This window comes from Lissotriton vulgaris, chromosome 8 (genome assembly GCF_964263255.1).
Source record: "Lissotriton vulgaris chromosome 8, aLisVul1.2, whole genome shotgun sequence".
NCBI classification, from domain to species: domain Eukaryota; kingdom Metazoa; phylum Chordata; class Amphibia; order Caudata; family Salamandridae; genus Lissotriton; species Lissotriton vulgaris.
In genome coordinates, this window is record NC_141696.1 from 22,263,935 (window position 1) to 22,336,023 (window position 72,089).

The 72,089-nt window shown below is 43.6% G+C and overlaps 1 protein-coding gene across 1 annotated transcript; it reads right to left on the bottom strand.

The window, feature by feature from the left end:
* Positions 1 to 2,455: 2,455 nt before the first annotated feature.
* Positions 2,456 to 44,520, bottom strand: LOC147693266 (pepsin A-like). Its single transcript, XM_086933658.1, has 9 exons — positions 44,423 to 44,520; positions 39,984 to 40,140; positions 34,409 to 34,526; positions 24,306 to 24,424; positions 22,317 to 22,513; positions 16,802 to 16,918; positions 11,666 to 11,810; positions 9,491 to 9,589; positions 2,456 to 2,710 (listed from the first exon to the last, which is right to left on the bottom strand). The coding sequence occupies exons 1-9, from the start codon at positions 44,473 to 44,475 to the stop codon at positions 2,573 to 2,575; spliced, it is 1,143 nt and encodes a 380-aa protein (XP_086789784.1). The 5' UTR covers positions 44,476 to 44,520; the 3' UTR covers positions 2,456 to 2,572.
* Between the last annotated feature and the right edge of the window lie 27,569 nt (positions 44,521 to 72,089).

Here is a 72,089-nt window from a genome sequence, read left to right on the forward strand (position 1 = left end):
AAGTAGGACCCCGCCCCACTCCAGTGCTCCTCTATGCAGACGATGCCGTCCTTATTTCAAGGACAGCAAACAGTTTGTAATGCCTGATTGAAAAATTTGCTCATTTTATGACCAAAAAGGATTTAAAACTGAATTTAGCCAAAACCTTTGTCATGACTTGTGGCAAAAATAGAAAAAGGATTAAAACGCACTATGTGGATGGCACTACGTTTGAGAGAGTTTCAAGTTTCACTTATTTGGGTTTATTGTTTAATGAAAATGGTACATGGGGCTAACATATTAACTTATCAAATTTGAAATTCACAGGAAGTATAGAGGGCATTTTAAGACTCTCTGAAAAAATAGGAAATAAACCCATAAGGGAAATTCTCACCCTATATAGAAGTGAAGCAAATTCTACTGCATGCTACGGTGCAGCATTACAGGGGAGAGCTAATATTGCAATTCTCCAAACACAAGAGAATACGTTTTTAAAACGTTTGTTAGCAATCCCAAGTTCTACATCAAATTGTCTAGTTCATAGAGAATTGTCTGTCCCTTATATTAGCGATTTTATAAAAACAGCTGGGCTAACAATATGGCATGGGATTTGGGCACGAGAAGAAGCTAGGTTCACCAAGAGTATAATACTTGATTGCTTGGCCCTGGATAATAGTAGGAACATGTTGTGGCTTAATCATATACAAGCTTTACTACAAATCTGCAATCTAAACCTAGAGCCAAAGGAACCTATGTCTATTCAAGAATGTGGTAAGAAAGAACTGAATACAATGCTTATTACTGCTATGGACCTAGTAAGGGAGGGTGAACATAGTACAAAACAAAGTATTATCACTTATCATAAAAGCTCTTTTTTATAGGCATACAACCCTACCTTATTTCAGTAAGAAATGTCCAGCATTGGTTCTTTCTGACCAGATTAAGACTTGGTACTCTCCATTACTTAGTTGTGTTCCCAAAGACCAGGAGAAGGTACCATGTATTACCAAATTGTCCATGTGATGGGAAATCTCCCCAAACCACGCTGCATTTTTTACTATTTTGTGATTTTTATAGGGACATTTGTAAACTCGCGTTAAAACCGCTTTTTAAAGCAGATACATATTATCATTATAAACAAGTTTTTAATATTATATGTAGCTTGGAGGATGAAAAAATTATGAATGCTGCTTGTAATTTCATTCAAATGTCTATCAAGAAAAGAAATACTTATTCCCAACTGGAGGCTTTAACCTATGAAAATTATGAGAACTGAACATGGATAACATAATGCACAATATTTATAACGTGATATTTATAATTGAATGCACTTTATGTACCATGCGAGATGATTTTTTAAGATTTATGAATTCATAAGATTTGAATGAAATAATTGTTTTCTCGGATCCTTATAGAAACATGGACTGTATTTGTAAATTAATAGTGACTGTGCAAATAGTATATATTTCTTTTTTATATATGTTTTAGTATGCTTTTATAGTCATGTGTAATGTACCGAATAAAGCTTTTTTAATTTGAATTTGAATGCCTGTAGAAATCTTAAGTCATTCTCTGGACATCCGTAGTCATACTGTGGACATCTGTAGAAATCTGCAGTCATACTATGGACATCTGTAATGATCTGTACTCATACTGTGTAATTCTGTATTCATACATACTATGAACATCTGTATAAATCTGTAGTCATACTCCTGATATCTGTAGTCATACTGTGGACGTCTGTACAAATCTATAGCCATACTGAGGACATCAGCAGTCATACTGTTGACATCTGTAGTGATAACGTGGACATCTGTAGTCATAATGTGGACATCTGTGGTCATAATGTGGACATCTGTAGTAATGCTGTAGATGTCTGTAGTCATACTGTGGATGTCCGTAGTAATCTGAAGTCATATTGTGGACATCTGTAATCATACTATGGATATCTGCAGAAATCTGTAGTCCTACTGTGGGAATCTTTAGTCATAGGGTGAACGTCTGTTGTCATACTGAGGACATCTACATTGATCATGCTGTGGCTGTCTGTAAAAATCTCCAGTCCTACTGTGGGCATCTGTAGTCATACTATGGGCATCTATAGTCAAACTATAAACATCTGTCGTGATACTGCGGACATCTGTAGTCATACTGTGATCGTCTGTATTAATCTGAAGTCATACTCCTAACATCTGTAGTCATTCTGTGACTGTCTTTATTAATCTGAAGTCATACTGTCGACATCTGTAGTCATACAGTGGATGTCTGCAGCAGATCCATGTAAACCTCTGAACATGTTTGGCATACTGCAGGCACTTGTGACATGATGCTGGCCTGACCTGATGATGATCAAACATGTCATATTGTTGGTATCTTAAGCATTGTAGAGACTGGGGTTTCATTGCTGCATCTTTCTGCATTTCTGGGTTAAGTTCAACCACCATCTTTCGACAGACACAACAAATGAAGAAGGAACTTATGCTTCAGAATGGCTGTTTATTCATTTGAGACCATATTGACTATACACAGTGATACTTTTTAAAATTACAATGCTGTCTACTCCATAGTCTCTGGCCGTGCCAAGGTGCTATATTCAGGCGGAGGTGGCAAAGCCAACATTGTTGTTAGCTCTGTCGAAGACGGTGTAGTACCCCCTCATGAAGACATCTCCCAGGATCCAGAGTTCAGGCATGTTGGAAGGGGTCATGATGAAGTTGGCGGTGCAGGTGTTCTATTGGAGGACAGAAAGAGCGTGATCTATTAGCAAGAACGACTTCATGATTCCATACATTGACTATTTACAGCTGATTTACTCCTTGTCAGGAGTGTTGCTGTCATGAAGGAAATGAAGTGAAATTTACTTTTCCATCCTCATGCACAAAATCTTTTCTTGAATGTGTCAGTGTCGGGCCAGGCATTTGTTCGAACTCTTTAAATGGACAATTTCACATTCATTGAAGCAAGCTGCTCTGTACAAACTATTGTCAAGATATAGCAACCATTGTCCAAAAAGGCTGCTAAGGCATTTTGTCCCACTTATGCCTCGTTTGGTTCAGACTGTGGGTCGTATTTAGAATTTGACAGACAGGGTACTCCACCACAAACGTAGGAGCATCTCTCCAACATGCTGATGGCCGGCCCACTCCATTTAGGGTGGGCGGACGATCATGTTGCACTGGCTGCTCCCGCCCGTTCTGCTGGTGGAAATCTTACCCTGAAGCCCCAACAGACTTGGAGCCATTTGTGTAAGTACATGAGACCATCACCCCATTTACAGTCTGATGTACTCTTTTTTCACTTTGGAAAAACTCTCAAGGTCTTAGGTAAAAAAAAAAATCTTCTACAAAATCAAACTGTGTATTTAGAATTTCTTCATGCGCGAGAGAGAGAGAGAGAGAGAGAGAGAGAGAGAGAGGCAGATGTATGCAGGTAAAATCAAAGAGCTAGAAGGAAACAAAGATGTGGGAGGAGCCAGAGAGGAGAGAATTGAAGAGGTTGAACGCAGATAAAAGATACAACAGGTAAAAGAGTAGAAACAAATGAGAGAAGCAAAGCGATGAATACAGAGAAAGTGGGCGCAAAATAGAAAGATAAGACATGAGAACACATAGATGAGGCGCAGAGAGGTAGTAAGACAAAGCAGAGATAGATGCCTGGAAACAGAACAGTGAGCTAGGGGCAGACAGATGTCTGGAAAGGGGTGAGAAACAAGTGAGAGATGGATGGGGGCAGCACAAAGATTGTAAGAGAGAACAGAAAGAGTGGAGCAAACAGATCAAAGAGATGTGAGAAAATAGAAAAGAGAAATAGGGTGAGACAGATCAGAGAAATAGATACGGGAGAGATTGAATCAGATCTCAGAAATAGAAGAGACAGAAATATACAAAACACAGAGATAGGAGGGCAAACAACAGAAAGTGTTGGGGAGGCATAAAAAGACAGGAAAACATAGAACAGAAAAATAGGCGAAGAATAGAAATATAGGAAGGGATAGCAGAGAGAGAGTGAGAGAGAGAGTAAGAGAGAGAGGTGAGAGAGAGGAATATTAGGATAGCAAGAGACGTCACAGAGAAATAGGGGGAGACAGGACACTGAAAGGAAGTAGATGAAGAACAAGAAGATATATGGGGCATTCCATCAAGCGGCAGCGATATTTATCTCTGGCCACTTTTGGCGTGGACAATTCTAACGCCGTCTATCGCCAAATTCTATCGCCCGGTCAGCGCACAATTAACAACGCGCATCAGGGCAATATTGCAGGATTACCAGCGATAAAAAAGAACCGTTAGGGAAAACAATGTAGATAGGGAGACGTGGACTCAGCATTATGATCCACCTCCCATGATACATATGGCTAAGTTGGGAAAATGTACACAAAAAGGTTTTGGGTCAGAGCAACTGACCAGCCTGGACCTCAACAATTGCGAAACAGAACAAAGTGGCTAGCCAGGATACTTTAAGTCCAAATTCGAACTCACACAGCCCATAAGTACTGCGTGACCAGGCCATTTGTTTAGCAAAACATTTATTTTAAATTTGTAATCAAGTTTCAAAATTCATAAGAACATGTCATCAAAAAGAAAAACACTGTCAAAAAACAGTCAAGTCAAATGCAAAAACAAGCAATTGTGTGCACAATAGATCCAAAATATACATACATAAAAACTGAATATTCAAACAATTACATGACATCAAAATGCGACTTAGAATACATTACATACGTTTCAAATAAATTGAGATCAAAAAAACATTCAACATATAAGGAAATGACCAGTCCTTTGACTAGAATACCAGTGGACAGGCGGAATTAGAGGTGGAAAACAACTGCCTGCCAGTCTCACAGGACCTCTGACTAGATGTTTTAGTCTGGTTACACGCAAGGGCCCACAAGAGTGGAGTAATTTGATCCCTAGCTGCACCCTTCTTTCTTGTCACAGGCTGGGGGTCAAGGTGTTTCGAACCAAGGTAAGTAAAGGTTCTCCTCAGGATGGGGACTGGGTACAATCTTCACTGCACCACGAGCAAAAGGGATTGCAGGAGTGGAGGTAGACTGTAAAACGGGACGGTTAATCTGAATCCAGTTATGAAGATGTCAAATAGCGGTGCGCCCGTGGAGCGGTACGTTGTTGGGAGGTTGCAAGGTTCACATTCCTTGTATCAACTGCAAGCCGTATAACAATGGAACCGGCTGTGTAGAATCGAAGGGTCTTAGTCGAGTGAAGTTTCGTTTTCGGCGGGAATACTTCAACCGCACGAAGCCGTTGAGCATAAGGGATTTAATCCGAGCAGCGGCCAGGGGCGTTCACGTCCAAGCCCACGTCCCAGACGCCCTGAACGCCCCTGGCCGCTGCTCAGATTAAATCCCTTGTGCACAACGGCTTCGTGCGGTTGAAGTATTCCCGCCGAAAACGAAACTTCACTCGACTAAGACCCTTCGATTCTACACAGCCGGTTCCATTGTTATACGGCTTGCAGTTGATACAAGGAATGTGAACCTTGCAACCTCCCAACAACGTACCGCTCCACGGGCGCACCGCTATTTGACATCTTCATAACTGGATTCAGATTAACCGTCTCGTTTTAATGTCTACCTCCACTCCTGCAATCCCTTTTGCTCGTGGTGCAGTGAAGATTGTACCCAGTCCCCGTCCTGAGGAGAACCTTTACTTACCTTGGTTCGAAACGCGTTGACCCCCAGCCTGTGACAAGAAAGAAGGGTGCAGCTAGGGATCAAATTACTCCACTCTTGTGGGCCCTTGCGTGTAACCAGACTAAAACATCTAGTCACAGGTCTTGTGGGACAGGCAGGCATTTGTTTTCCACCTCTAATTCTGCCTGTCCACTGGTATTCTAGTCAAAGGACTGGTCTTTTCCTTATATGTTGAATGTTTTTTTGATCTCAATTTATTTGAAAAGTATGTAATGTATTCTAAGACGCATTTTGGTGTCATGTAATTGTTTGAATACTCAGTTTTTATGTATGTATATTTTGGATCTATTGTGCACACAATTGCTTGTTTTTGCATTTGACTTGACTGTTTTTTGACAGTGTTTTTCTTTTTGATGACATGTTCTTATGAATTTTGAAACTTGATTACAAATTTAAAATAAATGTTTTGCTAAACAAATGGCCTGGTCATGCAGTACTTATGGGCTGTGTGGGTTCTAATTTGGAGTTAAAGTATCCTGGCTAGCCACTTTGTTCTGTTTCCCAATAAGTAGGAAAAATAGCAGGCGTAAGAAATTGGCGATATATCCGGTTAGCGCTACTTTTTATGTCGCTTAACGGGTTAGCGATTTCCTTGTTGAAAGGAGAAGCTGTGTTAGCGATTGTTTCTGCTGAATTTCAGTCGGGAAAGCCTACCTCGCATCTCATTAGCGATGCTAGGGGAGGGGCAAAGAAAATGGGTGCAAAGGCATGGATTTACGCGTTAGCGTGTCCATGCTGATAGGGTGATAAAATTATCGCTGCTATTCGCCCGAAAATGGACACTAAAGCGGCGATAATTTTAATGCCGGGACTAGTTCATATGCCCCTGAGTGACCAATTAGGGATGGAATGAGACAAAACAGAGGGGCATATCATCAAGCAGCAGCGATATTTATTACTGGCTGCTTTCAGCATGCACAATTCTATTGCCGTCTATCACCGGATTCTATCGCCCGGTCAGCGCACTATTAACAACGAGTATCGCCGAAGCAATGGAAATCCTGCAATAGCGGCGGTAAGCAGCAATATCGCAGGATTACCAGCAATAAAAGAGGAGCCTTAGGGAAAATATTGTAGATAGGGAGATGTGGACTCAGCATTATGATCCACCTCCCATGATACATATGGGTAAGTTGGGAAAATAGCAGGCGTAAGAAACCAGGGATACACCTGGGTAGCGCTACTTTTTAAGTTGCTAGACGGGTTAGCGGTTTCCCTGTTGATAGGGAGAAGCTGTGTTAGCGATTGTTTCTGCTGAATTTCAGTCGGGAACGCCTACCTCGCATCTTATTAGGGAGGAGAGGCGCAAAGAAAATGGGCGCAAAGGCATGGATTCACGCGTTAGCGTGTCCATGCTGATAGGGCGATAAAATTATCACCACTTTTCGGCCAAAAACGGATGCTAAAGCGGCGATAATTTTACCACCGGCCCTTGTTGATATGCCTCTGAGATTTTAACAATCATAAGGGAAAGACAGAAAGATGCAGAACCAAGCAGGGGGCGGGAAATGCAGTGATAGAAAGAGACATAATCCATTGATCTATGATACAATGATAGGGAGCTATAAAGGGACAGAACAAGAATGTAGATAGTGACACAACATAGGGGAAGGAGTAAAAATATAGAGATAAAAGGAAACAAGATGGAAAAAGAAGAAGGCACAAAAAGGGTGAAAAGAAGGGACAGATGAACTTATAGGACAGAAAGAAAGTATATCAAATATAGGAGTTTTAAGGAGATGAAATAGCGATAGAACAGAACAACAGAGAAAGGAGAGAAGTAGTACGTTTATTGTACAGTTAAGGAGAGGGAAAAACGGAGATAGAAGGCACAGGAGGCTCAGCAGGCTCAGCACAGAGAGATAGAAGAAAAAAACCTGATGTAACAGCAGACATCACAGAGAGGGAGGAAGGAGAGGAGATAGAACAAAATAGAGAGGACAGAAAGATAGAAGGAACGAAAAAAGACAGGAGAAGGCAGAACACTGACATAGGAGGATAAAGAAAAGAGAGATATGAATGGACCAGCCATGGAGTGATGGAAAGAAACAGTACAGAGATGGTAACACAAGAATAGATAGATGCTGTGAACCAGTGGCGGTGAGAGGCTAGTGGGGGGTGAGAGGCTGCAATGGTGCTGGAAGGCAGAACAGATAGATGCTCTGAACCAGAGGGGGGTGAGAGGCTGCAATGATGTTGGAAGGTAGAACAAATAGATGCTCTGAACCAGAGGGGGTGAGAGGCTAGAGGGCAAGAGAGACTGCAGCAATGCTGGAAGAGAGAGCAGATAGATGCTGTGATCCAGAGGGGGGTGAGAGAATGCAGTGATGCTGGAAGGCAGAACAGATAGATTTGCAGAGGCAAAACAAAGAGATTGTAGGAGACAGAGTAAAGAGGTATGTGGTGATGGAACAAGGATCTAGGGGAAAAATCTGAACTTGGAGGAAACACTATTTAGACTTAGGAAGAGATGCAATGAAGAAACATGAGGAGAAATAAAACAGACACACGAGAAAACAATTGAGATGGGGAAGAGAATAGGGAATTAGAAGAAATTATAGAATTATGGTAGGAGGAAGAAGTGATGTCAGGATGAACAAAACTGGGAGCTAGAAGGAAGAACAAAGGCACAGAAGGGGGCAGCACAGAAAGATATTTAAGATGATGAAATAGAGGTGTAAAACAATATAGCTGAAAGAGAGATTACACAGAGAAGAGAGAATGGATGAGACAGAGAAGGGAGAAGGCATAAAAGAGATAGCAGGATACAGAACATAGAGATGACAGGAAAATGAACAAGCTTAGATGAGGGGCCCAGGAAAAGAGAATTGGAAGTACAGAGTACAGACATGAGAACAATAATAAAATAAAGATAAAAACATACACAACAGAGGACAGTGGCAAAAGACAGCACAGTTATGAGACGAGACAAGTGTTGAGATAGAGCAGAGGTAAACAGTGACAGAGAAGACATAAAAGAGAAGAAAGAACTAAGATGTAGGATGGGGAAAAACAGAGAGCAATGGAAGAAGACAGTGCAGAGATGGTAACTAAAAAAACACAGAGATAGGATGATATTGAACACAGGGTGATGACAACACTGAGATGAAGCAGAGTAAACAGGGATATGTGTAGAGACAGACCAAAAAGATAGGATGATCCGGACAAGATAGATAGAGATTTCACTAATAATGCAATGAGAAGAGTGGAAGAACCGAGATATAGAAGGAAACAAACAAAAACAAAGATATAGAAAGAGCAGAAAAGAGAGAAAGTAGAGAAAGAATAGAGGGATGAGATGTAAAACAGAAATTTTAGGAGAAGGAATATCGATATAGGAAAAATAGAGCATTGAGATAGAAGGAGAAAGGAGAGACACAAACAGAGATTGGAGACGACAGCACAGAAAGACATGCGAAAACCAAAACAGAAGAGTGAGATAGGAGAATTAACAGAGAACAAAGGAGTGGGAGAGGGCAGCATGGAAAGAGATGGAGGAGACGCAGCAGAGTTGTAAGATGACAAAGAACACAGATTTACTAAACAGAAGAGAGAGGTAAAATGAGACACCACAGATAGAAGGATTTGTGAAAAAGGAGACACAGAAAATAGCAGGCAGGAGAAAGAACAGGAATGTGTGAGGGGATTAACCAAAGAGCAATGGAAAGAGACAAAGATGGTAACAACTTTGGATAGATTTGGGAGAAAGCAGCCATGTTATGTGAGCTGTGGACCAGCCTGTCTGAGAGAAGAGTGGTGTAAGGAGATTCAAAGGGTGAAAAGAGCTTGACTATCACCTACCTGGTTGATGTAGGCTCTGGCAGGCACGTTGAATGGCTTCCCGTTGATAGTGAAATACAAGTCTGGTAAATCACTAATAGTGTAACAATCGACACTATACTAAAGTTTAAGAAGAAGAGAGAACATTTTATCATAAGTAAGAAGCAAATATCATAGATATCTTGTGGCAACAGAAAGGTAAAGTTAATACATTGAAGTTGTTTAGAAATGGCAAGTCAGACGCACTTAAAATGTATATAACTGCTGGCATCAAACATGGAATTGAGAAATGTGCTGGCCATCATGAAACAAGGGTCAGCGTCTAGTATTATAGCCTCTTTGCTTTTAAATCCTAGATTCAGACTCAGTTTCTATAGAGATCAGGTGGTTCCATCGGTCCCTGGGGGCCCTGGGTATAGTCTGCCACTGGTGAATACACATGAAGCTCTGTCTGGCCTGAGTGAAAAGTAGTGGCTTCTGAATTCATCAATATGTACCAGTGGGAAACTATTAGACATAAATAGGATCCATACCAGTGACAGCAAGTTGGTTATATCTTCTGAACTGACATGCTGTCAGATTGTCTCAAAATCAGTAAAGCTGGATGGGGGTCTCTTTTATAAGTACTCGCCTTATGCAGAGTAGGGTGTTGGTCGCCCATGGCTGGGTTGGGCAAGCCAAGCCCTGACGTCCAAACCCAAGCTGTGCACGGCCAAATAAACTCTGCCGTGGTGTCACAGTTCTGTGAGAGTAACGCTGTACCCCAAAAACATTGTGGAACGATTTTAATAAAAATAAGATGTATACTTGTGAGAATGAGATGGCTCTGAGATGGCTCTGACAAGAGCCTTCCTGTTCACAGTGAATTGTTGACACTTAATGGTAGAACTGGATACATTCCTTTAAGTTGTTTAAGTTGTTTAAGTTGTTTAAGTTGTTAAGTTGTTAAGTTGTTAAGTTGTTAAGTTGTTTAGAAAAATCCAATTCCCTTCTTCTGTCAAAAACACTTTGCCTCTTCTGCAGGTATCAGGCATGTCAAAGCAGATGTTACTGTGGCAGATGAACCTCATCCAATAGTCTCTGAGAATTATCATAGCAACAAGGTGCTCATAATCCGAATTGCTTTTCACCACCGACAGCAGTTGATGCCATTTCATCCCTCTGTGACCAATCCAAGTAATGTCCCCCACGGGAACGCCTGGATCCCTGTCAGTGCCACGTTTTTTGCAAAGTCACAAATCTAAAAGAAAAAGGAATATCCCAGAATCCAAATACGAAGAATGATGCTGTCTTCCTAGCGTGAGACAGAGAAAAGCCTACTGCAGAATGTCAAGTGTTCTCGAAAGTGTGTGATTTGCAGAGAACAAAGGGGCCTATTATCAAGGAACGGTGTTAAAATTATCGCTGTTTTATCGGCTTGATAACAGGCCCTTGTTAATTCCCATGGAAGCCCATGTTCTGATGTTAACATGGGCTTCTACGGGAATTAACAAAGGCGTATCATCAAGCCCATTATCGCCGCTTTATCAGCAGTTTTCTGCCGATAAAACGGCGATAATCTTAAAACCGGTCCTTGATAATATGCCCAAAAGTCATTTATAGTTGGCTGAGGGTTTACTGTTCAGTGAAAGGAACAGATCCAGGGGCTTAATTACAAGCCACTCGCGCTGACGGCGCGTCACTTTTAACATGGAAATGTTTGTGCTCTTCCATAAAGCTACTGGGATCTAGGAATTGTGGGACATTTCTAGTGAATTTGTTGTGCCCTAGATTGTTTTGCAGTATGAAACATTTATTGAGAAATTATTAGACTTAGAAACTGTCTAGAACACTCATTAACAAAATGTTTGATGCAAATGCCATTTTCTGCATATACGTTTAGCTTTTATGGACATCAGGGACTATATTACAATAACATAGTTGAATACTAAATCACTGGATCATCCTTGCAATTTAGTAGAAATGAACTTTGTATATATAGATGGAATATGGCTTTTAACAGGTCAGTTTAACTGTATTAAAAAATCAATGTTATAGTGATGTTTCTGATTGATTTATCTTTTTTCATTGACGGATTGATTGTTAATCTGTTTAAATTTAGGGGTTGGCCATCATTGTATGAAACAATTGCTTCCAGCTGAAAAGTTTGTTAATTCTTTGGTCCTACACCTGAAGGAGGAAGCTATTGTCACTTACCTCCCGATTAGAGTCCAAGAATGCTCCAATAACATTGAGGATATTTATAATTCCAGATTTGGGACCAGCAATCATAGTTGTTCCCGAGTCCACCATAGCTTGACATCCTCCATCGCAGGCGATAATGTTTCCATTCACGGAGACGCTGAGGTTGGAAGCAAGAGACTAATATCAATGGAAGCTCTCAAGAGGCAAATTTAAAACTAACTCAAGTGCTCTCAAGTCTCAATTGTGAGAAACAGATCTACCATCTTCAGAGCTTCTCATCTTCGTATGGGAGGCACCATTACCTGATCTGGGCTTCTCACTGGACATAAAGTCACATATTAAAACACCTCATGTACATACACATTTCAAACAGTATCATATATATATACCATCAACTCATCCAGTAACAGGTGTCTTGGCAGAACCTGGTATATCCTGTTTTGTTTTCTAGTTGTAATACTTAGTAATGATTTCAGTCTGCCTCAGACTATCTCCAGATCTGTTTTATATCCTAACCTCAAACAATTAATCTTCTGTAGGGTTTGAGATCTGATGAAAAGGGCTCAAGCCTAGAATTCATATTTGAGAATGTTAACCCTCCTCCTACACTGCATTCCATAATAATCAGATACAGAAACAAACTCTGCTGGGTCACTAGGTTTTCACTGGGAAGTTTAACGTGTTACTGTAAATAGATCATCTGTGTACACAGCACCCTTGTATGATCATACATGCATGTGTGTCTTTAACCTTGGCCTCTATTTCACAAGGTTCCCCTTCGTCAACCATATCTGTCAGTGGCCCGTGGAAGTAACAAGCAGACACTGTCCTAAAAAGTATTTCTACTAAATATTAGCTTTGAAAGGTGGCAACAAAAGAACTATAATTTCAAAGAAATATGGTTTAGGGAGAAAACTCCTATACATGAAAAGACCGGCTGAACAACTTCCCAGAATCCACAGCTACCCAGATTGCAAAAGAGGTGTCCAGGTTGTGGTTTGGGCCCGTTCCCAATGTGGGCGCTAGACCCACCCACAGAAGTGAGGTACATTTTTTATTGGGTGATGTGGGGGAACACTGGATGGTAGGAAATTTATGAATCCCACAGATTCCAGAGCGTTCAGTTACGGAAATGTGGGGAACATATATGTTTTTAGCCAAATGGCTTCTGGGTGAAAAAACCTGGTGCGAGCCACGCAAGTCATGCCACAGTGGATTTCCATGGGTGTCTTGTTTCCAGACTGCTTCGGTAGTTTTCACTAGGTGCCGGCTGAGCTAGGGCCGAACACCTACACCCACTCAAATCGTAAAATGAAATTGGTCGTTTTTACTTTTCACTAGAAAATTTAAAGTAGCCATGTAACATTTTGGGCCCTTTCCTGCCATTGGCACTAAGCCCAGCCACAAAAGGGATGTATCATTTTGATTTGGAGACTTGTAGGAATGATAAGTGTAGGAAGTTTGTGTATTCCCTCAGATGCCAGGATATTGCCTTCCAGAAATGTGAGGAGAATGTGTGTTTTTAGCCAAAGTTTGATGTTTGCAAGCTCTTCTGGGTAAGAACACCACATGAGAACCATACCTTAGCTAGGGCCAAAAATCTACAGCTAACTATATACTATACTCAACATGAGGGTTAAGAGGAAGATTGGGATGGCACTCATGTATCAGAGAAAGTTCGATCATCAACGGGCTTAAAGAAAGTCTGCGCGTTGAACCCCTCTTGTTTATATAGTGCAGATCTCTCAACAGAGTTAGATGAGCTGGCAGCACACGCTCGAGCTTGGGTGGACAACAACTGTCAAGTATTCTCTACGCTGATGAATTATTACCACTCAGTAACACACAAATAGGCATTTAATAGCTTCTCTGCTGTCTTTTTATTTTTTTTATTTTTTTTTAGTCCTCATCTCACCATAAAGCATCTGCAAATATAAGCAAGAAACCAACCTTCCATCTTAAACACCCAGGGTTCCTGCTATTGCATTGGCTATAGGCCTGACCCGGCCAGATTCTTTGTACAAAGCCTGGTGTAATCATTGGACTTAGATCTTAACTCAGCCTCATCTCTTTGCCCCAGTCTAGAAGCTGGACCCAGATGTTATGCCCATGCCCCAAGTCCAGCTGAGCCAGAGCAGCCCGCAGGCAATTCTCATAAAGTGGGGGGGATGGATCCTTCCATAGTCTACAGATCTCTCTTCGGGCAATAAGAATCAGATACATTAGTAAACCTTTTTGTGCTACAGACAATATGGTCGGGGGATTGTTATCAACACCGAATATTACCATGGATAAATTCAGCTTAAAATTGGCCTTAAAAATAGCATCAAGCGCACAGTCCACATTCTGCCAAAACACCTTTAAAGCCCCACATTCAAAGAATATATGTATCATCGGCTTGGGTAGAATCGCATTTAGGGCATTTTGAGGATGTAAGAAGAGCAAATTTAGCGATTTTCTTGGGGGTGTAACATAGCCTATTAATTACGTAAAAGTGGTTCTTTTTTAAGGATGCGGGTTTAACCACTTTGTATAACATCTGCAGAGAGGGTTCAAACAGTTCTGCAGCCATGGTCTCCAAGGCTGACGAGTTCCAAACTGCGTGTTGTAGTGGGGCAGCTGTTTCATTTGCTTCCAGAATCTTCCGATACCAGAAGCCAACCTCCTTTTTTATGAGGTGAGTATTCTGGCATTGAAGCTTGATTTCCCAATTTCCACCTATGCTGGATTTCACAGCAGTGAACCAGGAGGCCAGTTGTAAATATTTAAATCTTTAGAGAGAGTCTCCTATTTTAGCCTTAAGACCTCCCAGGGATGAATCCCATCGATGGATACCAGATCAGACCAGATTCGAAGACCAGCTTTCTTAATGGGGAGTACTAGGCTATCCTTTTAGCAATCGGATACATTTGGTGAATCCCAAATGGGAGCAAAATCAGAATAGTAGCCTATCCCCATGCTTTCCTGACCCTATACCACAGGTTCAATAAAGCTGTCAAAACCTTCAAACAAACCTTTTAAAAAAATCTGGGCAAACCAAGCTTATACAAAAAACCATCTCCACCCCTTCAAAAGCAACCATCTCACTTAAAACCCTCCCCCAGTTGGATCCCTCTGCCGTATAAAGTAATGCCCGAATGTTTTTAAACTGAAAAGCAAAGGAATACCAAAGTATATCAGGAAGTGCCAGCCCCCCTTTCTGGAGCTTGCGTCTTAATTCTTTCCATGAAAGCTGAGCCGTTTTGTTAGATCAAATGAAACTTCCTATTTTGCTTTGTATTCTACTTATATCTTCATGTGGAAACTCGAGGGGAATTGTGCTAAAAAGGTAGGTCAGCTTTGGCAAAATAACCATTTTTACTAGATTGACCCTGCCTTATACTGTAAGAGGCAGATTTTCCCATCTTAAAAACAATCGGTCGATTTCCTTAGATATCCTCTTAATATTGGTCCTCCGGATATCTTCTAAGTTGTTTACTATTGTTATTCCTAAGTATCTAAATTCACTACTAATTTTACCCAGCCAAGACAGGAGCTTCTTTCCTCTCTTGGCGTTTACACAGAAAACAAGCATTTGCAATGCAATAGTTCTCGCATTATTAAAGTTTGAGCTATTAACATTGCTAAATAATGCAACACAAATAGCTCAAACTTTATTAATGCGAGAAATATTGCACATGCAAATGCTTGTTCTTCATCTGCCCATGAGAGCTTGCTGTAGCCTATGCAGCTAGGGCGAAACCCCCCACTCTAGCTTCAGGATGTCCTGACATTGAACCTGGTACCCACGCCTCTAGTTTGTGCACGGAGAATTGTCATCATAATGTCTCATTTAGCAAGACTGCTGCTGACCTCCGAAGGCCAAAGCCCAAGGAAGTGAGCATCAGGTCACAACCAGAAGAGATTTACTCTGGTCACATACAATCACCGGCTTTGGTGTATCATTCAGCGTCCCCTGGACACCTTGGATTGCCATGTGTAAGGACTAGCATACCTCAAAATTTTGATGAATCAACATTCATTTAATTGTATGTCTTGTAGAAACAGTGAATATAGAAATGAATCGTATACTATTTTGTTTTTAGCACTGCAATGAGATTTTTTCTGTTTTTCTTCAGTACGAACTCCATGAAAGCAAGCCATTGTTTTTCAAACATGTGGTTTCCTTTAATGTCACAATCACAGCTGCCAACTGAACTGATTGTTAGTGTCAACACTACCTATCTAACCATTTCGTATTCTGGTGGGCACTTTCCCCAGGCTTTCCTCTCAATTTTAATGGCTTTTGAGCAATTCCTAATAAAGTCTAGGGGCCTCATTTATGAGGCCTTGCGTCAGTTTTGCGCTTCACAAAAAGTGACGCACCGGCTGCGTAAAACATGCCTCCTGTTGCGCACTATTTACAAAGTGACGCATCTAAGCAGATGCGTCCCTTTGTAAACCCCTGCGCTACATTATACCTGGAGTCAGGTATAATGTATGCAGAGGGGGCGTTCCCCCGCAAAAAGCCTCGTAATAGTGACGCAGTGAAATCTATGAGATTTCGCTGCGTCACTTTTAGGACGCTGTTGCGTCAAAATCTTGCGCCTGCCTCACAGCAGGCGTAAGACTGACGCAGGCCCTTTCACATGGGGCTTTCCCCATGTGAAAGGACGCATTGCTGGAGTTGCGTCACTTTTGTGACACACTCCAGCAATGCGTCACTTTTGCGCTTACAGATACGTCAGAAATACTGACGTATCTGTAACTCCTTGCGACATGATGCGTCATACTGTAAATATGACGCATCAATCATGTCGCAAGGAGTGCGCACTAAGAAGTGACGCATCGCTGCTTTCACGCAGCGGTGCGTCATTTCTCATAAATGAGGCCCTAGGTTTTTTAGTTCAATAGGGCAGTTCTGGGCTATTTCCAGGAAGGAGGTATATTTACTAGTATTTGAATCTTTTTTAAGTTAATTTAATACACCCAATGTGTTGTCTGTAATGTGTTGGGCCAGTGCTGTACTGAGTTTACATTTTCTCGAGATCCCGCTGTTTGTGTTTCATAATTTAAAATATGCCTTTTTTGCCGTTTGATTTATTTTGTATTCTTAACTAACAGCAGGATAAAGCATCCATTCATTCATTCATGCTTTCATTTGAGTACCTTTCCATAGTGATCTGCCAGTATCCCTCCTTGGAGACAGGCACCCAGTAGATGTTTCCAAAGTAGTATGAAGGGTCAATGGCCCCAAAGGTCACCATACTTCCACTTTCTCCATAGCTGTGAAGATAAATGAGAGAACATTGCTCGATAAGACAATCAACTGATGACGTTTCCAGAGTTACCTTGCATGTAGACATGGTGCTTTGATGTACCTCCGTCGTGCACATCCACACCGCCACGCGAAGAACCAAGAAACATCACAACTGCACCTCCGGTCCCACTTTTCCTTCAAAGAGACCTAATCAACACTCAAAACATGCGACACGATTCATCCCAGTATGTCACCCCTGTAAGCACATCAGCACCAACTTTAATAAACACAACTCATATTTCAGCTACGTATGCAACGCATAGGAGACATCTCACTATGCTGCACAAGTCTGCCATTGCTATCAACCCCCTCTACAATTAGCGATTCCCAAACATTCCTTAATTGCAAGTCGCAAATTGCGAGTCACAATTAAGGAATGCCTTCCCATTCATTCCTATGGGCCTGTAGGCCCATAGGAATGAATCGAAGATTGCATGAGTAATTTGCGAGTACCAATAGGTACTCGCAAATTGCGCATGCAATTTCAAGGGTGCAGGGGTGTCAAAAGGATACCCTGTTGCACCCCTGAAATTGATCTGTGCACACATGTTGTGCATACACATGCCCCAAGGGCAAGTGTGTGTAACCTACAACTTTGAAACATGCACTGTAGTGCATTTTTCAAAGTTTTTGCGAATTATCATTAAGTAGAAATTGATGGTAATTTGCGCCCCCTATTAGCAAAATCACAATTTCCGATTCCATCATGATTGCATTTAAGGAATCGCAATTTGCAATTCCTTAAATGCATTTACAAATTAAGAAATCTCAATAATTTGCGATTTCTTAAATTGCGAGGGGCTGACAGGATAATGCATCGCAGAATCCCTTTTTGCGGCAGCAAACTGCCGATTTTTGCGAATCGCACCGTTTGCGCTTGTAAAAATGGTTGATGCTTGTGCCTGATACTGTTTTTACAAGGATCTTGCTGATGAACACTATGTGAGTGATGGTCTAGTAGAAGGGGGGTCATATATTTTCCCTGTTGTGGATGGCACAATGGGTGCTGCAGTCCAATCGTGACACTTAACCTACAAGCCCCGGTTGCACCCTGTTTTTATATACTAAGGTACTTAAATATACTAATCAGAGATGCCAATTTCTTCATGTTTAAGGGCGGAGTGGAGCGCAACACTTTACCTCAGGTTAGCAGGGGTAATGTGCACAGAGTTCTACGGCTAACAAAAACTTGTATGGCAAAAATCTGAGGAAATACTGTGCAAATGATGGTCATTTCCAACAGCACTGCAGGAGGTTGTTACCATGAATGTGATATTGGAGTTGAACATATACAGGCAAATACATCAATGCAGGCTTTTGCGATTCCTTCATTGCGATTATTAAGGAATTGCAATTAAGGAATTGCAAAAGCCTATGCATGTAGGAATCGCTATAAAATTAGCGATTCCCAAACATTCCTTAATTGCGAGTCGCAAATTGCGAGTCGCAATTAAGGAATGCCTTCTCATTTCATTCCTTAGATACCTGAAGGCCCATAGGAATGAATGGGAGATTGCAAGCGCAATTTGGGAGTACCAAAAGGTACTCGAAATTGCGCATGCAAATTCAAGGGTGCAAGGGTGTCAAAAGGATACCCTGTTGCACCCCCGAAATTGATCTGTGCACACATGTTGCGCACACACATGCCCCAAGGGCATGTGTGTGTGTAACCTACAACTTTGAAAAATGCACGTTAGTGTATTTTTCAAAGTTTTTACAAATTACCATCAAATAGAAATTGATGGTAATTTGCGCCTCCTATTAGAAAAATCACAATTTTCGTTTCCATCATGCCTTGCATTTTAGGAAACGTAGTTTGCAATTCCTTAAATGCAATTGCAAATTAAGAAATCTCAATAATTTGCAATTTCTTAAAATTGCAAGAGCCTGACAGGTTAATGCATCGCAGAAGCCCTATTTGCGAGCACAAACTGCTGATTTTTGCGAATCGCACTGTTTGTGCTTGCAAAAATGGTTGATGCATGTGCCTGATACTGTTTTTACAATGATCTTGCTGATGAACACTATGTGAGTGATGGGTTGGTAGATGGTAGGGTCATCGGGTCCAGTGTAGGATTCTTTAATGTGTCTTGAGTGCATCTGCGAAGATGCCTGGAGTGAGGGAGGCATTGACAATGGTGAGCAAAGGTGAGAGAGCCTCTCCAGAGACAGCTTTGATGAAGGATGAGGGGATGATATAATTTTCATAAGAAGTTGCTCTGAGGGGTTGAGTATATCAGTGTAAAGAGCTTTGAAGGTTGACCTGTGCGAGGGACCGGACATAAGAGTTGAAGCAGACTTGGTGTCATTGATGTGCTGTTGGATATTTTGTGGTGAATAGGTGGGTCCAGCAGGGGGTTTATCAATGCTTGATTGTCTTGAAAAGAGTTCTGCTTCTGTTGGTGGCGTCACTGATGGTGGTGGCATAATGCCATGCTTTGGCTGATGCGAAGAGCCATCTGTGTGTGCACGGAGAGACTTTAGTACCATGAGGTCATCAGAGATTCTGTCTCTCCTCCATTTTCTTTCCTGTCAACAGATGGATTATTTATTGCCAGAAAGGCGTTTATAGTATCACGGTGCTGAAGGCTCTGATTGGCAAGTTTTAAATGGGACATGGATGTTCACACACTTTCGCAAAAAAGTGTTTAAGTTGTTTAGACGTGTGGTGGCCCCAGACGCAGAATTGATAGGGTGAGAGATGAGTTCAAATATTAGCTTGTCTATGGAGATGTATTTGAAGGATCAGACAGTTTGGCCTTATCTTTTGTATTGAGCTTAGTTTGTTGGTAGAATGCTGACAATAGAAATAGGCATGGCAAAGTTGTTGGTCAAACTCAGGGGTATGGGCAATTTGTATTGGACAATTGGGGATGTTGAGAAGACAAGGTTGAAGATATGGTCTTTGAGTGTCTTGATTGTGTAACATGCTGTGCCACATTTAGTATTTCAATGAGTCTGAAGAGTGTGTCTCTTGTTTGCTTTGATCTGATGTTGTCTTGGAGGTGGTACGTGCATATTGGATGGGTGTGGTGGTGAAGAGATGTGGGAATTCATCAATGAAGGCCTTGTTCTGCTTAGGAGGCCTTTAGGAGATATGGTAAGTGAAGTCTGCAGTTGCAGATAGTGGGAAATTTCTTAGCAGCAACTCCATGGAATTGAGTGTCACTGGACAGCCTAGGGTGAAGAACTAGGATGACTCTTAAATTACAGAATGGGCTCTTCCCTACTTTAGTGTGCAGTCCACATGATGGGTGATGTAGCCTGTGGGAAGAAGGACACCCAAGGTGTGCAGGGATGTTAGATTGAACCATGATTTTGAACAAGGTATCAACCTTGTGAGAAGTGATGAGGTCTATGGACTACTGCAGAGGGAGCATTAACAAACATGAGTTGGAGTGGGTGTTCTGTAGTTTGAGGGTGCGTCGTAGTTAGTGAGATGTGTAAGAAGTTGAAGTTGAAGTTAAAGTACTTATTAAGCGCTTGATTACCCAGCGGTTCCTTGGCGCTAGGGATGCAGACCCAGGAAGGCAGGAGGAAGGCGTTAGAGCGGGAAGGCTTGTGAAACAAGTAGGGTCTTCAACGCTTTGCGAAACTCAAAATATGAGGCAGAAGACCTGATGGTGAAGGGGAGGGCGTTCCAGAAGGTGGGAGCAAGGACAGACAACTCCACGCCCCCGTATTTTTTCTTCCTAAAACGAGGAACAGAAAGGAGGGACTGGGTGGAGGAGCGCAGCTCTCTACTAGAAGTGTAGATTTTGATTTCAGAATTGATGAAAGCTGGAGCGGTTCCGGCGCGAGCCTGGAAGGTCGTACAGCCCATCTTGAAGAGGGCGCGTTCCCGGATGGGAAGCCAATGCAAGGCTTTAAGTAGGGGAGTGACATGATGGGATTTAGAAAGACTGAAAAAAAGACGGGCAGCTTGGTTTTGGACCAGCTGAAGGCGCCGAAGATCATAAGCAGGAACCCCATTGTACAGAATGTTGCCATAGTGCAGGCGAGACAAGACCATGGCCAAAAGAATCAGTTTGAGAGCAGAAAAGGAGAAAAAACGGGATATCTTGCCAATAGTGCGGAGAGTCAGAAAACAAGATGAAACCACTGAGCTAATCTAGGAATGAAGAGTGAGGTGTTTATTGAGTATTATCCCTAGTGTCTTGACTGAAGGAGAGGATGAAGGAGGGGTACCCAGGGAAAGGGGCCAAAACAATGGGTTCCAGGGACTGGAGCCGCCACCTGTGAGTACCAGTTTGGTTTTATATGGGTTTAATTAAGGTGGTTACAGCACATCCATGAAGGTCATAACCAATTGGAATTTGTGAATGGACTCCGGGGAGGGGGAAAGATTAAAAATAAGCTGGAGGTCATCCGCATCGTTGAAAACCGTGACCTCCATCTGCTGTAAAGCAAAAATGAGAGGGAAAATGTATACATTAAAAAGGAGAGGAGAAAGGGAAGAGTTTGGCTCTTTGTTTTATGGGAATGTTAGATAAGTGTTTGGGTGGTTTTGGTATGTGTGTGATTGTGGGGCTTGGCAGTATGGGCTTCAGGGTAAGACACATGATTGTATCTTGCCTTATATGTTTCAGAAGAACAGGGGTTCTGGCCCAAGGCCATATGAAGCTCAAACAGGCAATGCCCTTGTCTGTCTCTTCCCTTTGCTGGGAATGCCTGGAAATGGGTTGCTCTGAAATTTTGAAGTAGGGTGAAGGCAAAAAGGGAGAGAGTAGGTAGCTTATCTAAACACATATTTGTGGAATGTGACTTGCTGGTTAGGGCCAGAAACCACAATGTAATAATTCAAGCTCATAAAACCAAAAACAATATTCAAATTGGTGGGGAACTGTGATGACTCTGTAGCACTTTGGTGAACTTAGACAAGTGCCAGCTTGTATCTATAAAGATTAAGCATGTGACTGCAGGCCAAAGGAGAGGTGAAAGAGATAGGAGATGGGTATTGCAGGAAGCATTCTGGGTTATTAAACTGGAGATGTGGTTTCCAAGCAAATTTAACAATGCTTTAAGTCTATCCAGTTGATTATACTTCTTTTCTTTTGTTTTGTACCTTTCATGCCTTTAATTAGAGTATTCTGAGTACATGTTCAGCTTCTGAAAATGAAATGCACTAGTATCTGCTTCCCCCACTAGTAACATACTGGTGGCCACCGCATAGCAGAAAATGTGGTGACCGCAAAGTGTTAAACAGTAATATACTTCCTATTTGTAGTCTTATTTCAGTGACAGGATTCTAGTTTTCAAGCAAAAAATGTCACTCTTTTCTCAATTTCTAAATGGAAATGCTTTTTTTGATTGACATCTCACACTGTACATTATTTTCCTATTACCAGAGGAAATTTCACCTACCTGCTCAGGTAGATAGAGAAAAGTTCATCGGGGATCAAACCCTGGTTCCACATGTTGTCGAACACGGTGGTGGTCCCATCATTAACCATATCGGGATATGACAGTCCCAGGAAGCCATCAAAAGGAAAATTGGCGAAGACGTTGTCTTCAGCAGAGGTCAAAGTAAAGGCCTGGTTGGTGACCACAAGACTTCCAACCTCAAAGGAGAAAGAGGTCAGTAAAAGTTCAGCTTTATCTTTGTAATTTAATATGTGAATAGCGACATTCAAGAAAAGAAGATTAAGGTACATGAAATGTAACTCAGTGAGACAGACAGGACATCCCTTCTAACACACAGCTTGATGAACCCCCAGCCATGGGGCATCACAGTCATTGAAAACAGGAATCTTTGTTCCCATCCCCTAAGCTTACTTGGGTTGGGCAAAAGAAGACATTCAGGTAGATGATGCAAAGTGTCAGGTTTGGAGATTAGGAGTCTCCTTCGAGAACCTTAAATGATAAATGTATTCTCATTGAGGTGTCCATTAAAGCAGAGACTAGGGGTCATATTTACAAGGCAGTAACGCAGCACAGTGTTGCAAGCCATTTGGCAGTGCCACACTGCATTACTTCCAGGCAAAGAGATACGTCATCTTTACAGCAATATGAAATATTCCCAAGCTCTCCCCTGCGCTGGTGCACAAATAGATACTATGCGCCAATGCAGGCATCCTTGCACCATATTGCAAGTGTGCCTGCGTTGCACCGATGATTGTTTTTGGAATGCAGCATGCATAGAAAGAAGAAAAAATGAAGGGAAATAAAAGTATTACTCCTCACTGTGGCTCCTTGCGCCTCCCCTGGTGAGACATAGGATTCTGACGCATTCCCGAGTTTACGACACGTTGCAAATCTGGGAATGCGGCAGAATGCATGGGTGTTGCGTAGGGACACCCATGGAACACGCCTTTCATACAAATCGATGCCCGAAAAGGGGCTGTATTTACAAGGACATGAAAAGGTACGCAGGGTGAGTTTATGTGTCCTTGTAAATATGGGTTTATTAGAAAAATGCACCTTGAGGAATCATTTCATATCATTACTCATGTTATATCAAGTCATATAAATGTACCATTGATTGGAAAGAACATAAGAAACGCAGTATCTTTTGTTCAACTTTATATAACACTTTAAACAAATGTATATCAAGAATTATTACAAACATTAATACAAAGACTAGGCAACAGAAAACACTACCCTATTCAATACATCTTTTTGTAGTGCATTATACCGTTGGTACAATATGTATCAAACATATATATACATAAAGTGCTCCTGAAACGTCAGTCAGCTGATTAATCAATTCTTTGTACAAATCCTGTTGTTGGTGATTGTAAACCAAACGGTATAAGGGCGTCAACGTTTCGGTCTTATTGTACAATTCACACCAAGACCATCCTCAGGACTATACGTTGCACATAATATTGAACGGATATAAATCAGACAAGCCTTCCAGATCAAATTAAGGCTTCTCACCGAAGACCACTAAAGTTCAAAAGTACTCCTCCTATACTGTTGTCACGGTAGTACAGTACAAACGGGGATAAGTCCGCTATAGAATTTATGCGTATACCATCTCACTCGTATGCTCTGCTAACAATGGGATCACTCCTGGTCTCTCTCAGTCAGCGTGAAATATGTAAATAAGGAGCATCACACTGCGACGATAGTGTGTCACAAAAAGTGATGCACCGGCAGTGCAAGGCGCTTGTAAATATGCCCCAAGGTTTCTAAACCTAAATGTTTTATTGAAGTAAAACCATGTTATTCTGTGCAAATTATTACATGTCTTTTTTCCTGATTTTTATCTATGTGTACTGTGAATATTTACACATTTACTACTATGACAATTGTATAGGCCCAGCCCCTCCTCCTGGCAATACCCTGGTTTCTGTTCTCTTTCTCATGTCATAGTCTGCAAAACTCATGCACAATCTCCAGTCCACTTACCTGGACAGTGTCATTGCCCAGGACTCCGGACACGCTCCCCATGCCGTATTCAAGGACACTTGTTACATTGTTGGACTTGAAAGTTGAAGAACTGGCAGGATCAAAACTCCAGTGATTTCCTGCGGATAGACACGTGTTTAATGCTTTACTACAAGGAAGACAAGATCATGTATCAGCTAAGAACACTTGAATGATACCAACGTGACCATTTGCCACTCTCTCTTTCCATGGGAATGTGCTGAGACTCTCACTCCTGCTCCTGCCTCCTATTGGTGGTCTCATTTGTCTCTTGTGAGTCCCTGATCTAGAACTTTGACCGATGGCTGAGGTCAGTTTTGGTTCTCCAGCTCTTGTGCTCCATTGTGAAAAGCTCAACCCTTACCTCTAGTGAAACCTTGCTGGTAACAAGAGATGAGACTGGCAAACATTAGTCATGGTGGTATCTACATAGAAATACCATATGTTTTATCAATATTGTTCATCTGAAAGTTAAGCCTGTGACCTTGGGCAGAAGACTCTGCTAGGACAGAAAACTGCCCTTGTGCTGGACTTGACAGCACTGAAGACACTTAGGGAACTGAGATCCTGTTTGAAGTTCTCCCCACAGCACATATGAATATTCCATTGGTTTGAGTGGTTGCTTAATGGACCTTTGCAAATGTTAATTAATCTCTTTAAGATAGCTCTGGACAAAGATGATGGATAGAATGATCAAGCAAGAAAGGATGCATCATCCATCTCTAGAGCCCCCGCTGTGACCACTGGCTCTAAATCCACGAGGAAGCATCCCTCTGTTTCCACCGACAAACCAAGGCGCGTTCGATGGAGAAGGAAGTGAAGCAGCAGGATATCTTGAATACACTAGGAAGTGTCAAGAGAGCTTTTCAGCCACAAACCAAACCCCTCCAAACTTTGGTGATGGCACATGGGGTAACGGACAGCTTTGAGAAAGGCACCAAATGGGGCTTAAAATAATCTATCTGGGTAACGCGTTTTTCCTGGCTGTGCCTACAACCTTGTTTGGAGCTTGTTCACCATAGTTGTTAAACGGGTCTCCTGATTTTGCACTAAGCAAAGTGTAGTAGTAGGTAAAGTTTATTGTATTAATCAAAGATCACAATAATAGATGTAAAACATCACACACGGTGTACATAAGTTCTAAAATGATAGGATTCTAAACAGCGACATAGAAGTAGCCATTTTCAATGCATCTAAACTGTGGGCGTACAATTTCAAGAATGAAAGTTACCTTTACATCATAATCAATTAGTGCATCTGATCTAAAATTTACATAAAAAACTAGTTTCTTAAATACAATTTCTAAAATGCACTCGCCTTATAAGACATATATTTATACTCAAACTTTAAGAGCAGTTTGCATGCAAATTAATCCATACACAATCGTTTTACTCTCATGACTTATAAAGAAGCATGAGTGAACTTTTGAAGCACTGGCCTTGCTATTTTTACTGTTGACCACCACACAATTGTTGGCCTCTTCCTTTGATCTTACTTGGCCTACTGACTTTTCTTACCTGGTCCAATATGGTGCTAATAAGTCAAGTTATCGCTGAAGGAAAATAGGGATGTCAAATAGATAATACACTTTTAAATCTTTATCTTTAAATACAACAGCATAGATCATAAAATCATACAGCTAGGGCTTTGTAGGTCTGATCTAAAAATAAAAATCGTATTATTTCATTGTCTTCCCTGACTCTAAATCAATATCTAACAGCTTCCACAGTTGATCTTTATTTTTTCTTTGTTAAACATGGAGCGTATGCATTTTTTCCTTAAATACATCAATTTAAAACCGATACATTTGATATGTAAAAGGGTATCAGTTGCAAAACCACAGAGATGACAGGCTGTTTTACCTTTAAAAGCTGGGTTCCATTTCCCTTCAAACTCAATAATCGGAATGTTAAACAAACTAAACCTGAAAAATGTCTTTTTATCATAGCTGGGAAAATTGTACCCTAAAAATTCTAGTCTCTGAACAGAGTAGGTAAAGGATACTGGGTCCATATGCTTCTATTTTCAGCTATTCAGCAGTAAAGGTATCACGGAGGAGGATTTTGTGGCAGATCAATTAATTTGCACCAGTGTCTGTAGATCAGGTAGGTCATACGATTCTAAGCCCACCAGTAAGATGTGCAACTCCATATCCTTGTATTTAGATTTAACGGTTCTTGGTATATTAGATGTTTTAGTGATGTTGGGTCTGCTTTTGTACATACGCAGAAGTAATTCACAATGCGTCTATAGTGGAGTGATGTTAAAGATTTGACTCCTAATTCCAGTCTTATAATACAGTGTGGAGTTGCTGTACATAGATGTAATTAATGACGTACAAGCTGCATACATTTTTATCAAGAATGGAAATTACCTTGTGATTCTTTGCGGGAGATGCATACAGTCGATATGGAACCAATTTCATGTTTAACACTTTAAGTGATGGCCTAATCACTTTGCGAATGTTAGAACCCATTTTGCATTTGGGATGATGCATCCCAAATGCAAAAATACCGGCCACAAAGGGGCAGAGTCTGAGAATCTGCCCGTTTGCGACCGTTTTTTGCTTTAATGCATGTGGGCCACTGTGTCTAATGCAGGGGCGGTTGGCTCAAGCTGTACTACAATGTCTCTCGCACGGCTCCCGATACCGAGTGGGTTAACATGGCTCAAAGCTGGGAGAATAACAAAGACAGCACCGTTGGCAGGGGGGGGGTGAAAAATGAAAGAGTCAAAAGCCCCAAAACTACTGAGACATTCAAAGATGGCAAAGGTGGTAAAGGCCGCAGCGGGGGAGTAAAGCAACAAGTGATTGATGCAAAGGGGTGACTTAAAGAGGCTTCAACTAGTACTGCCAAGACCGTCTCAGGGGTCGGTCCCTTGCGTAAATGGGTTTCTTCAAAAGGTGAAGTGAAAAACATAATTTCTAGGCTATCTAATGCCAGCAGTATGGCAACCACCCCTACAGAACTATCAGAGGGAGTTAGAGTTGACATCGGCCAGGCAGACGCCCTAGAAAAATCTGCATCTGCTATTAGCTGCGATCTTCTAACATCTTCAGTTTTCTCCCCAATATCAAACTCGGCAGTGTCACCATCACCGTTAACTGTGTCAGAACCAGATCCTATAGTCAAAAATCAGGAGCAGACAGGAGAGGAGCTGTCGCTATCTAATACTATGCAAGTACTGTATGCTCAGAGGGTAGAGGTCCAGGCCCACTGAGAGCAGGGAAATTAAGGAAGCCTTGGCAGAGGTAACATTCAAGGTCAGTCTGCTTTCTTTGAAGTCACGGATCTACTGCAGTGAGTAGCCACCGTGGAAGAATCCAACACATATGCATTCAATCTTGTGAAGACACAGGATTCCCAAATGATGCTAATGCAATCTAAGATCTTGAAAATCAGCAGAGGCGCCATAACCTACGGATTTTCGGTATTCCAGAAGGCAATGAAGGCAATGATCCATAGACTTTTATGGTTACACTTCAACAAGGGGTCTTTCCAGATCTTGCAACCTGGGATATGGACTCAAGTTCAACGGGCCCACAGATTGCCATCGTCAGGCTAAATCTTTGCTTGACCTATTCTTGTGTGTCTGCGCAATTTTTTGCTACGCCAAGCTATATACTTTACGGTGCGCCCATCGTCTCCAGTCAAGGTAAATGCAATGTCCATTTTTGTACAGTCTGACCAGTGTAAGGTAACAATGGACAAACGATGGAAGCTTTGCAAATTAATGGATCTCTCAAAACGGTGTGTTCACAAGTGTTCCTGCTAGAACCGGCTTGTCTCAAGATTATAAAAGACAGTCGACAACACTTCTTCTTTAATTAGCAGGACGCTAAACAAACCTTGTTAAGATGGCAAGTTGCCAGCAGGGAATGATTTCAAGTCTTAATTTGGTCATCATTGTGTTATAAGAGAGGTCCCCTTTTTCAAATTTTTTTTTGCAGATTCAAGACTCTAAAATGATACTCATCAAAAGACTATAACGCATCCAAAACACCTTGGCATGACTGATCCTCGACGTACCACGCCATGGCCACATCACCCCCCACCTGAGAAACCTGGACTGGCTCCCCGTCAACAAGAGGATATCCTTCAAGCTCCTCACCCATGCACACAAGGCACTCCACAAGACCGGCCCAGTGTACCTCAACAGACGGCTCTCCTTCTACATCCCCAACCGCCAGCTACGCTCCGCCGACCTCTCACTCGCCACCGACCCGCGCATCTGAAGAACAACCACCGGTGGGAGATCCTTCTCCCACCTTGCCGCCAAGACATGGAACACCCACCCACTAAGCCTAAGACAGACCCAAGACCTGCTGACCTTCAGGAGGATACTCAAGACCTGGCTGTTTCATCAATAGCGACCCACCCCCAGAGCCTAGAGACCCTCGCGGGTATGTAGTGCGCTTTACAAATGATTGATTGATTGATACTCTAATTGGTTATTTTGTTAAAAGACACAACATAATAATATTGATAGGCTGTGCTGGGTCGGGTATGGTGTGATCACGGGGTCCGTGGTGGGGGATTGAGAGGATGTCTTCGGCATGCTGTCAACATGGGACAGCAAGGAAGGGGGCGACTCCTTTTCGTAGGTACAGGAATAGGGAAGGGGTAGGGTGGGAGGGGAAAGTGGAGGGGGTCTTGGGAGGGGGGATTTAAAAAGCCACAGTTGAATGGATCTCACACGGGCAGAGCACTGGGGAAAGGGGCATGTAATTGGGGTATGGAAATTAAATGCATGGGCTGGAACGTAGCAGGACTTAATCAAGCTGGAAAGAGATGGCTAGTAAAAAAAGAGCTGCATGTACTTAAGCCCCATATGTTAGGTTTGGCGGAAACGCATATTGCATACAAGGATAAAGCTCTGTTAAAATAATGGATATGATGTTATTGTCTGTGCGTCGCAAAGTATTTCTATTCGCGGGGTGGCTTTATTAAAGTCCAGGAGATGCAGGGCTGTTGTTCTTCAATCACTTGCTGACTCCAACGGGAGATGGTTGTCTCGCAAATGATGGTTTATGGTCGTAAGTTTACAATATGTATGGTATTTGGCCCAAATATTGACTGCCGGGATGTTATATTTCATTAAAGTTCTGAGCTACTTGAATGTCCTGGTGAAAAGATTGTGACTGGAGATTTTAATTGTATTTTGGATCGAAAGATTGATACTACTAACACTACTGCACATGTTAGAATGTGTAGAACCAGGGCGGCTGCCCTAGAACTTCTCCATCTACGTCAGTTGGAAGATTCATGGAGGAGGTTATTTCCAAACATACCAGGTCATACTTTTTACTCCGCACCGCACAAGCACTATTCAAAGATTGACATATTTGCTAATAGGGCTATTTTGGAAAAATGCATTTGTCACGGTATGTCCCAAAATTACATCTGATCACAATCCAGTCATGTTAACAGTGAAGTTGCAGTCTAATTTGGGAATTTACTTTTCCTGGACATCTCCTCAGTAATTTGGAATATGTTGATTTTATGAGAATCACACTTGAGGAGTACATTGATAATAATCAGGGGCACGGCTCCTATTGCAATAGTAAGGGACTGTCTAAAAACCTGTGTAAGAGGCGCTACGTTGCAATACATTGTAAACAAAATCGACAGGGCTTCTTTCAGCTGGAGTAAGAACAAAAGCGCTGTTTAGAACTGGAGCGTCAACACGCTACAGCTATTGCTTTAAAAGATGTCACTGAATAACTGATCTATCAGCAGGTTGTTGACGCCAGAGCCAAGATAAAGAGAAGGCGAAGGGATAATGTTGCAAATGGATACTTCAAATTTAGAACTAAACAGTATGAATGCGGCGACAGAGTGGGTCGCCTGTTGGCTAATCAAATAGCAGATCATAGAACTAAATTATGTGTCAAATCAATCAAAGTGGTGGACGGTTAGGTTTACACTAGATCTACGAATTATGTAGAACAATTTAGGCTATTTTATGCTGACTTGTTCAGTGATTTTGCTTGCTTTGATCAACAAATTGCTTCAGCTTACGTACAGGAGGATGCAATGCCAGTTTTGGACTCTCTCCAATCCGAGCCTCTGCAAAAAGATGTTGGGTGAGGGAGGTCGAGGAAGCAATTATTGCTTTGCCCACTGGCAAGGCAGTCAGTGAGGATAAGATCCCGCTGGAATTTTATAATGTTTTCAAAAGTACATTAACCCCAACCTTCATAGAGATACGTAATGCAGTTATGCAAGGTGAGGAAGTTCCCCCTTCGTGGAACGTTACGAATATTGTTGTTTTTCCTAAAAAGGGGAAGCCTGAAGATGATATGAGCTCTTACCGGCCAATAGCACTGATAAATGCCGATGCAAAACTTTGTTCTAAAATTCTTGCTGCAGTTTTGCCCCCCATTATTCATTTATTAACCCCTTCCCTGCTGCCGTCGGCCGTTGAACGTCGCAAGCACTAATTTGCTGGTGCTGCGAACGTCCAACGGCTGATGCAGCCCCGCCCACTCTTTCAAACTGCCGCGAAAAAACGGCCGCGGCTAACGGGTTAATCTCAGAGCAGCAACATGGTTTTGTTCCTGGAAGAGACACAGCTGCACATATTAATAATTCGATTGCGGCATTCAATGTCTCGGGACAACTAGGCCAGCAGTTGGGGATGTTGATGCTGGACGCCGAGAAGGCCTTTGACTGAGTAAGTTGGGGAGCTTTATGGGCAACAATGTCTTTTAGAGGTCTCGGTCAAGGGTTCATCTCGGCAGCACGAAAGCTATATAGGAGCCCAACAGCTGCAATCAAACTAAACGGCCAATCATCTGCTTGTTTTGTAGTCCAAAGGGCTGTCTGCTGTCCCCTTTACTGTTCGCCATTTAAATTGAGCCATTTATTAAGGATTTATTATCCAGTGCTGATATAACCCCGGTTACTTTAAATGGGATGGATCTCAAACTAACCACATACGCGGACGATATTGCTGCTTTTTCAAGTATGTCAGTAAACGCTTTGACCGCTATAACTTTTAAAGAACAGCTATTTGGTTCTTTCCCAGGGTGGTTTCAAACTTCCAGACTTTAAATTATATTTTTGGGCTGCAATTGCCAGGCGAATACAGAGCTTAGTCAAAGGACCTGAAATTGGTGCTAGCAGGCTTTCATACCACTTGATTTGTGGATTCGGTTCTGTGTATTTAATGATCTGACCCGAATTACTACAAGTGGGTACGATTCAAAATAGTTAGGGACATAACTAATATATGGCGCGAAATTTCTAAGACATATATATTTCCTGACTTACATGTATACGCTATATTATGGGGGAATCCTTTATTGCCTAGTATATTCCACGACCATGCTGGAAAATAAATGAAACGTAAGGGTGTGATACAGCTGGGTCATGTATATGACGGACAGGATTTCCGATCCTTTCAGTCTATGAAAGAAGAATTCAGCCTGCTACAAACTTATTTCGATAAGTACTTGCAAGTCAGGGATTATTTTATTCGGGGGCGCGGTTTGACAGTGATACTTAGCCCCTCTGAGGTTCTGTCTGCATTCTTTGGCATTACTAGACGAGGAGTTATAGGCAAAACCTATCAGAAACTCATCGGGAGGGTTACTGATGATGGTGTACAGATAGCAGCTAAACTAAGTCAGATCTTTAATTACAATGTAACCGAGGAGGAGATGAATGAATCTTTATAAACATTTGATTCAGCAGTAACATCAGTCAATTTGAAGCTCCAGCAAATTAGATTAACATTTATGCTTTATTATACTCCGGAGTGAATTTCTAAATGGACTACTAATTTAAGTAATACTAAATCATACTGTCGGAAATGTCAGGAATTTGCCGCTGACTTACGTCATATGTTTTTTACATGTCCCAAAAATTTTTGGTCTAGCATTGCCCTCGTCCTCGCAGTCTGGGCAGTACGATAATCCAGTCACTGACAAAGAGCTGGTGTTGGGAGTATTCTCGTAACTAGGCTGTCTTACTAAATCCTTGGCTTCTATTATATTGGCCTGTGCTCGTGTATGTATCGCTTGTTCTTGGATCCAGAGTAGGAGTCCAAGTATTAATGAATTTTAGGCCTTATTAAGGGAAATTTATGAAATGGAGATGGCATTAGCTAAAGTTAGAGGCCCCAGCTCTTGGCTTAAATTTAAAAGGATAAGGTCTTGCCTCCAATGGGATTGAGAATTCAAAATGTTTTTCTTTCCGTCATTCTTAATCTTCTACACTATACAATTGTTTCCATTTATCAAAACGGTATCTGTATTGGATAATTACAAAAATGTTATTATGTCTTTTCTGTTTATGCCCCTCTGTGTTCTGCCTATTCTTATTATTGGTATGTTGTTTATGAATTCTTTTGCTCATGTAATGCATTTCTGTTTGTGGCTATTAAATAAGAAAAAAAAGAAAGAGGAAGATACAAGGAGAAATAAAGATGTTTCTCCTCACATTGCCTTACCTGGAGAGGTGTCAAATGTTGATGCAATCGCAGGTCTACCACTAATTATAAATCTGGGAATTCACCAAAATTTATGGGTGGATGCGTTGGAACTCCCACGCTCGATCCATGGAATGTCTCCCTGGGGCAGTGCAATGCAAGCTAGCGATGTATGTTGTGTTACTCTAGAGGTATCCAGCCGTGCAGGGCCACACAAAGTGGGCTTGAGGTGCGTGATACATCTCGCTTAGGTTTCGCAGCGCCCTTGAGCCCCCCTGCATGGCACTAGTTTGACACAAAACCTTGATACATCTGGCCCCAGGTTTAATTGATCAGATGTCCTCCTCTAGCAGAAACTGGTTTTGGTTGTTCTTTTACCTAGGATTTTTCCAAAGACCATTGGTTTGGATTGGTGGTAGTTTTTCTTATTTGCAGCACTTCATGCTCCAGCTCTGTGTAACAGGCATCTCTTTTTAAGAGCTTTATGTGAGTGGGAAAGACCATCTGTGTTGAGCAGGTACTATTCAATACATTCTCTAGCATCACTCCTGAGGATGCTGGTTCTTCTAAAGGGACTACTAAGTTATTAATGTACAGTTTTAAATACAGGGTGGGTTGTGGCAGAATCCCTGTCTGAACCTTAGACCCTTTGAAAATTGTTTGAATGTGAGTTCTGTCTACATATTTTGTTTATGAGAAAATTCTTGTGATTACACATCAAACATCAGCTAGCTAGTATTGCTAATGCAACTGGAAAAACTTAGTAGAGCGTTCACCCTTCAAGGTAACAGACCTGACTCCATCCCCACCAGGCTCCGTAAGCGCCCTTCGCTCCAAGGCCTTCAAGTGAATCTTGTTGATGCACGCGTACCTTCTAGTGGACCCCTATTGAACAACAATTCTTGTGTAATTGCTAAATGGTATTTTTCCTCCCTATTGATCTGCTAGTATGAATTGTTTTTTATTCTGTTGCATAGAATGTCTGCGCGAGTGTGTGTGTGTATGCATGCATGTGTGTGTGTGTGTGTGTGTGCGTGCGTGTGTGTGTATGTGTGTTGCATCGTATTGTTAAGCCTGATGCTGGGTAGAAGAAAGCACACACTAAAGCTTAAATTGGTTTTCATTTTGTTACATATAATGTATGTGTGTGTTTCTGTGTATGTGTATGCATGTGTGCATGCATGCATGTGTGTATGTTTCATTGTTGGGCCAGCTGCCAGGCAGAAGAAAGCACGCACCACAGCTTAACTTGTTTTTAATTCTGTTGCATGAAATATATGTTCATGTGTGTGTGTTTGTGTGTGTATGCATGTGTGGATGTTTGCGTGTATGCATGGGTGTGCCTGTGTGTGTGAACTTGTGTGTGTATGTGTGCATGCATATGTGGGTGTGTGTGTGCATGTGTTGGTGTGTGTATGTGTGTGTTTCTGTGTGTTTGCACTTGTATGTGTATGTGTGTGTGTGCATGTGTGTGTCCATGTGTGAGTGTGTGTGTGGCTGTGTGTGTGATTGTGTGTATGTGTGGGCATGTGCTGGTGTGCATGTGTGGTTGTGTCTGCAGTTCAAGAAGTTGCATTGATAAAGAGTGACATAAAATGAGGGATTGAAGGTATGACTCTTGACTGTTCCATGCTCATACAGATACTTACTGCAGGCAGGACTGTTGCAGTGGATGGACGGTACCCAGAGATTGGAGGAGCCCGTGTCAAACATCACCCTAAAGGCCTGAGGTGGGGTCCCAATGGAGATTGTGCCATAATAGCACACCTGAAGGAGAATGAAGGGAAAATAAATTACAATTTGCAGAACTGTGACTCCTTCATATTCTTCTCTCACACCCGCAATGCACACTTAGTTGTAAAAGTTTTTAATATACTCAAATAAGATTTCCTCGCTCCTTAACCCCTTCGCTGCTAGGCCTTTTCCCCTCCTGTGCTAAGCCTTTTTTGGCAATTTGGGGTAGTGCGCGCTTAGGCCCCTGTAACTTTTTGAACACATAAGATATCCACGCCAAATCTGCGTCCTTTTCTTCCAACATCATGTGGATTCTAAAGGTGCCCAGGGTTTGTGGATTCCCTTGGAGGGGTCCCAGAAATTAGGGAAAATACAGTAAAATGTTTGTTTTTTTCAGAAAAATGTGGAAAAAGGGTTGCAAATGAAAGCCTCTGGCTTTTTCCCTGCAAATGTTATCAAAAAAAGGTATCTGGGGCTGAAATCAGAATTTTCTCAAATTTTAGGGAATGACAGTCTTTTGTCAGAGTACCAACATTTTTAACACAGTTTTGGCATTTTTCTGGGACATAGCCTGTTCTTGCTATTTTTAGTGCTTTCAACCTCCTTCCAGTTAACGGTAGAAATGAGTTCGAAAGCAATAATGGATCCTGAAAAGCTATACATTTTAGAAAAGTAGACAAAATTCTGAATTCAGAAAGGGGTCATTTGTCTAAATTTATGAAGGTTTCTTTATAGAAACTAACAGTTAAACATTGGAAAAATTGAAAATTAGTTGAAAAAAACAGCCTTTTGTCTTAAGGTTTTCACCTGCAACTTCTTGTAATTTTGACTGCTCTTTAAAAAAAATATACCGTTTTATCCGTTAGACCTTCCTGGTTGTGGGGAAATACAGGACTTGTAGTTTCGCTAAGATCCCGACCAACCCAGAGCCAAGAACTGAGCAGCAACTAGCAATGGTATTTTATTATGTACCGGGTATAGAGCAAATATTCTGGAAAAATGTATACATGGAAAAATCGGTATGAAAGACACCTATGTATTTATGAATTGGGTACAAATTATAGAGTTTATGAACAGTATATATTTCCACAGTTTCAAAATTGGGAATAATCATACTAGCATGAGAATTATTGGTAATTTTTCAAAATGATTATTTTACACAATGTCTTTCATTTTGAAGGGAAAAATCCATGAAAACTCAATAGGTAATAACAGTTGATTTACAAATCTGAATTACCCTAAGTCCCCCGATAAAAACGGGACCGCACTTGTTTGGGTCGGCCTTGTGCCTGCGACAGGAAACGGGGCAAAATGCAACGTGGTCATACCTCAATTTCGCAGTTAAAAATGGACCCTTTTTTGCAAAGTGCCTATCTGTAGTTTTTGCACCCTAGCTCTAACGGCACCTAGGGAAACCTAGCAAACCTATACATTTTTGAAAACTAAACACCCAGGGAAATTCAGGATGGGGTGACTTGACTGCCTCCCACCAGGTTCTATTACCCAGAATCCCTTGCAAATCTAAGCAATTGACAAAAAAAACGCATTTTCCTCACATTTCTGTGGTGGAAAGTTCTGGAATCTACGTGGATCAATACATTTCAACCCACCCGGCCTTCCCCAATGTCTTCTGAGAAAAATGGTACCTCACTTGCGTGGGTCTGCCTAGTGCCTGCGTTAGTAAATGGCGCAAAACACAACGTGGTTGCACCTCAATTTCGCAGTGAAAATTGGGCCTTTTTTGGCAAAGTACCTACCTGTCGTTTTTTAACCCTAGCTCTGCCGGCACCTAAGGAAACCTAGCAAACCTATACATTTTTGAAAACTAGACACCCATGGAAATTCAGGATGGGGTGACTTGACTGCCTCACACCAGGTTCTGTTACCCAGAACTCCTTGCAAACCTAAAAAATGTACTAAAAAAATGCATGTTCCGCACATTTCTGTGGTGGAAAGTTCTGGAATCTGCGTGGATCAACAACTTTCCTCTCACCCCGCGTTCTTCTAAGTCTTCTGAGAAAAATGGTACCTCACTTGCGTGGGTGGCTCAAGGATCCGCAACAGGCAAGGGCCCAAAACCTAATGAGGCGATATCAAAATTACCTATCACAAACCAACCTGGTTTTGCAAGGGGGTTCCGATGAGTTTTTGGTCCGGGGCTCGGCGGCCATCTAGGGAAACCTACCTAACCCACACATTTCTGGAAACTAGACACCCAGGGGCGTCCAGCGAGGTATGGCTTGCGTGGGTCCCTCATCATCCTCCTACCCAGAATCCACTGCAAACCTCAAATTTTGCAAAAACAATTGCTTTTTTCTCACATTTCTGTGTGGTAAAGTTGTGGAATCTGCGTGGATCCTCAAATATACCCCAACCCAGCATTCCCCCAGGTCTCCTGATAAAAATGGTACCTCACTTGCGTGGGTAGGCATAGTGGCTGCAACTGGAAAAGGCCAAAATCTTACGGTGAAGACTTAAAAATTACCTACAGCAAAACTACCTTATTTTGTGACCGGGGCAAAAAACTACCTTATTTTGTCACCAGAGTTTTTTGCCCCGGGCTTGGCGCCCATCTTGTGAAACTACCAAACCTAAACAATTCTGAAAGCTAGACACCCGGGGGAGTCCAGCGAGGTATGGCATGCGTGGGTCCCCCAACGTTTCCTACCCAGAATTCCCTGCAAACCTTAACATTAGGAAAAAAAACACTTTTCCATACATTTTTGCGTGGGATCTCCGTGCCGGCACAAATGTCTTACCACCCAGCGTTCCCCTTGTTCTCACGAGTAAAATGATACCACACTTGTGTGGGTGGGCCAAAGGCCTGTGACTAGGATGACCCCAAAACAGTACAATTCTCGGTGCTTTCTTGTAAATACCAAACGCTACAATTTTTTAAAAATACATTTTTAGCCTGTTCTGCTTCCTGGTGTCTAGTGGGCTTTTTGCCCTCCCCGGGGGGGTATATTAGGGGCTACTACCCCATCTGCCCCCCAGGGGGGCAGGAAGGCTGTAATTGTTGCGAAGAGGGGGTGGGGGCATGGGTATGCCCGTTTTGGGCAGCCCCACCCTATTTCAAATTTGCCCCCAAAAAATCCCTGGCATCTAGTGGGCTTTTTGCCACCCCGGCTGGGCAGATTGGGGGGTAATGCCCCCATCTGCTTCCCAGGGGGGTCAGAAAGTCCACTAGATGCCAGGGAGTTTTTGGGGAAAATATTAATTAGAAATCACTGGTGTCTTGTGAGCTTTTTGCCCCCCGGGGTGGCAGATTGGAGGCTACTGCCCCCATCTACTATCCGGGGGGGCAAAAAGGCTGTAATGGTGGCGGGTGGGTGTTTGGCATTGGCGTGCCCGTTTCGGGCAGCCCCCTCCCTAAAAAAGTAAAAAAACAAATCCCTGGTTTTTAGTGGGCTTTCTGCCCCCCCCAAAGGGGCAGATCAGGGGCCAATGCCCCATCTGCCCCCCGAGGGGAAGAAAGACTGTACTGATTCCGTGGGGTGGGCATGGGCATGCACATTTTGGGCAGCCCCCACCCTTACTTTTACTATCTAAGAAAACCTTGGTGTCTAGTGGGCTTTCGGCCCCCGAAGGGGCAGATTAGGGGCCAACACCCCAGGGGGGGGGCAGAAAGACTGTAACAATTGTGCGGGGTGGGGCATGGGCATGCCCGTTTTTCGGCAGCCCCCTCCCTTATTTTAATTTTATTGTAAAATCCCCGGTGTCTAGTTGGCTTTTTGCACCCCCCCCCCCGGGGTGCAGATTGGGGTCCTATGCCCCCATCTGCCCCCAGAGGGGACAAAAAGACACAACATTGCCAAATAGAATTGGGGGGAGCAAAGGCCCTTGCCCAAGGGGCCGCTCCCTCCTCCCTGGGGTCTAGTGGGTGGATCCCTGCTTGGATCGCCCTCCTGTGGCGATCCCCAAGCAGGGATCCACTGGGCAGGGGTACAATTGGAAAGGGGGGATTCTCCCCTTTCCAATGATACCTCTCCTGTCTTTCTACGTGCTCAGGAGCTGAGATAGGCCCCTGAGCACGAAGAAAGGGAAACTGAAATTAGCCTCTTGGCTCATTTCAGTTTTGGTTCCACTGAAATGATGTCAGCGCGATGTGCACGCTGATAGTCATTTCAGGGAAACCACCGGGGGGGGGGGGCTCTGGAGCTGTGGAAGCTCTTCCCCAGCTCCAGAGGCTTTGGGGGAGAAGAGGGAATCCCACGAACAGTGTGTGGCCTCGTCATCAGCAGGGAAGGGGTTAAGTAAAGTCTCACATCTTTCCAGGGCAGCCATACCACGGAAATATATCTCTGTTTCTCCCAGTTTTTTCCTCTTTCTATTTGTGCTGCATTTTGCAGCACACATAGAAACGTGAATTTGCCTCGAAGGATTGTTTTTAGGCAGCAAAGTGACCCTTTCTGCCCAGAAACAATCCTGCATGTAATGCAGGCACCATGGCACTATGGTGCACGGGGGCCTGCGTTGGCACTAGACTGCCAAAAGGGTGCAAGCAGAAGGGAAAGGACAGGAATGTGCAGCATTGCCTTAAATACAGAATGTTTCTGCCCAGTCCCTGTCAGGCAGTGTAGAAAGGTCATTTGTTGCACATCGCTGGTTGACTTTCCCATAAATGATCCCCTGCATCTGTGTATAGAGTGTACTGAAGCCTGACGACACCACGGTCCGCCTATGGCAGCATTGTATGCTCTTTGAGAAAATAACATACAATGCACAAGCTCTTCCTTAAAGCCTATTTCACAGTTTGGTTTCAATGGAAGACCTGATAAGTAAAGAGGAGGAGAGTATGGGAACAATGCTACCCATCTCTTTTCAACCTCTGTGCTCTAAGCCTATCAGCTAAAATACCAGAGAGGTACCCTACATTCATAAAAGTAGAGTCTTATGATCCAAAAGTGTTCCAATGGATAACTGAACAGCCACACATGGAGGTAATGTCACTTTTCATGCAGATGTGTTAGAAGTGTAGCCTGACCTTCATTGACCACCCACCACACACCCACCACATACTCCCCACACACCCACCACACCAACCCACCACACACAGACACACCCGCACTACACTCCCACCACATTCCACCACACATCCACCACACACCCATCACACACAGACACACCCCACCACACACACACACCCACCCACCACACACTCACCACATACCCAATTAACACCCACACACACACACACACAACACACTCACCCCCACCAAACACAGACCCACCACACACCCACCTAGTCCTTGTGATTATCTTTACAGCCTCCTATAAATACAAGGGTACAATGGGTACACAAGTAAATCACCTCTACCCTCATCTCTTCCCCAACGTTCTTAGACCCTTCTGGGCCTTTGATTGTCCATGGGCAGACACTATAGCTCATAGGGTCCACAAGAAAAAAACATGCATGCAATCATGGCATGTTGCAGACAGTCCTCATAAGGAAGGGTTTTTGTGGCTGAAAAGGGCTCTTTTACTCACATCCAAGTAATTCCTCATTGACTCATATGTGACTACAGCGTCCTCGGTCTGGGAGAATTTACTGGCCACTACTTCTTCGTACGTCTTCACGTAATCACTCAGCTTGCCCTCTTCTCTCAGATGATCCCGGAGGGATTTTACTTTCGTCAGAGGGATCCTGTTGTGAAGGAAGACACAGTAAGAGGAAGACAGAGTGGGCAGGAGCAGAAGAGGCATTGAACTTCAACCTGAGGAAGGACACAATTGTATTTATGAAATGATGGGCATATATAGGTGCAAGGATCTCTGTTAATAACATGATTGTTTTCCATCAAGGCTCTCAAGTGACATTAGATAGGGGTCAAGAGTGAGGTGAGGGTTCATGATAGTATCACTTTGAACCACGAGGTGGAAAAATCCATGTCATTGACAAATACCCAAAGATATTTTGATGCAGTGTATGGGCCACACAAAGCACCTTCCTCTGCTCAGATCAGCGGTGCAGGGGTACAGGGGCAATGGGGACACCAAGCACTTCATCTCAGCCCAGCAGTGCAGGGGTACAGGGGCCGAGGGGCCACACAAAACCCTTGCCTCAACTCAGATCAGCCATGCAGAAGCACTGGGGCAATGGGCCACACAAAGAACCTTCCTGTGCTCAGATCAGCAGTGCACGGGTACAGTGGCGATGGGCCACACAAAGTATTTCAACTGTGTCTTCTTTGTAAACCAGTCCCTTTGTTTTAAAGTCCTGCTGAAGAATTCCAGTCTACTCATGTAGCTGTCTTCCTACATCCAGAATAGACTTTAGGGGGTTGGTGATCTTTAAACACCCTCTGAGTACCCCTGGGACTGTCAGTCAGACTCGGTTTCAAGGATCCCTCCTCTTGGCCCCTGTAAAGTCATGTAGTTTATGCCTTCATACAGGTGCAAGGTTTCTGAAGAGCCGGAATGTTTCCCCTTGTGATGCTGTCTGTCCCCACATCACATGAAATATGGGGGTGCTCCCTACACACCCTCCCTCTGTCTTTATTAGGTTTAAATTCACAAATAATTCCATAGTTGGAACAGCATGTTGGTGGGCATTAGCAAGTATATAGATGTGTGTAGGTTTAAGATGCTGATCCACGCATACAAGGCCGTGCACAACGAGGGACCAAAGTACAAAAGCAGACACCTACGTTCTGCCTCCCTCTTCCTCATAGACACTCCCCAGATTCACCTAGCGAACAAAGCAGGACTCTTCGTCTCCGGATACATCGAGGCAACAGCGGAGGAAGCTTCGTCCCCGGATACATCGATGCAACAAAGGAGGACGCTTCGTCCCCGGATACATCGAGCCAACAGCGGAGGACGCTTCATCCCCGGATACATCGATGCAACAAAGGAGGACGCTTCATCTCCGGATACATCGAGCCAACAGCGGAGGACGCTTCTTCTCACACCTTGTGGCCAAAGCCTGGACCAACCTTCCCCTGCACCTCCCCTATGCTCCAGAAATTCAGGAAAGGACTCAAGACCTGGCTGTTCGAATGAACAGATCCCCACGAAGCAGCTAGTATCCCCAGTGCCTGAAGACCCTTGCGGGTGATTTGCTGCACTCTACAAATCCTGATTGATTGATTTATTGATGATACAAGCCTTTAGCATGGCCAGGTCCACGCCCCTCACCCTCACAACCATGAGCCTTCAGCAATGGAGAGGTGCCCTCTCAGAGTCGAGGATGCTGCCTCCTCTGACTGTGTGAACCAGGAGATGAAGACCTGTATCTAATATCTGACCATCAGGTCCTTGAAGGAGTAAGTGGCCTCAGTAATAAAAATAGCTACTCAGTGCTTCAGAGGGTGATCTGGACCTCCCACTACACTCACTGGTCCAGTGTTTAATGGGATATGAGTCCTAGGTAAGGTTCTCCTAAAAGGTCAGCAAGACAAGCCTTGCAGCAATGGTGACCATCAAAGCAGACCTCTTTTAAGTCACTCTAGGTCTGGCTTGTTGCTAAACCCCCTGCTTGGGGCAGCTGATAACAAGCTGACATCACTGTGATCTCCACAAGAGTGTACATATAAAGTAAACAGGATCTCTTTGCTCTATATTTTGGGAAGCATGGGTCCTACATTTGCAGGACTGCACCACATATCACAAAAGGTGCTCTCTGTGCCAGATAAATCATGGGCTGGCAAGATGACCCAGTGGGACACATGCATGTGGCCGACATATCGGCCCAGATTTAGAATAATGATAATATGGGTAACCCCAAATCCAGAGCTGTACAAATAATCACTATTCCCAAAACTCACTAGTTAGGGCACGTTTCAGAAATGCAAAGGTTTCATTCATAAACATGTTTCATTTATTATATTTTACCATATGAATTGCTGCCTGGTAAGTACACAAGAAATATCACTATACACTCTATCTCCGCTGTCGCGGCTCTGGGTGGCAAGTGTTTTTGCAAACCAACCAACTCTGTAAATCACTGCACTGCTTCGAGTTTGTGCTATTTTTGAAAAACAAACCTGCCACAAAGTGTAGTGTGGAATTTACAATTCCACACAAATTGTGATTTGCTTTGGAAAATCATCAAAAGTAATGCAAAGCTATGCAATTTACTTCCTTGAATTAGTTTGGGTCAAGGTGGCATTCCATGGGTGGTGCATGAGTGTTGCCATGCAACCAACCATGGGTGCTGACACATCCTCATGTTAAAAACATTGCAGACAGAGGTTTGTGCCAATATCCTGTGCTCCCTGGAGGCAGGTGTTACAAGGAGAAATGTGTTCATGTATCTTTTTTTCCCACTTTTCATTGTGCTGGAAGGGATCCCTTACTGTACAAAATCTATGCCTACCACAACACATGCACCTTTGCACTGTGGTTCAAGGGTGTCTGCATCTGCACGAGGCAGCTAAAAGTGGACCAGCGCAGAGCGAAAGCAGGGCAGCACCACATCTTAGAAGATATGGAACAGCTCTGCTGTTTCCTGTTTGCGTAACGCAGTCCAGGAACATTACTTGCTGTGCCACGTTGCATGATTGTTAATAAATCTCCTACGCCGACGACACCCAGCTGATTCTCTCCCTCACCAACGACCCCGCCACCGCCAGAGCCAACCTTCACGAAGGGATGAAAGAGGTACAAAAAATGGATGAAGAACAGCCGCCTGAAGCTGAACTCGGACAAGACGGAAGTCCTCATCCTGGGATCCTCACCCTCCACCTGGGACGACTCCTGGTGGCCCCCCGCCCTAGGCAGCGCACACAAACCAACAGACTACGCACGCAACCTGGGCTTCATCCTGGACTCCTCCCTCTCCATGACCAGACAAGTCAACGCTGTCTCCTCGTCGTGCTTCAACATCCTGCGCATGCTACGTAAGATCTTCCGGTGGATCCCCATCGAGACCAGGAAGACGGTCACCCAGGCCCTCGTCACCAGCCGTCTGGACTAAGGCAACTCCCTCTACGCCGGAACCACCGCCAAACTCCAGAAGAGACTCCAGCAGATCCGGAACGCCTCAGCACGACTCATCCTGGACATCCCCCGTCGCAGCCACATCTCCGGACACCTGAGAGACTTGCACTGGCTCCCGGTCAACAAGAGAATCACCTTCCGACTCCTCACTCACGCACACAAAGCCCTACACAACCAAGGCCCAGGATACCTCAACAGCCGCCTCAACTTCTACGCTCCCAAACGCCAGCTTCGATCGACCGGCCACGCCCTCGCCGCCGTCCCCCGCATCCGAAGAGCCACCACAGGGGGACAGTCCTTCTCCTACCTCGCCTGCAAGACATGGAACTCCCTCTCGGCCCACCTCCGCCTGACCCAGGACCACCTCGCCTTCAGGAAGCAACTCAAGACCTGGCTGTTAGAGCAGTAGCGGACCCCCCTCCCCTAGCGCCTTGAGACCCTCTGGGTGAGTAGTGCGCTATATAAATGCTTTGATTGATTGATTGATTGATTAAATCTGAGCCCTGGAGTGTTGAATGCAAAGGACCAACTATGCCACATGTTCTTCCGAGTATGATCAATCCTCATACGACAACAATTAAAATGAAATAGTAGCATTTGCAACTGAATATTCTTAGAAGCAGCAAAAATGTATGTTATGAATTGTTATACAGAAAGTATTTCATATATACAACTTAAGTATTTACACCATACATACTTCATGGAAATCTGATCAGCAATATGGAAATGTCACAGCACAGTCTCAGCCAAACTCCATTTTAATGTGCCCTTAGTTGAACAACTTCTGAGGGCCGCCTCTATGTCAGTCCTTCAGTCTTTGTGACACATTTGTCAGTCTGTACTTTGGGACTGGTCTAGTCTAGTCTAGTCTGGATACTTGTATTGCGCAGCATATCACATCCCGAGGGAGTCTCATGGCGCATGAATACCTCAATATTTCTCCAGCAGAATACTCTGCTGAAATAAGCTTTTTGGTAACTACTCACCTGACCACACACTCAGAGAGGGCCACCAGCCCCAGGAGCAGCAGCCACTTCATGGTTCTCACTTCTGTCCAAAGTATCAGAATGAATCTAAGACTCAGGCTTTCAGCTGTGAAGGGCAAAGTCAAGAGGGTCCCTAATATACTGGTGTGGGTGCCCCTCACACAACCTTCACAGCCTGATAAGAAGGTTTGAGTTAGATAAGAGATATGAATCTTATCAAAGACCCAGATAAGAGACCATTGTCTAACCATCTTATCTCTGTAACTTTAAGTAATGTTAGTGACGCAAGCACACTTTTGTCAGTAGCGTAGGTCAGATAAAGTTTAGGAAGAACGTGCACTTACTTTCAAGGTCAGTCTAATCTATCAATACATAAATGCATATTTCTAATGGAACATGTTTATATTATATCACATTGTCAGAACTAAGGCACCTTGCACAATGTGATAAGAAACTACTTAGAGACTTACAATGAGGTAGGTGACAAATTTTGGATCAATGTCAAAATGGTTGAAAACAATATCGATTCACAAAAATATCTGAACAAATATACAATTTACAAAAATATTGCCTTCCTATACTTAATTACCAACAACAAATATATAGATGACTAAAATATTGCAGCTAAAAATATCCATTTCTACTAATATCGAAACCACAAATATCCTTAACAAAAATATTCTTACCTATAAATGAATATTCAAAAATATCAAAACACACAACAACGTCTACGCTAATAGCGCACAAAATAAAGACAATATTACAAAATAATATAATAACTATGTTAATTAAAACAACACAAAAATTAAAGAATACATAAATCAATAAATCATCTAGCTACATTATTTAAATGTCATAACAATAAAATAGCCTCTAAATACATATAAAAAGTACTTTAAATAAATTTCAAATGATCAAATAATTAGCATACAAAAAATACTTTCAACAATTAATGTAATATAAAGCATAAACATTAATTAACAAAATTAAACAAAACAATGCATCCAAAATAGCACAAGAACACAGAAATGTTAGTTAGCCTTCACCATGAACACTAATTAGCATCCACCATAAAAGATAATAAACAAGGCAAAAAAAAGCAAGCTAGCCAATAAAAATAGAAACATAGGGGCTCATTACAATAGCGGTGATGCCTGCCGGTGGTGGATTCACCTCTAACTTGTGGCCATTATCTGCCTGCCAAATTATGATGGCAAATGGTTTGCTGGTGGATGGGAAGTCCGTCCGAACGGGTCCACCACGGGATATAATTCTGATTGCCTGGCGACCTGTAAAACATACCTAGAATGGTGGTGGTGCCTTACAGGCACCCTCTGACCATATTAGCGTGCTTCAGCTCCGCCAGCCTTGAATGGCGGTTCACCCGCCATTCAAGGCTGCCGGATATTGGCTTCGGGGGCCTGTAGCGGGCCCCCCTTTAGCATTGGCACTTTCTTCCTGCACTTGGGGGGCACCTATGGTGCCCACCCTTCATTTCCCTGCACTAGGTGGCAGGCACCGCATGGTGCCTGCCACATAGTGCAGTGAAATGCTAACCCTGCATTTTTACCATTGCGACCACCACTGTGACGGTTGAGTTGTGATTCCATGGGCAGGACCACCGCCATTTAGGCGACTGTCTCAATTCCCGTGACGATGGCAGACAGACTCAAGTCCATCCGCCATCATAATCGGACCCTCAATTAGAATACAATATAAGAGTCAAAGAACAGTTCAACACATGCCACACCAAAAAACAAATGGGCTACATATTCAGCCAAGAGAACACAAGCACCGAAAATGGTAACTGGAATTGTACAAAATACTACTGTAATTCATGTTATGGGAGGGCTACAACAAAAAGGATGTTATTAACATGAGAGAACACAACCACACCCAAATGTCAACCAAAGTGAAGTATGTATGTGTTTCAAGATTAAAACAGGAGAGCACTAGTCCCCAAGAGCCCACAACCAAAATCCTAAATGATACTCCTCCAAAAATATTCCTAAAGCATCTGCACAAATCTCAAGAGAGCTACCAGATATATCCACTTTAAAATGCTTAATAGATAAAAAAAGCACCAGTGACACTCATGCTGTCCCGCTTATTGACAAAACATAATGATAAACCCTTCACTCCACATGAGAATCTAAATAATGACAAATGCATTATTATATTTGCTACAGCAAATACCCTATTAGGCCTAAGCTAATATCAAAAAATAGATTTTGGACATAATATTCAAAATATGTCCTAAACCATTCACTCAGTTCTATATCATGTATGGTAAATATCAAAACACTAATATACCCCTCATATACGCCTTGCTACCTATTAAACAAAGTGCGACTTATTACAAATTACTAAACCAATGAAAATGAAAACAAACAACTACTCCCCACATACAATATTATAAAATATGAATAGACTTTGAACAAGCTATGGTACAAACAATACTTAAACTGAACCCACGCAGCCATTCAAGGCGGTTACTACCCTTTAATCAAAGCACTTAGAGACATCTCCAGAAATATACATCAAGTCTTGCATATGCAACAAACAGTCAGTTTACACTAGCCTATGTCCCTCTAACAAAGGTAGCTATTCACTACAACATTCTTACAAGAAGTCCACTGATTGAACACAAACTAAGTCACCTATTGGACTAATTTACACAATCTTGGGTTGGCAGACTGCATAGCTCGAGCACAGACACCAAACCAAATTCAAAATGTCATGGTGGAATGTCTATCACAGCACCATGGCTCAAGACGTCAAAAGCAACAACACAGTAGATAAATGGAGGAATCCCTTCCAAGCTACACACGGGAGAACCCAACCTACACTCAAATTCAGAGAAGCCCTGCAAAAAGAACAAAGCAAACAATAAGTAAGAACCGGACAATCAGTAACCCACATTAAACCTAAAATAAGCTATGTATGTTATGTTGATGTACATAGTGCACCAATCACCCGAGAGGGTGTAAACAAACCAGTAGAATGAATGACCTACAATGTAAAGTTAGAATCCTAAGAAACAACAAAGGAGTACGCTAATTACAATTAATAGATACATCCTTGTTGTAAAATACCAAGCTACCTTCACACTAACAGACACATCTTACCAAAAGTGCACACCACCACAAGCCAAGGACTTGTGAATAAATATTGAACAATTTATTTCTACACATCAGTCCAAAAAACATACAAATAACATAAAAAGGAAGACGGATAAAGCACCTAAAAACGACCCATTCATGTTTGATGTTTGTATAGAACAAAAAGCATATTGTCTAATTAATGACCTCAAAAATTCTTTGTACATCGGGCCCCATGTCAGGATTGTCCTCAAGGTTTTGAAGCGGCTGTTGGTCACTGGGCAATTTCCTTGGTTAGTGTATTTGTTTTCCAATCATGTCTCAGAGACATGTGAACTCCTGTTCTGAATAATTTGCCAAGGCTTCTTCGTACATTTGAGTCTCCACTGGTAATGCAGTGGAGGAGCCCAGGCGGACTCTAGGAAGGGTAAGGCTTAGAGTCAAGATAGACTTTGACAACCAACTGGAACCAGTAAAGATGGAAAGTCCTGTCAGTGAAATGCTTGTGGAACACATAAAACTGTGTTAACAGTTGTAGTTGTTAATGAAACTCAGAAGGTCATAACTGAGAAAGGACCGAAACAGTTGCCTTCGCACATAGCTTCAAAGATGCTATAGCTGCATTAGCATTTAGAACATGAACTGATGTGACCCTGTGATCTGGGGTTTGGTTTGGAAATCTCCAAGTGACAATCAATAACTTAAGGTCCAAGCAGCACATCAGTGGCCAAAGTATCCCAGAAAGTGTGGCAATTTACAGTACTTTCCAAGGTAATCCTTAGGTTGGGCTAGTTGAGTCCCAGCTGTTACATTTCTGAAAGACCTGACCAAAAGAGGGGGCCCCTGGCTGGCCAAGCAGACTAATAGATAAATCCTTGTTGTAAAATACCTAGCTACCTAAACACTAAGAGACACATCTGGTTGACAGAAGTGGACTAGTGGGATGAATTGCATATCTCCCTTTGCCAATACTTGTGTGTGGGTGACCCCTTTGCTGTGAGTTGCTCTTCTACAGTGGTGAGTCTTGGAAAATTACATAACAAAGGACACTCTGGCCTCAGATCGACAGATATTATTTTGAGAGGGTGAGGCCTGGCAAAGGTATATTAACATCAGTCCCCCACAATTTTCTTTATTTTACATGTTAGTTGCTTGACGGAAATGTTGTGCACCAAGTGGTCACTCAGTGAGGATATAGCCTGTTTCTTTGCACAGGGGTCACAATTACAAGTTGAGTGTTATTTAACATTCCCAGTAATTAATGCATGAGTAAAATACATCACCTTTCATTACATTTTGGCAGGTCAAATATCCCATAATTTAACAGGTAAAAAGTATTCAGCATTTCATGTACAATGCAGATGTGGGTGCGTAGTGTGGTCTAAGAAGTGGGTTATTTTAACAGACCATTTGTGTGCTTGTTCTACATTACGCTGACAGCGCTAGCATGATTTAGATGCTGGCGCCGATGCATTTTTAAAACTTGTCACATACCAATTTTAATATCGTTTTTGAGCACATCACTGCCAGAGCACTTTCTACCTCTCTGCGGCTTCCCTCGCCCCGTTCCACCGCGGCTGATTGGTGCAGATTGTGTGGAGGGCGAGGCGCCATTTTGGGTTGAGTCCCGAAGCTAGGTTGGGCCGGAGTTAGCGGTCTAGCTTATCGGGGGAGCACACCATATAAAGCACATGGGTCCCCGTGCGTGCAGAGGACGCGCGCAGCGGGCGCGACGATGGCGCGCTGAAGGTGCGCCTAAGGTGAGCCCGTCTGCGCCCGTCCGCGCACCGACAGCGCACAGAGCCAGAAACGCTGGATATAATGAGCCAGGGGCTGGGGGCAACATATTAGGCTACAGCCGTGAGTTGTTGCTTATGTGTAATAACAACTCATGCACCACCAATAAGCGCTGGGATGTATTGCATTCTATGTCACGGACCTGCCCCTTTTGCCACTTTCACTTCAAGACATCACCTTTTGCCTCGCCCTCTCCCGCTCGCATTGAACACAAGACTAATATTCGAGCAGCTCTTATCAATGCACGCTCACTGGTTAAACATACAGAAGATGTACATGAGCTGATTGTGGATGAGGAGCTAGATCTCATCTTTATTATGGAAACATGGTTACATGACTTTTGTGCACCAGCGATTGAACTTGCAACTCCACTGGGGTTTAAGATCACCAGACTTGACCGCAAGTTGGGTAAAGGAGGGGGCATTGCCGTGATCTTCAGGGACAGGTGGACATTGTTAAAGGAAGGCACAGGAGAAATTCCTCAAGGGGAAGCGCTGGAGTTCTCTCTAGCCCTATCCCCGCATTTCACTTTGGGTGGAGTTCTGATCTACCGCCCCCCCCCCCCCGGCCCGTCAGGCACCTTTATTAAATCCCTAGAGGAAGTCATTACCCGAGGGGTGATTAGGTTCTCAAGGTTCTTGCTGCTAGGCGACTTTAACATTCATTTTGAGAACCCCCTGGCCCCGGGGACAAGGCATATGTCTGACCTATGTGAACTCACCCACCTTACCCAGCATGTGCGCCACCCCACCCACACTTGTGGCCACATTTTAGACTTAGTCTGCTCTACCTTTAGTCTTGATTTGGGGGATCCATGGCCAGTAACGTGGTCGGACCACTACTTGGTCAGTTTTTCGTGGGATATTAGCAGTCCCTCCCTGCCGGGCGGGAAAACCCCTGGCCCTCATCCAAAAAAGATTAACATCCAAGCCCTGGCCACAGCCTTGGCTCTGACATCACCTGTCAAAGCCTCCAATTTAGAGGGTGCAGTAGAGAGATTCTCGGAATGGATTAGCAGGGCCATCAATTCTCTCCCGCAACCTTCTGTGAGTGGTCGCATACGGGACCCTCCATAGAGACCATGGTTCACTGACCACTTAAAAACATCGAAGTTAGGATGCAAAAAATTGGAACGGGCTTGTCGTCGGGAATACTGTCCCCGAGCTAAGGCTGCTCGTCGCACCGCACAAAGAGAATACTATGCCGCCATTAAGGTAACCAAAAGTAATTTTTTTGCTGAGAGAATTTCCAGAGCCAACAATAAAAGTAAAGAGATATTTGCTGTTGTTTGCAGCTTTATGTCACCGGTGGCTGAATCATCTTCTGCCCCCATCTCTGCTGAGTGGTTCGAGGAGCTGTCTACCTTCTTTATTGATAAAATTCAAACAATTCAGGCAAGCCTACGGCTCACTACCCCAGGTGTGTTCACTACCCCAGCTCAACACCTCCCTACTTTGTTGTCACCACAGAATAACATGCCGAGTCAGCCCTTCACTCATTTTGACCGGGCCAAAGATAAGGACGTTCTGTCCATTTTGAAATCCCTAAAATCTGGGTCACCAGCGGACCCTTGCCCTGCGAGGGTTCTGAGCGGGGTGGCGGAAATAATTGCACCGGGTAGTGGGGGCCCTGATTAATGAGTCACTTCAATCAGGCATGCTGCCTCCTCAATGGAAACACGCCAAACTCCTGCCCCTTATTAAAAAACCTACGGCGGATCTGCTCCTACTATGCAACTACCGACCCATTTCCCTTCTTCCTGCCCTGGCCAAAGTGTGTGAAAAGGTAGCTTTCAGACAGTTGGAAAAATTTGTGGAATCTTCGGGTGCTTTGCACCCTGCTCAATCAGGCTTCCAAACATCCTTCAGCACCGAGACAGCGTTGGTGGAGGTTACTGAAGCCATCAGAGAATGTCTGGATGGGGCGGCAGAGCGGCATTGATCCTGCTGGATCTCTCTGCCGCGTTTGACACTGTACCCCACCTCCAGCTCCTCGCCAGGCTGTCAGATATTGGTATTACGGGCAGAGCCCTTGCCTGGGTCAAGGCATTCTTGGAAAATCGGTCTCAACAAGTATGGATGCCCCCCTTTAACTCAACTGACAGTAAAGTGGCCACAGGGGTCCCGCAAGGGTCAACGCTGAGTCCCTTGTGTTTCAACATTTATCTGACCCCCCTCATTTATCTGGAGGAGAGAATGGGGGCCAAAATTATGGCTTACGCCGATGACACCCAACTCCTCTTCACCTGGAAGGGTGACGACCTCGGGAACGGTTGAGGCCCAGCGTTGTCTTTCCTCGGTTTTTGCCCTGAAGTGCAACGAGGACAAATCAGAAGTGCTCCTTTATGGTCAATTTCCGATGGCATTCAGGGAATCCTTTTGGCCCAAGGGATTTCCCTGTCCCAAAGGGGACTGTGGGGTAGCCAAGAACCTGGGGATCTGGTTCGGAGCCGATCTGAGCTTCCGCGAACAGATCATGAGACTCTCAGGAGCCTGCTTTGGTACCCTGAAAGCCCTCAGGAAGTTCTTCCCCCTTCTTCCTCGCGTTGCAAAGGAGGCTGTAGCCAGGGCGCTCATACTCTCGCGCCTGGACTATGCTAATGCCCTTTACATCGGCTTTCCTGGATATCTCTTGGGGAAATTACAGGTTGTGCAGAATGCGGTGGTCAGGCTCCTCTTTGACATCCCGAGGAGACTAAGTGTCTGCAAGCAACTGAGCAATCTTCACTGGCTCCCGGTTGTTCAGCGAGTACGCTTTAAAGCCCTGGTCCTGGCACAGAAAGCTCTTCATGGCCCCTGCCCCTCCTACTGGAGTTATCTGCACTCTGCTGCGCAAAGGCGGCTGGTAATCCTAAGGTTTAAAAGAGCCCGCCTGGGAGGTCAGTCCCTGGCGGTGAGAGCATCCACCATGTGGAATGCCCTGCCGGATGCGCTAAGACAAACAAAAGAACTAACCACCTTCAAAAAACCTCTGAAAACATATCAGTTTAAACAAATGGTGTAACCACCCAGGTCTGCTTTGTCACTGCTTTCCCCAACGCGCCAGGACACTCTTGAGTAGCAGTGCGCGATACAAATCCATATATAACATAACTAGCAAGTTTGTGGCGTGTGCATTTTAGTGCACATATAGCTTTAAAAGCTCAAAATTGTGAATTGTACATTGTAAGATCCTGTGTAGGTGTCTGCGAAGTTTGCAAAGTTTTGTACAAAATATATGAAAGCTTTGTGTAAAATATCATTGGCCGTTACCTCTCATGAAAGTTGAACATGAGGGCATACTTCATATCTGAAATTTGTGCAAGGAGAAAATCTACCCAGTGAGATATCTTCTGCTCAATTCAGTCATCCTTGTCAAAAAATAATTGGGAAAAATTCATGCTAACGGAAACAGCACCTTATTAGTATACTTCATGTTATACACAATTCACAAATTGTGCATCAGTTTCCCAGTATACCACCTATTTCACTCATAATTATTTATACCCTAGCTTCTTTAAAACAATATTTTTCTTATGTCAAATATGAGTGGGCTGAACTTGTGGAGTTCCACTATTCGGAATTCTGTTGAGTTACATAAAAACTTTGCAATATTCTGTAGAACTCTGCAAATGGGCAGAATTATGCATGTCGCGCTGCAATTTACTTAAAAGGTAGTAGTAGCCCATGCACAACTGGTTTACAAAGGTTCAGAGTACTCTTCTTCTTGATATAAGATGAAAGGTGCTCCTGGGGTATCGTTCTCCGGACCAGAATGTTACGAACATTCATGAAGCATTCAGGTTTCTTCAAAGGAACCGAAGCGACTTGCATGGAGGTTCACAAATTATAGCCCCTGATGAAGGACATTGTGCCCGAAATGCATTGGTAAGTTTAAGGGAAGACCAAGAATGTGGATGATATGATTGATCAAAGTAATAAATGCAATGCATTCTGGAACCTGTAAGCTACATGAATGAAGTTAATTCACGTGACAACAGTATAATTAATACACCGAATGGATGAATTCAAATTGGTTTACTGTCTTTTTTCTACAAAAGGATTCTAAAAAGTATTTAATCCTCGGGTTAGGATCCAATTTAGCGCCTTGGGGACATTCCCCTTGGGGAGAATGCTACATTGACACTGCAATTTAGACCAGTAGCCGGAGCAGCAGTTAGAAAATCTGCATGATTGGCACCATGAAGTGCGCAAGAGCACGCGGCCATTTGAGCTGATTTTGCTACCACTCAAGTAGAAAATCTACTTGAGTGGCAGCAAATCTACTCCAGAAGCAGCAAATCTACTCCAGAAGCAGCCCTCTTGCTGTGATCGCTTGCAACTATCCGCTTTACGAAAATCACTTGCATTTCTGGAACCTGGAGGGAAGAAATACAGCCACACACCGATTTTGCCAGAACTCTGCGTTACAAGGCTAACGCGGAGCCACCAAATTCCACCACTTCTTCGGGTGAAATGAAACATTCCGCCCACCCCTAATGTCAGAGAGGGTGTGTTGGTTCTTTGCAGTATCCCTTAAGGAGACAAAGGTCATCTTTGCCCCTGGTTGGTCCTCAGGTGTATTATTGGCCTCTCATAAGGGACCACTTTCTTTTCCCTGTAAATAATCCTACCACTGATCTTTCAAAAACAAGGGCCTTATTTATGAGGCCTTGCGACACTTTTGCACCGCCGGTGCATCACTTTTTATGACACACCGGCGGCATAAAAAAATGCGCCACATTGTACCCAATTTACAAAGTGACGCATCTAGGCAGATGCGTCCATTTGAAAACCTCTGCGCCACATTATAACAGAAACATCCTTTACAACGCAACTTTTACCACGCAAGTGATAAGTGGTTAAAATTATTCTGCTTACTTTGTAGAGATAAAATGGAAAGAAAAGCAGAAGGAAATCCACGAGGCCAGAAGCACTCAGAAAGGTTCTACTCTATGGAGACAAGGGAGAGGTGTCAACACCAGGTTTAGGAACCCTGCATATAGTGTATGCTTACACATGGCACCTTCCAAAGTGCAGAGTAAGGGCAGAGTACCTGGTTTCTTCAACCAAACCAGAGAAAGGGCCAGGGCCTTCATGTACAAAGATTTCATTTTGAAAATTGGAAACTGCAAAATATAATTTTTACAGTTTGTAATGTACAAAAATTGATTCTGTAGAAGTGGTTGTAGTTTGGTCACCAATTTCTACTGAATCCATTGGCATTTTGCAAATCGATGTATGCATTATGAAGTTGGTTCACATAATACTGATTCACAGTGGGTCAGAATCAATGTTCCCTCTAATTTTCTTTCTTCTGGGACTGGCAATAAAGGTGCTCTGGGCACAGCAGCCAGGACTGCAGGCACCTAAGGCATTCAAAAACTCAATGTGCAAGCAATCACATAGTGTGACCTACCAAAGTCAGTAGCTTCTGCCACTGCAAATTAATTGTGAAAGGTGCATTTTAACTCACTCTTAGTTGCAGGTAATATTCATATTGAGTCACACGTATTATACACTAACATGATCATACCAGTTCCCCATGACAGGGACAGAAATGAATGAACTCAAATGTTGTTCTCGTTAGAAAATGTACTTTGAATAGTGTGGGAGAGGATTAAACAGTGCTCCCAGGTTTTGCCATGTAATTCATGATTAGCTTATCCAGTCATGGGGATTATTGCCATTGCATAACAGGTATTCCACCACATTATAACAAGTAGACTACAAGCGGTAGAATGCAAAGTGAAAAAAAGGATTGGATGAGCTAGCAATGCCGAACGTTGGACAGCACTAGAAGAGGTAGGTACCTACCTCTGGTACCCAAACATAACTCAGGATCATGTGAGAAGTGCATCATAACATGAAGGAGTGGGAGGCTGAGCTCTTTATGGCACGAGGTTAGATGACCAGCTGGCCTCCCGCTTTCTACCTAGTGTTTACATCTCCTGGGGCTGACGATGCTCAGTTTGTTGTCTTCACCAAGGCTATTATGTTCCTTTTGTTCCTCTTGTGCACCTGAGAGTACCAAGAGCCCTTGGAGCTTTCAACTATGAATCCACTAGAGACTCCATCCCTGGCATCTGCCATGCCACTGGCCAAAACTCTTCCTCTGCCAAAGAAATTGGCAATTACTCCACTACCAGAGTTCAAGCCATCATGGATCTGTTACAAAATGTGTCAGAAAGGAGAAAGCCATTTTGATATGGTCCTATTCCCGTGCCCAACAGGTGATGGAGAAAGAGTTTCTTGCAGAGCTTTACCTTGTGATAAGTACTTTGCAAGGTTGAAGGATATTTGGCTCTTACTGAGACCACATTCAGATGGCCAATATCATCACCAATGAGGATAGCAATAAAGTGGTTAATCTTTTTCCCCTTAGTAACACAAATGGTGGGCACAGATTGAGTCTGCGGAAAGTGGCCTGGGCAGTTTCCCTGAGGCACAGCTTGAGAGTCCATTAGCATCTCTGAGGGAGGAGGCTGCTCCTTCATTGCTGTGCTATCAAAGATTGCTGAGGATTCTGGAATGGCTTTGCCTGTAGATGAAAACAAAGATAACCGCAAAGAGAGATTTCACAGCCGAACACCCTCTGCTGTAGATCACTTGTTCCCTTTCAACTGTGCCAGATACCCCTCATGACAGTATTGCAGCTCCCTGCCTGCTGCCTTGTTCTGTGTTCTGTTGCCCTGTGTGCGAGTGTCCCCCTCCACCTAGTCTGCCTTACTTTGTTTAGTTTGTGTACCCCCATCAACCTGCTAAGGAGCCTACTTTAGTATAGTTGTGGGCCCTCGATCCCGGCTAGTCAGCTCAATTTTTCTGTATAGTTTAGTTGGCCCCCTGCTTCCCCTGCTAGTCAGCCTTGTTGTTCCTGCTTAGTTAGTGTTTCTAGCTGTGCCACCCATTCTTCTGCTGTTTCCTACCCCCCATTGCTGCATCCCGGCACCCCTCCCCCCAGTAACTACTTAATGGAGGCCACATTGTGGCCACGCAGCAGGTGCACTACCAGAGTGCCAAAGGCAAACCTGTCTGTGCCCATCCGCGCCTGTTGTGCGCCCAACACCAGGACCCGTGGTCCCCCCTCCGGTACACTTTGAATGCACTTCAGTCCCTCATCCACAGGAGAGACACCAACTGCTGCATCACAATGACCAGAACCACAGAAGGCCCCTTCACATGCCAGAACTGCCACTTCATCTGCAATACTAACTTTCCAATAATGCCTAGCCTACTGACACTGGAATCTCCACTGCACGCTACTCAACGTTCGATCACAGGATAAGCATGCCACGGAAGTTTGGACCTGAATTTCCACCCTGAAGATCCCATCAACACCAACTCCACCATCCTCCTGGAAAGCATGAGTAACCTCAGCCTCTCACAGGACATACACTGGATGCTATCTTCTTCTCCAGCAACAGAATCAAGTTCTCTCACACAGTGAAAATGACCTGGACTGACCACAGCGTCATCCATTTTACCCTCACTTGCTTCCCAGAACCTCCAACCAGACCACCCACCTGACCCTCCCTGAAAATGGAATGGAATCACAGAGCGCCTCTGGAAGTCTGCCCCCAAAGAACCAGGCTTGACCCCTCCAACAACCTTGAACTTCTCTAAGTGGATCACCACAGCAGCAGATAACATTGCCCCTATGGAAGTCCCCCCGGCATCAGAACCACAAAATGTGCAGTTGGTTTACATCCAAGCTACATACCCTACATATACTGGAAGGAACTAGAGAGATATTAGTGCTCTAGAAAGAATCCTTCTGACCTAAGCTATTTTAGATCAGCCCTCAACAATTACCACCTCCACCTCAGGGAAGCCAAGAAGGACACCCTCTCCATCCAAATCGAGGAAAGCACCAACCACACCAAAGAGCTCTTCTCCCTCACCAGGGAGTTCTCCTGCCCAGTTGCCACCTAAACCATGATTCACCCCTCTCAAGCTCTCTGCGACACCTTGCACACTACTTCCAACAAAAGATCACTGACATCTACCGGAGCTTCGCCCCGAAACCAACCAACCTCAACTGCCTCCACTCACACATCAACATCACTGACATCAACTGACCATCCTTCTGGAAACAGCTCTCGATCCAAGACATCACCACCATCATGAACTCAATCCACTCTGGTGCATCCTCGGACCCCTACCCTCAATACTTTTGCAACCTAGGGAGAGAAAAAATCAGCTTCAACCTCACAGAGATCCTCAACACATCCATCACATCAGCCACCGTCTTCACCGCATGAAAGCATGTGGAGGTTAAGCCTCTGCTGAAAAAACCCTCCACTGACCCCAGTTAACTAAAGAATTTCTGATCCATCTTGTTACTCCCCATCCCAACCAAAGTTTTGGAAAAAGCCATCAAGTGCCAGCTCACAGCATACCTCAAACAGAACAACCTTCTCCACGCCTCCAATCAGGCTTCCAGGCCACGACACAGCACAGAGACAACCCTGATTGCAGCTACAGACAACATCAGACACCTCCTCGACCAGCAGGAAACTGCGGTTCTCATCCTCCTCATCCTCTCTGCAGCCTTCAGAACTGTCTCCCATGTGGTAGAAGGGAACAGGGTTGCTACGGCAACACAGGTGCGGCGATTTTGCTTTGGTAAGTGCAGTGCTGGGGCACACACCCTTACGTTGGTGAAAAGAGAGAGCACTCAATTTGCACTGGGTCAAAGAGTACAAATCAAGGAGCACTCAATAATGGTTCCTGGTCAGGGTGCAGTGCTACCAGACTCACAAGTGACAGAGTCCCATGGTAGGGCTGTGTCCTTGGAATCTTTGATGCCCTGAGATTTCAGAAAAGGGGCAAGTCAGCAAGCCCTGAAGTCACTCTGGGGGTTAGTTCTTGGTTCTTGAGCAGGGCAGAGGTCAACAGGCAACAGGGCAGCTCAACAAAGCAGGGAAGTAGTTCCACAGAACAGTCAGGCACAGCAAAGTGGCAATCTTTCAGCACAGCAGCTATAACTCCAGCAGAGTTATTTTCCAGGTCCAGTAGTATACTGATTTGATAGGGCCAGAGCCTTAGAACTTATACTCAAAAGTGCCTATGTTGTATGGGGTGACTTCGAAGAAACCCTCTGACGTGCATAAATATCCCTTTTAGCTCAGCCCTGGCTACAGGCTACCAGTAGGGGGTAAATCAGCCATTTGTGTGAAGGCAGGACACAACCTATTCAGATGTAACTTTTAACTACTCCCACTCTTTGTGCCCAGGATGACATATCAGTATGCAGATGTATCCCTTGTCACACCCTGCCCTTCCTACATGGTGGCTGCCTAGAGTGTTGGAGGCGGGCTGCAGGCACACACAGCAAAGTTGGGAGCAGCAAAATGTTCACTTTCTAAAAGTGTCATTTCTAAAATTGAAATGTCAAATCCTACTTTATCAATAAAAAGTATTTAACACCACCAGTCAACAGATATTAAACATGAGGTAGCTACTCCTTTCCAAACAGGAATTACAGCTTAAAGGTATTTAATGAATCCTCAATTCTAGTCTATGGAATGAGTAGCCCTCCTAGCAGTGAAAAACTAATTTAGCACTTTGTCCCTGCTAGGATATGTAAACCTTAAAAGTATATGTCCTGCCTTCTAGTTACACAACACCCTGCCCTAGAGCCACGTAGGGCCCACCTTAGGGGTGATCTATGTGAAGTAAAATAGGAGCTATAAGGCTTGGCAATAGGTTGTGTATGGGGAATATATCTATGTGCTGGTCTTAAAACACTCGCTTAGAACTTCAAACCACTGAATTGTTTTTGTTGTAATAGGTTTTAAATGCCAAGTCTAAGTGGCAGAAACTGTACACACAGGCCTTGCAATGACAGGACTGAGACATGTTTCAGGGTGCTACTTGCGTGGATGGTACAATCAGTGCCCCAGGCCTACTATTAGCATTTAATTTACAGTCCCTGGTTATATGGAATACCACTTTAGAAGGAAAATACAAGTAAAGTAAATATGCCAATTGTGTATACACCAATGTTACCATTTTTAGGGGAGAAGCACAGGCACTTTAGCACTGATCAGCAGTGGTAAAGTGCTCAAAGTCATATGGCCAACAGAAAATGAGAAGTAAAAGGCAAAAGGTTGAGGGAAAGACCATCCTAAAGATGTGAGGTCCAACACTTGTGCACAACTTCCTATTCTTAAACTAAGTTTCTTATTTTATATTCACAAAGGGGAAGGCAATCAAAAACTACAGTTAGCAAAAAATTACACCAAACAGTAAACAAAATGACAGTAGAAAGAACAATTTAAAACCTACAAAAAGATGGCTTTGCAAATAATCATGGTACAAATCACCTACCCTAACTATTTATCCCAGAGGTGAAGTGGCCAATAAACCTAAGGCTAGATGTACTAACATTAGAACAGCAATTTCCTAATTGTGATTCTCGTTAATTTTCAGTTAAGAAGGGATAGACTTGGCATCCTTGGCATCCTTGGCGTGGTTTACCCCTATACTTTTACATTCAGACATCCTGCTTTTGCTGACTTCTTTTTTGCTTGCTTTATGACATACTTTGCTAAAGCTAACCAGGGCTATCATGCTTGTACTCTTTCCCTAAAACATGGTAATATTGGCTTGTCCCCAATTGGCATGTGCATGTTAGAACCTGCCGTAATTCAGTTTTGAACAAGAAGTCAATGAATGCTTTTATCCAAAAACAAACTCACATTGTAAGACGTATGGAGTGAGCTAGTGCTAAGAGAATTCCAAAAGAAAGGTCAGCAGTTTAGTGTATCTCCCTGTCCCCAGGTGCAGAATGTCCCAGAACGTTGTTTCTGGAATCTCGCACTTCATCTGAGATTCCAGGGGATTAGGCAGCATTTCTTGAAGTGGCGTGAAAGGCAGTTGGTTATAGGCATCGCAGCTTCGTCGTTTTCAGAATTGTTGCGTTGAGTGAAATTCCAGTACTTTGAGTTCTTGAGAGGTCTTCTGACTAATATAAGACTGTTCCTTTTGTTTTTACCGAGTTGCGTCTGCGAGTTCTGTGAGAGCACACGAGGGAGAAAAAAGGATTATGCACAAAGGAAAACTTGTGTGGCTACATTGTATTATACGTGACGGTGAAATAGCACGTCTTGTTTTGATGTGCTTGGTTTACCGAGCTTGCGTGTGAAGTTAATTTGAACAGGAATACTTATAAGTCATATATTGTGACGAAATAGTGAATTCACTAGAGAGTTAGTATCGAGTTACCAGTGGTATAATTTTGTTCTTCCCTTACAGAATATGGTTGTAAAAGTAGTGTAGGTAGACATTGCAGTTATTAGCAAGTATAACAGACTAAGAGGTTAAAGGTTTACTGACAGAATGTATTAGTTACACGTTATAGTTATTTCAAGAATACTTACCAGCAACTTAGTTGAATCCTGAAATTGAGAGCAGCACGAGTGTCAGTATTCCTGAAAGAAAAAACATACCAAACATTAGAAGTAAGAATTCACCATATAAAAGGGTATTTATAAATGGTATTTACGAAAGTTACTAGAAGGTAAAACAAGAGGTAAGAATGAGAGCCTGGAAGCAAAATCGAATCAAAACACAAAAAGGTTAACAGAGATATATTTACATAACCTTTTTTCTATTTGCAGAGAAAAATTAAACACATAGAAGTTTTAAGTTGAAAATATGCACATTCCTTAAGAAGAGAAGCTGAGGCCAAGTGAAAGCTAAGTAGGTAATAAATAATATAGAGAAGCAAGAGAAAATAGAACAGAAATAGTAAGAGTAATGTATATTTAACACAAGTGTTACAGATCCACCAAATGAGTCCGAAGAAGGAGAAAAACTAGTGAAGACTTGGCAGTCTCTTCTCTGTCCCAAACCCCTTTCCCCCCTGAGGGTATCTTTTCGTGCAAGTATACATCTTGGTGCGGGAAAGTCTTGGAGGGGCACTGGGACCTGACGACAATCTACTCCCTTGCAAGTGGGCCAAAAGGCTTTCTGACAGTGCAATTGACATATTAGTCCCTAGTAAAGTGTCTCTAAATGTGCCCAGGATGTGTAAATGAAATGCAACTAGTGGCCTGCAGCATTGATTGTCCACTCACTAAAGTAGCCTTTTAAACTGCCATTTTGACCTAAAAAATATAAATAATTTGCCAGGCTCAAACCTTCCTTTTTAATATATTTAAGCCACCCCTAGGATAGGCCGGAGCAGCCCAGAGGACAGGGTACAATATATTTAAAAATTAGGACATGTGTTTTTCAGTTTTACATGTCCTGGTAGTGAAAAACTCTTAAATTAGTTGTTCACTAGTGCAAGGCCTATTTCTCCCGTAGGATAACATTGGAGTTGAATTATTACATCTTATAAGTGTAATTTCCAAATGGAAAGAGATATTCAGCTCAAGCTTGGTGTCTCTGGAATACTAATATAAAATCCTACCTTATGGTGAAATCAGACTTTAAATTACAATTCAAAAAATGCCACCTTTAAAAAGTTGCCATTTTATTGCCGTAGCCATTTGGTGCCAACAGTCTGTCTCTGGGTCACATGGATGGGTGTGATTGACAGTTGGGCTTTGTATATTCCTCCTAGACAGTCACACACAATAGGGAGCTTAGATGTGTCTAGATTGGCCTTCACTGGCAGGATTGGGGAGAGGAGCTGGTCACAGCCTCACCTATACTTGAATAGGCTGCGTCCTGTCTCCACACAAAGGTCTGTATACCACTTGTAGTCAGTCTGGTTCCAAAGCCAGGAATGTATGGCATCTGTGCACTTCAAGGGCATACCTCTAGAAGTTTTTCCCACTTGAAAGGCACACATGTTAATAAAAGAAGGCCCTCAGACACCAACTCTTCCGTACTGTTTTGGGCCTGTGAATACTCTGCCAGGAAGAAGGACTGCTGTGCGGCTGAAAGGATTGCCACTCTGCTGGACTGGAGCTCTTAAGGGACTGCTGCCTTGCTATGCTGACAGGCTGCCTGCTGCCCTCTTGCCTGGGGAAGAACTAGACCGGCAACTCCATCTTGGACCCAGGACCTTAGAGTGACTCACATGACTAGTATGTTGGCCTCGTGATTTGAGTGTCAGGGACATCAAAGACCACCAGCAGCTCAGGACACATCTTCAGTGAGATCCTGCCCCCAAGTGGTGCCTCTCAGTTCCTGTATGCTTGATATGGTTCATTGTTTCTTTCAGCAAGCTTTTGGGCTCATTCTCACTGAGACCAGGCACCCGCACCGAAATTCAGAGTGAGCCGCTGCCAGCCCATCTCTTCACACAGCAGCATCGACAGCCCTTGTGGGCCCTCATACGCAAAGCTCCAGCTGCCCATCTATAATGCCAAGCCTGCTCTTTGTGCAACGCCATTCACTACCCACAACACTCTTTGCTTCCTGCGACTCTCTTCAACATGAACTGGACTCTTGTTACAAAAATTCAACAGTCAACCTTCAGCCGAACTCTTGACTTTGATCCATGCATTCAGATAACTGTGGTTGGTGTTTTATTCTTTTGGGCACATTTTACAGTTTATTTGTAAGAAAAACATAACTCTGGTTCTACTGATTGTCATTCTGTTCTTGTTTTATGTATCAAAGTCAGCTCTATTTTTCTAACTGTTTTACTTTTTGAAGTGTTCCACAAATACTTTACACACTACCACTGAGTTAAGCCTAACTCCTCTGCTCCTAGCTACCAGGAGGTTGAGCACAGGTTAATTATGTGTCTGCTTGTGCCTTACCCTGACTAAGATTTTGGTTTCTGCTTTACCAGGGCTCAAACCCCAGTCAATCAGTAACCCAATTCCTAACATTGGTGATCAGCGGTGAGGATAGGACTTGCATTTGTTCAGTACCATACAGTGGTGTACACTACTGTTAGACCTGACAGCCTAGGGTGGTCTTCCCCCAAAGTTTTGCCGGCCGTCCTCCTTTTTCTGACCTTGTTGTTGCTGCTTTTAGCACTCTGCACACTTTACCACAGATGTCCAGTGCTGAAGCGCTTGTACTCTCTCCCCTAAGCATGGTAACATTGACTTAATCCAAATTGACATATTTATTTTACTTATAAGTCCCTAGGAGAGTGCACTACATGTACCCAGGGACTGTAAATTAAATGCTGGACATGTATTTTTAAGTTTTACATGCCTCCAAATTCATTTTTTCACTACTGCAAGGGCTATCTCTACTATAGGATAACATTGTGATTACCTTATTACATCTTTTAAGTGTAATTCACTATTGTGAAGAGATAGACTTTTTAAGTTTGGTGTCACAAGACTGACAATTTAAAGTCACATTGTATGGTGAAGTTGGATTTTAAATTACAGTTTAGCAAATGCCAATTTTTGAAAGTTGGCATTTACTTATTTTAGCCATTTGGTTCCTGCTGCCTGTTTCTGTTCAGTATGGAATGGGTGACAGATGGCTTGGTGTACTCCCTCTAGACAGCCACACACAAAGGAAGCGTAGGTGTGGCTTGATGTGCCATCCTGGGTGATGGGAAGGAGGAGCTGGGCACAGCCTCACACTTATCAATAAATCAATCAATCAATCAAACAGTACTCATATGACGCAGCTAAGCACCCCCATGGGTATCCAGGTGCTGTGAATTCGGTCGGCTCAATCGAATAGCCAGGTCTTTGGTTCCCTTCTGAATTCCGTAAGATAGAGAGATGTTCGTAGTTGCAGGCCGTTCAAGGACTTGGCACCAAAGTAAGAGGAGGAAAACCCTCCACTGTAGCTTCAGTGGATGAAGGGAGTATGTGCGAGGTCACGGGAGTCAGAGCCCATGTGTCTGGCTGGTGGAAGTTCAGGTTGTGGTTGATGTAGTCTGGACCCTGATTGTGGAGGGTCTTGTAGGCATGTGTCAGCATCTTGAACTTTCATCTCTTTTGGAGTCGGAGCCAGTGGAGGTCCCTGAGGTGGGGGTGATGTGAGTCCATGTAAAGAGGTTTAGTATGATTCTGGTTGCTGCATTCTGTGCATCCTGTGGCAAGTTGGGTGATGATTCCATTGTACAGCACATTTCATTAGTCTAGCCAGCTGGTGATCAGAGCTTGAGTGACCATTTTCCTGGTGCAGATGAGGATCCATCTGAAGATCTTGTGGATCATGCGAAGGGTGAGGAAGCAGGCTTACAAGACTGTGTTGATCTTAAACCTGAATAGGTCATGCCCTGTCCACACACAACGGGCTGCATACCTCCCTGCAGTGAGTCTGGATACAGGGCAGGAAGGGAGAATCCCTGTGCACTTCAAAGCTTTCTTTGAAATCTCCCCCACTTCAAAGGCACAACTGGGTATAAGTAATGGACCTCTGACAGCACAGTTCTGGACCTGTGAACATTCTGCCAGGAATAGGAACTTCCGGGCTACTGGAAGGACTGCCACTCTGCTGGACTGCTTTGCTGGACTCATGCCTTGCTGAGTTGCCCTGCTGCCTGCTCTTCTCCTGTTTGGGTGAGAAGGACTGGGCATTGAACTCAGAGTGCCTCCAAAGGCTTGCTGGCATACCACCTCTTAAAGGTTTCAGGTACATCAAAGACTTCAACTTGTCCTGCTGGTGCACCTAGATTTTGGTTTCTGTAAGTCGTGTTCTACCATGTGGTGCCAACTCAGTCTTAGGCCCTTGAAAGTGGGTATAAAGTGCTGTTTCAACCAGAACCCATCCATCCAGATTGGAACAGGCGCATCTTCACCTTTGCGTGAGTCGGAACCAGCGCATCCTCTTTGTTGCATGCAGCAGACCTGCGGCATCACACTCAGAATCAGAACTTCGTCTTCAGAAGCGACGCATCACCTACTGGGGGAGCAGCCATGCATCACATTCAGGACCAGCGCCTCACACTCGAAACAGATGCATCACTGAGTTGCATGGAGAAAATCAACGCATCTCGTCCACTGTGTGTCTTGACACTGTGGCATCTCTTTGGCTGCAGCTCACATCTTCATCTAGGATGATCCAGATCAAGGTACTTTGGTTGAGCAGGCTGGAGTGGGTCCGTGTATCAAGTCAAGTCAAGTCAAGTCAAAAGATTTATATAGCGCGCTACATACCCATAGGGTCTCAAGGCGCTTGAGGAGGGGTGGGGAATTACTTGTCGAATATCCAAGTTTTAAGTTGCTTTCTGAATGCGAGGTGGTTCTGAGTAAGGCGAAGGTGAGTAGGAAGAGAGTTCCAAGTTTTAGCTGCCAGGTAGGAGAAGGATCTGCCTCCCATGGTGGTTTTGTTGATGCGAGGTACAGTGGCAAGAGCTTGGTTGGAGGATCGTAGCTGACGGGAGGGGGTGTAGAAGGACAGTCGTGTGTTGAGGCATTCAGGTCCAATTTCGTAAAGTGCATTGTGTGCGTGAGTTAGGAGGCGGAAAGTAATTCTCTTATGTACGGGGAGCCAGTGGAGGTTTTCAGATGACCAGAGATGTGTTCTTTACGCGGGATGTCTAGTATGAGCCTGGCAGAGGCGTTCTGGATGCGTTGGAGTTTTTTCTGGAGTTTTGCGGTGGTACCGGCGTAAAGGGTGTTTCCGTAGTCCAGGCGGCTAGTGACCAGTGCGTGGGTGACCGTTTTAGGAGTTTCGGTGGGGATCCAGCGAAATCTTTTTTTGAGCATGCGAAGAATGTTGAAACAAGATGATGAAACGGCGTTGACTTGTCTAGTCATCGAGAGTGAGGAGTCCAGGATGACGCCCAGGTTCCGTGTGTGGTCTGTCGGGATGGGTGCCTTTCCAAGGGCTTCGGGCCACCAAGAGTCATCCCAGGCGGAGGGGGAGGTGCCTAAGATGAGGACTTCTGTTTTGTCGGAGTTCAGTTTCAGACGGCTGTGCTTCATCCACTCGGCTACTTCTTTCATTCCTTCGTGTAAGTTGGTTTTGGCGGTGTTAGGGTCTTTGGTGAGTGAGAGGATCAGTTGAGTGTCGTCAGCGTAGGAGATGATGTTGAGGTTGTGTTGGCGAGCGATGGTCGCAAGGGGGCTCATGTATACGTTGAAGAGGGTGGGGCTGAGAGAAGATCCTTGTGGCATGCCACAAATTACTTCAGTGGCCTCTGACTTGAATGGTGGGGGGCGGACTCTCTGGGTTCTTCCGGTGAGGAACGAAGTGATCCATTCCAGTGCTTTTCCTTGGATTCCGACGTTTCTGAGGCGCTTTAGAAGGGTGCTATGACAGACTGTGTCGAAGGCAGCGGAGAGGTCGAGGAGTATGAGGGCGACTGTGTCTCCGTTGTCCAGTAGCGATCGAATGTCGTCAGTTGCAGCGATGAGTGCGGTCTCAGTGCTGTGTTTGGCTCGGAAGCCGGACTGTGAGGAGTCGAGGGATTTGTTGGTTTCGAGGAAGGCGGCGAGTTGATTGTTGACAGCTTTCTCGATGACTTTGGCAGGGAATGGAAGAAGCGAGATGGGGCGGTAGTTTTTGAGTTCGGTGGGGTCCGCTGTGGGTTTTTTCAGAAGGGCGCTGAGTTCTGCGTGTTTCCAGCTTTCCGGGAAGGTGGCGGAGTTGAAGGAGCAGTTGATGACATCTCGGAGGTGCGGTGCTATGATGGAGTCTGCTTTGTTGAAGATGTGATGAGGGCATGGGTCAGTTGGGGATCCTGAGTGGATGGAGTTCATCAGGCGGATGGTGTCCTCAGTGGAGATTGGGTTCCAGTCGTTGAGGCTGTTCAGGGGGGGTGAAGGTCCTGCAGAAGGTTGGGTGGGTTGGTCTCCGGGTCGGTTGTCGAAGCTGTTGTGGATATCTGCGATTTTGTTGTGGAAGAAGGAAGCTAGGGAGTCGCATAGGGCTTGAGAAGGGGTGATGTTGTTGGAGTTGGCTGATGGGTTGGTGAATTCTTTGACGATGTTGAATAGTTCCTTGCTGTTGTGGGCGTTGTTGTCTAGTCGGTCTTTGAATGCGGCTTTCTTGGCAGACCGGATTAGTTGGTGGTGTATGCGAGTGGCGTTTTTGAAGGCGTCCCTGGTGCTGGTGTTTGGGTCTTTTTTCCAGGCCTTCTCGAGGGAGCGACAGAGTTTCTTCGATTTCTTAAGATCATCGTTGAACCAGGAGGCGTTTTTGCTGCCTGGTTTGTTTTGACGTTTTTTCAAGGGGGCTAGAATGTCGGCGCTGTTGGATATTGCATTGTGTTCAGCCGGACCTTTTAACTTTACCCCAGTTCAGCATGACCATTTAACCCATTTAAGCGATTTATGCTTCTAAGCGCTATTCTTCAAAAATTCATATATCAATTTCTACCTGTTTGATTTTTGTTATTTTGGTTTTGTTTTAATAATACATTCATAATATGTTTCCCTAACCTGGTGTGGAGTTATTTTGCGGTGTTTTTATTGTGTTACTGTGAGTGTATTTTACACATTTCCTCTTCAGGTAGGCCTGGCTGCTCTGTACCAAGCTACCAGAGGGTGAGCACAGGATCATCTAGGGTGTGTTGTGACTTACCCTGCCTAGGATCTTGGTTCCTACTTGGACAGGGTGCATACCTCTACCAACCAGAAACCCAGTTTCTAACATATACCATTCCATATCTAAGACCAATTCAATTTCTAAAATCTCCATGATTGGCCATTTTGTTTCCAAATTCAATCCCACTCAACCTGACAGTTGTGCCTGTGACCTCACCTGCAAAGATGGCATTTAATCTTGTCAACCTAGAGAGCTCCACCATGGCTCAGCTCAAGACGTTTTGCCAGGAGAGGGGGGTGCCCGCTAAAATGAGCACCAAGAGGGCAGAGCTCCAAAAGGCCTTGAGGGCACGGGGAGAAGACAACCAGTCGCAAACAGATGATGAGGAGGGAGAGGAGAATGAGGAAGGTTCACAGCAGGACCTACAGGAGGGTCTTGGAATGCAGCCTGTTGAGAAGGGGGTAACCTTCTCCCAGGATTGGAAATCCCTCCTGGTGCCAGGCGTAGTGTGTCTTCCAGGGGCTTGACCGCAGAGGAGTTGGAGAACAGGAGGAAGGAAAGGAGGCTTAAGTTAGAGCAGGCCAAATTAAAGCTGGAAAAGGAGGAAAGGAGACCCGAGGCTGAGAGGGCCTTGCCTGGGAAAAAAGCTAATGTTGGGGCAGGAAAAGAGCATGCGGGAGCTGGAGCTAAAGGCAACACAACCTATATGACCTGACCGTGATGGTGGCAGCACAACTCCAGTGCCCCCTGGAGACAACAGAGCGTCATTACGCACATTAGAGTATTCGGCAATCTTTTAACATCTAAATACTAATTCTATGTGACCTGTGCGGTAATATTGGGTAGAACAGACTGAAGTTAGCTTTACATCATGCTCAGTATACCACTTCAATATGGCGGTGGTTGTTTCAATAGACAATACTTGTGACCCGCACGCGCCTTCTTAACAAGGGACGCTTTCTACGGTCTCTCTAAATTGATTCACTTAAAATACTACAGCGGGCTCTCGTTTTTATTTCTGATTTCCGTAGCAATATTGGACAATGGATATAAGCCAGCTCCTTACTTTATTAACCGTTTACAGCTTTTGTATGAGGCGTTTGTGCATCAGACGCGTTTTAACAATACCTGTTCGTCCCTCAAGTTTGGTGGATCGGATTGTCTTTGACAGGAAAGGTTTATCTTGGGAAATGAGTGCATTGGAGGAGGACATATATGAAAAGAACATGCATTTAACAGATGCTCACATTTCTAGATATATTCGGGATTAATAAAATGCACTCCTTCATTTTGCACATGCAATAACGTCTGGTGCTGGTGCAATGAGACGAAAGCCAGTATGCCCCTTCATTTGTTATACCTTCGCTATATGGCGCTGATTGCGTCTCTCATTACAAATAACTCCACATTGGAGGAGCCGTGAACAGTCTTGGCGATGCTTGGCTCTCTGTCTCTTTCCAGACACATGATTTTGAATGGGAGACACATTGGAAGTCATTTTAAAAACACATGCCTCTTTTTGAGGTTCATTTGTCATGTCACTTTAGGAGAATACCATGACCGGGTTTTTTAAATTGACGGGAAACTACAATTGGGTCTGTAAGAATAGGGTGCTTATGTAGCCCAATGCTGCTTATACGCAACATAAGGATGTTTCTCCACAGATGGAAAATAATATGTAAAATGAGATGCAAGACGTAAACAATACTAATAGTGTTCATATGTATGATATAAAAGTAGACCTTATAATTCAATGATACTTACAACATTTTGGAACATTATCAAGAGAGTGTTTAATGATGGTATTCTCAAACTTTGTGAGATTAAAATACAATGTTACCATCTATGAGAAACTTTCAGTAAACTTGTTTCATTCTACAGACTCTGTGCAACATTGGCCATTGAAAGATTGAAAGATTGAAAGATTGAACCTGCTAGGTAAAAAGGGCAACTAATAATTTGAAAACTAGATATTATAGAACTGTTTATGGAGCTTTGTAGTTTTAGACCACAGTTAAGTGAGTACTTTCACTGTGTTTACTTACAGATCTACTTACTTCCTCGCTGATTGGATCCTGTACATATGAAATGTAGACTATAGAAAATAACTAACTTTTTAAGGCATGGTTTAAGACCTGGGAATCAGAATGAGACCCAGTGGGATGTTTTTGTGGTAAATCTGGCTTCGAACATGTTTTCATGTTCTTTCCGGCGCATTGTTCCGTGACATCAAACCAGTCCTGGGTCTTTTTATAAGTTTTGGGTGACCTGATTATTAAATGTAAACTCTATTGTTAGTATAAACTGTCAAAAAGAAGTGCAAAGGAGTTGTGCCTCTTTTTTCTCCCAGCCCTAAACAATACACACACATTGCTCTGGCTTGCTCAAGGATGATCTTCCCATAATAATGTATAATGAGTATTCAAGATGATTTAATCTGAATTTGAACTAGAACCATGAATTGTCTGGTTCTTCTCTATAGTATGTTTTTATTGTGAGCAATTTGTAAATAGTCTCTTTTTGTATGTGTTTTTAGCCCTGAAGAAGTCCCATGAGGAACAAAACGTGTTCGCAGTTTTGTCGATTGTGCGTCTGTATTTTAAAGAAAAAATTAATGGAATAAAAGATTAAAGAAATCATCTTCTACAATCAAAAATACGCTTTCTTTCGTCTTTGAGCTTGGGAAGTTATCGAAATACAGTTTGAATTGCTTTGGAATATGGACAATAATTTCCATATTCCTAATGTTCTGGTGCCTGACTTTGTTGTGGGAGACGATATTGACAAACCGTTTGAGGCTTATGAGATTGCCTATAGATGCACAAGATCTGCTGTGGTGGCCCCGTGCATTGTGGAAGACAAGCAATAGTGTCACCTCCTGGTACTATGTCCTGCTTGACCAGGAGCTGCCTGGTGATCCTCTACTTACTGGGCCAGATGTACGACCATTTTATTTTGTGCCGCGCAATTTGTGACTAATTGCAAGTCGCATATTTGGCGAGGCGCAAAATTAAATGCACAACAGTGTGTTTAACACTGTTTGCGATTTCCAATGGGGTCGCAAATTGCAAGGATCATTAATATCAATAAGTCTCTCACAATTTGTGAGCCCATTGGGAATGAGAGGTCATCCCAGGGATTGTGGCCTGCTGGGCTCAGCAGACCACCAAGTCTGGGACTGCTTTGAAAGAAAGCATTTTTTTTTTAATGAAGTCTGTTTTCCTTAACGGAAAAAGGGATGCATTTTAAAAAAACAAAAATGAAACGTTTTTGTTTCATTTTTTATGGGCAGGCAGTGGTCCTTGGGATCACTGCATGCCCTTAAAATATATTTTCGCGTACATTTGAAAAGATGAAGGACTCCCCAGGGGAACCCTTCCCATTTGCGAATGCATTACCACCTACTTGAAGTAGGTCGCAATTGCGAGTGTTTTATGACCACAATTGCAGGCGCAAAACATTAGTACATGGTTTTGAGACTCGCTATTCGGAAAGGAATGCCCCTTCCAAATAGCAAGTTGTAAAACCTATTTAGCGAGTCGCAAATAAATTGCAAACCCGCTTGTGCATGCGAAAACGGGTCGTACATCTGGCACACTGAGCTTGGTCCTAAGCCAGGAGGCGCTGATGAGACCTTTAGTCGGGAGATGATTGGAGATTCTCCACTGAGTCTCCCAAGTGCTGGAATTCATGTAGAGTTGTAAGGGTGGTTTACAGGTGACAGATGTTTCTAGGGGGGATGTATGGGGTGGGAAATATTGATAGAGGTGTTGTTGATAACATTTGGTTTGTGTGCAGTTATTGATACCCAGACCCACACCAGTGTTTCCAACCTTGTAGGTCCCACACTGGAGATTTCTTTCTGACATTTAATGCAGGCCTCATAGTTCCAGTCATTCAATCAGTGCCCAATCTATCTCCATGACCACTGCACCTACAGGCCTTATGGGTAACTTTTCTATACACTCCTAGAATGTGAATAATATCCTGCACCATATAAAATGGGCAGCCATACTCTGAAATTCCAAGAGGTGGCCACTGTCTATTCTCATGCTAGAGGAGACTCACTTGTTGACCTCTCAGTGCCCCTTCTAACATCATTTTGGGTGCCACTGTGTATTCCATGCAGGCTTTCCCAGTATTACAAGGGGTGTGCCCTTAATCTTACCCAGATCCTTTTTTATGAACCACATAAAAAATACACAAAGACTGACAGGGTAGATTTCTGAGACTGGAGGGGATTCTGGAAGGATCACACTATATTCTCCTCAATGTTTATATCCCACCACATGCTTCCAAGAGAGCATTGGATGGCTGCCGTGCACTGCTCCTGGGGTTTCAACCTGAGGTGACTATCATCAGGGGTGACTTTATAGTGGTTCTTAATCCTGAGCACGATTCCACCACCAGCTTCCC

What these genes read in the sequence shown, in the direction of transcription:
- LOC147693266 (XM_086933658.1), bottom strand. Translation starts at nt 44,475, where the DNA reads ATGAAGTGGCTGCTGCTCCTGGGGCTGGTGGCCCTCTCTGAGTGTGTG. An exon ending in CAATGAGGAATTACTTGGAT is followed by an intron (nt 34,527 to 39,983) that starts GTGAGTAAAAGA and finishes ATTCTCCTTCAG; the next exon opens with GTGTGCTATTATGGCACAAT. An exon ending in TGGCAGATCACTATGGAAAG is followed by an intron (nt 11,811 to 16,801) that starts GTACTCAAATGA and finishes TTCCAACCTCAG; the next exon opens with CGTCTCCGTGAATGGAAACA.